At 43.8% G+C, this 59,819-nt stretch overlaps 1 protein-coding gene across 1 annotated transcript; it reads right to left on the bottom strand.

Annotated features, from left to right (window-relative positions):
• Positions 1-2,947: 2,947 nt before the first annotated feature.
• LOC141982939 (interleukin-5 receptor subunit alpha-like) lies at positions 2,948-31,965 on the bottom strand. Its single transcript, XM_074945529.1, has 13 exons — positions 31,939-31,965; positions 31,701-31,854; positions 30,363-30,491; positions 23,450-23,598; positions 23,144-23,291; positions 22,016-22,124; positions 21,747-21,934; positions 20,271-20,407; positions 14,359-14,503; positions 8,401-8,500; positions 7,533-7,623; positions 4,519-4,588; positions 2,948-3,964 (listed from the first exon to the last, which is right to left on the bottom strand). The coding sequence occupies exons 3-13, from the start codon at positions 30,433-30,435 to the stop codon at positions 3,876-3,878; spliced, it is 1,299 nt and encodes a 432-aa protein (XP_074801630.1). The 5' UTR covers positions 30,436-30,491; positions 31,701-31,854; positions 31,939-31,965; the 3' UTR covers positions 2,948-3,875.
• Positions 31,966-59,819: the final 27,854 nt, after the last annotated feature.

Consider the following 59,819-nt stretch of genomic DNA (forward strand, 5'->3'; position numbering starts at 1 on the left):
CACTGTACTTTTCCTGTGGGTGGGTGTGTTCACTCTGGGGGGTTTGGAACAGGTGCCCCTGGGGTGAAAGGAATTTTTTCTGCTGCATTCCTGCGCGCGCCGTCTCTTGGACAGAGCTACCTGCAGAGCAGACGCCATCTTGGCCACGAGGGCGCTAAAGTTACACAATTAAGAAACAAAAGGAGTTGCAATGACAGTTTGAAACAGGATTTGATGTGTAGTAACTAATGAGCATTTTCCCCCTTGATAGTGTGATACGGTGCAGGATCATAGCTGCAGGTGGGGGTGCACTGGCATGCTTACCTGACATAAAAATTCCATGCCACAAAGACAAGTAACAATAGCCAGGGTGCTGTAGATCAGTGGTTCTCAAACTAGGGCCGCTGCTTGTTCAGGGAAAGCCCCTGGCGGGCCGGGCCGGTTTGTTTACCTGCTGCATCCACAGGTTCGGCCGATCGCGGCTTCCACCGGCCACAGTTCGCCACTCCAGGCCAATCGAGGCTGCAGGAAGCGGGCCGAGAGATGTGCTGACCGCCCTTGCTGCAGCCCCCATTGGCCTGGAGCGGTGAACCGCGGCCAGTGGGAACCGCGATCGGCCAAACCTGCGGACGCCGCAGGTAAACAAACCAGCCCAGCCTGCCAGGGGCTTTCCCTGAACAAGCGGCAGCCCTAGTTTGAGAACCACTGCTGTAGGTCATTTGGCTCTCCCTTTGGTCACTACTGGCCTGTTCCAGTGCTTACTGAGGTCAATGGAAGCCTTTTATTGACTTCATTGGGCACTGGATCGGGCTTTATGGTTGTCAGCACCCATTTTTAGTATTCTCTATGGGGAAAGACTGCAGCCTTCTTGATGACTGTTCACACAAGCTATTACCTGACTTTGCAAGTCCAGGGTACTTTGTTCCCTTTCCAGGATCAGCCAGTGACTGCCTCAGTTAGCAGTTCAGAGAGCCAATTCACTATATCTTCCTCAGAATAAACTCTTACTGCTGGCAATTGTATGGAAATGGAGAGAAAAATCTCTTAAAAAGATAGGAAAAAATAAACAGCCCTAGCTGGACAGCACAGAACTGCCACTCAGTTATAAAAATATTGAAAAATAACCTACACGATAGCAGAAAATATCCTCCTTTCTCCTCTTACTCCCTAAAGCTGACTCCCTTTGCTAGCACTTTGTCTGGCAATGCCCTCAGAAAATTCTATAACTAGAAACTCTTTGCTCCAAAATCTGCTCAGCTTTGATGTGTAAGCTTCTGCCAGGTGGAGCCGGCAGCAACTAGGGCCGGGTTCAATATCTAGGGGTTCCTTTTCAACAATACAACACAGAACCGGCTCGAGCCTCCACCCAGTGACCTCGGACAATTACACACCACCCCTGGGCGCCTTTGAGAGGCAATACTTCCCCACACGCAAGCACAGAGTCTGAGTGTAGAAAACAAACTTTTAATGAAAGGACAGAAGTCACCCAATATTAATTAGGGAAAATGCCACAAGCAGGATTCATAAACATAAATCTGTGAGCAAAACATCCACCCCAGAGTGCGTGGGGCAGTATCTTCTGTCTCAGGTTCTTAAGTTCTACAACCAAAAGTTCCCTTTCCATGCCCCTCTCTGCTCCCTCACCACACCTCACTCACGGTGGTTGTCCTTGGTCAGTGTGGACCCAGAGTACAGAGGTGCATCTGTGTGAGGTCACCTCCCACCGGGGGTGGAGGCTGAAGGGCATTTTGCTTGCTCCACCATCTGAACAGTTGCTCTGGTTTTCCCGCCCTGCTGGCAACCACTGCTCTGCTGGCTGCCCCACCAGCCGCTCTCTGTTATGCTGGCTACTCCACCAGACGCCACTTCGCGGGCCGGCTGTCACTCCACCGGCCACCCCACCAGCTGCTATTCCGCTCCACCATCGCTGCTCTGCCGGCCACCTTCTTGCAAGCTGCAGTTCTTGGATGTTTTGCTCACAGTTCTACTCCATTGGCCGCCTTGCCAGCTGCTGCGCTAGACACAGTCACCTTCTGCTGCCACCTACTTCTCTGTTGTGATTTCTGCAGGTCAGTCTCTTGAGGTTCGCCTCAGTGATTGTCATCTCTTAATGGGGCTGCTGAAGCAAGCTGGGCAGAAATGCTGTCCCACAGGGAGTGATTTAAACTCTAGTGATCACTTAACAAAACAAAAGACTCCTAATGGAGCCTTACTTAGCTCTATCCTTGAACATAGGGGAGGGGCAGATCACACTTGCCTGCGGCTTTGAAATACAGTCTGCACCTTCTGGCAAGGACACCTATCCCCACCCCTCCTACTTTCACACTGGTCCGGCATTTGAGCCTCTGACTTAGTGAGTTCATTTCAGTTGAGGGTGACCCCTGAGTCAGGACAGGCTTAGCACAGGTCTGCTGCCCTTTACTTATACAGTAAAGAGAACAACATTGATAACAACACTTCACTACCCCTGAATTAAGTACTAAAGTGATTTGTAACCCAACACCAGCCAAAGTTGATCACTTGAAGCTACATAACTCCTGTCCACTGGATACCTAGGCAGAGTGGATGTGTTCATTTAAATACAGTCTGGTGCTGAAATCTTTTCCCGTCCCCAGCTAGCTGTCAGTGGAGAGGTCATTCAGACCCTGCTTACATAAGTCTCTGCTGCAGCCTGTCTAAGTTTTCTCTTTTGATGAGGTAACACTGAGGTCACTTTAACAGCCCCATCAAAAAGAAGCCGAACTCTCTAATTATGTCAGCATATCTCCATTTAATAAAGCAATCTGAAAGGAACAGTTGGAACAAGTTAAAGGCTCTACCCTGTGAGCCCTGACAAAACGTAAGAGCCCCCACACAAAAGTTTCCGGATTCCAGCAACAAATTCTGCTGTAAGGCCTTGGGCTTCTCCCCTGCCTGGAGAGCCCTGCACTCCTTCTCCTGCTTGCTCAGGGTCTCTCTCTCCCTCCCTGGAGAGCTTTGAAGTCAAATCTTTCTGTTTGTTCAGAGTCTCTCTGACCTCATGGCTTCCTGCTGCTCTTTTATAGATAGGCTTGGTAGAACTCCATTTTCTCTCTCTCTCATGTGTGGCCAATAAACTAACTAGCTGGGACTGGCCAGCTCCAGGTCTTTGGCTCCTAAAGGGGCAGGCCACCCAGTTACAATGTCCAAAAGCATCTCTACATTAGCATTAAAGGATCTTACATCTTTATACAAGGCTGTTATTTCTCTGCTGATGTCTGCTTATCAACAGTATGATACAATGTTTTCAGATTATAAATGTCTCAAAGTTCTATACAGCCTTTAGGAGCTGTTACCTCCAGGAATGTTATAAAAAACAGTCATCACCCACAATTTAGCTTGCCCATAAATCAATCAGGTATTTAACAACTATTCATTGGTCTTGTAAGAACAGCTGATCTTGCTCTTCTGGCCACAATCTCATATGATAACAGTGCTATGAAATGAAAACCCAAACACTAACCCTGATTTGACCTTCGACTCTAATCCCAAATCCTAGCATAATTTGCATCCAAAAACCACCTCATGTTATTTCACCTGAACTGGCTTTAACCCTCTATTATGTAGCTATAATAGTGTTGTGGTTAAGAGTAGTTGTAAAAGACAAACTACAAACTGTCTCTGGTGTCTGTTCTTGTGACCCAAATACACATTTCAAGAATCTCATGATGTCACTAGTAGAACCTTTTTGAGATCTGTCAAATTGCTGGGCTCAGACTGGTTCTTGGCTCAGACCTATTTGGATTCAGCTAGAGTATCTCCACAAGATAATTCAGCACAGAAAAGATAACCCACTGACACAGCAATGAGGATTATCATCCTTCAGGATACATATGCTAATACATGTAAGCTGTTTTCCAGATGCTTAAGAATCTTCCTTAGTTAATCCCCTTGTGTTGGTTCTTTTCCAGAGGGACCAATATGATCTTGGAGTGCATGTTCACTTCACTTGTGTTGAAACATAGCTCTGTTGAGTAAAACTGTATTACACACACATGCATTCACTCAGTGGTGTAGCAAACGTGATCAGATTCTGCGTTCTGTTACATTTGTGCAAACCACGTCATGTGCAGGTTGGGATAGATTACTGGAGCAAAGTGGGAAACAGAGACTACATTGTTAGACTCTCAGTCCACTCCTTGCCCCAGCCAACTCACTCTCTGAATCCCAGTATGGTCTGTGGTCTGCTCCTGGGGCAGTGTAACTAGGCAACATGGGCTTGTGGCACAGTCACACTCTAGCCCCAAGATAATAAATATTATCTTATTTCAGGGGTTGGGCTCATTTGTGGATGAGACAGGTTGGGTCTGGGCAAGTCTCTCTAGGCATCTTGACACTAATAGTCATTTTTCTGTGTCCCACTCTCAACTCTATACAGAACCATTATTTCATATACAGGATCTGCCAAGTACTCTTTATTCCATATATCAATCTCCCTCTTCTGTCAGCACTATCAACATTCACCCCTGCCATTTGTTGTCACCAGCAGGTCAGTAGACACATGTGTTTCCTTGGACCTACCTGTGATAGGTGTGCTCAGATCGCTGATAAACAGCTTGTCGGGAGTTTGGGGAACCAGGCCATACTCCTGCTGTGTTAATAATATACAACATTAGTAACTGCTTGTTTGGATCTTCCATTCACATAATGAATAAACAAGGTTGCTGAAGTAAAAAGAGGCTCTGTGCCTCTGAAAAAACCTCTTACAGATGCCAGGGGACACGCTTAACATAGACACGACCACCATGGCTTGGTCCTTACAGTTTGGCAAGCAATAGCGAACTGCTGTACAGAAATATCAGTTTAATTTGAACTGTTTTATTGAGGAAAGCAATAAGGCAATGCCCTTTTTGGCTGAGAAAAGGTGGCAAACGAGTTTGGCCAATCACAGAAGGAAGTGGAGAGAGATATTGTTTCTTGAGGAGAGAAGGCTCATCTTCCCCTGAGTTCTGGCTGGGTTTTTCATCTACTGAAAGAGATGGTGGTGTGACCTTTTTCCCAGTTACTCTTCAGGAGCACGAAATGGACAAAGCTTTCTGAGAGGCTGCCCAAGACTATGTATCAAAATCCCACAGAAACCAAGGACTGTTGTTGGATCATATTAAAGAAGTTCTGTATTAAAATCACAAATGAGTTTGATTCCCCATAGTTTAAATTCCAGGGTATTACTACTTAAGAGGTCTTTTGGGTTTTGGGACTGTTTCTCTCCCTCTCTGTGTGAAACTTGCAAGCTGCTAATTGTGTTAGCACATTCTAAGACAGAGTCTGTTCTCAAAGCAATTCTTTGTAACAACAACTACTCACACAGAGAGAGACTCAAAGCAATACTCTGTAACAACAGAAATAGAACCCAGAGACTCCCCGCCCTTTTGTTGTAGTCATCTCGCTTTGTTAAAAATTGTGATTAAAATAGAGATAGAGGATGTATGCGGATGGGTGCTTGGTGTGGATAATAACTGAATGATCAGGTTTCAGAGTAGCAGCCATGTTAGTCTGTATTCGCAAAAAGAAAAGGACTTGTGGCACCTTAGAGACTAACAAATTTATTTGAGCATAAGCTTTCGTGATCTACAGCTCACTTCATCGGATGCATTCAGTGGAAAATACAGTGGGGAGATTTATATACATAGAGAACATGAAACAATGGGTGTTACCATACACACTGTAACCAGAGTGATCACTTAAGATAAGCTATTACCAGCAGGAGAGGGGTGGAGAAAAGAACCTTTTGTAGTGATAATCAAGGTGGGCCATTACCAGCAGTTGACAAGAACGTCTGAGGAACGGTGCGGGTGGGGGATAAACATGGGGAAATAGTTTTATTTGTGTAATGACCCATCCACTCCCAGTCTCTATTCAAGCCTAAGTTAATTGTATCCAGTTTGCAATCAGTGGATACAATTAACTTAGTTAGAAACTGGGAGTGGATGGGTCATTACACAAAGTAAAACTATTTCCCCATATTTATCTCCTTCTCCCTCTACCACCACTGTTCCTCAGACGTTCTTGTCAACTGCTGGAAATGGCCCACCTTGATTATCACTACAAAAAGTTCCCCCCTCCCCTGCTCTCCTGCTGGTAATAGCTCACCTTAAGTGATCACTCTGGTTACAGTGTGTATGGTAACACCCATTGTTTCATGTTCTCTATGTATATAAATCTCCCCACTGTATTTTCCACTGAATGCATCTGATGAAGTGAGCTGTAGCTCACGAAAGCTTATGCTCAGATAAATGTGAATGATCAGGGAGGTGCCAGCCTAAGAATCCAGTGTCCATCAGCTGAAGAAGGTGTCAAGTGGAAATAACATGAGGACCCCCGGAGGGCAGACTCGAATCCACCCAACAGCCTCAAGGATGGGAGAACCAAAGAACAAGATAACATCTGGCAGCACGGAGCCGTCAGGAATGTGCCATCTGCTGATTGATTCAGCAACAGCATGATGAAGCAATTCCCATAGACTGGCAAAAGAATAAATTCCTATAAAAATGGACTCTAGAAAGTGAGAACTTTGGGGTCTGATTCTGCAAACCAACTTCCAGAAGCATCAGATGAGCATCTGACAAGGCCCTGCTCCCTCCTCATGTCCAGGCCACCTGGCCAGTGGCTTGGCATGAGCAACTCTAAGGCTGGTAACTATGACAACAACCTTGCAGAACCTGTGTGTGTGTCTGTGTGAATGAATGTGTGAATAAATATGAAATTGAATGGAATGTTATAGCTATAACTAATTGCTTACTATGATTCTTTCTGTATTGACAATAAATGTGGCATTTTGCCTTTTCCCCTTTAATAAGATCCTGCTGGTTTTTATTTTATCGGTATAAAACTGTCACAAATCTCACCACCTTATGCTGTAAGCGCAAGGTGCATTTCTTTGACCTTATAACAAAATCCCAAATGAAGCGCTCCACTCCACACACTGCTCCTTCTGGGGAGAGGATTAGAAAACAAACATGTGACAGATGTTAGTCATCTTGCTCAATGCACTACTGGAAGGTGTTCAGATACTACAGTGCTGGGCGTAGTATAAGAACCTATCTGGAATGGAATGGAATCCAATAGAAGAACGAGGATCCTGTGGAGTTGTCAAGGACAGGTGTTATTAGTGGATAGGGAGGAGGAGATCCACATATTAACATCTTCTTTCAACAGCGTCTCAAAAGGAGAACGGTAGGGGTACACACACTCCCATATACCACATACACCCAGCCACCCAGCTAGGAGATGGTCATGATTGTCCTGGAGTCACAATCACTCTCCGAGTTCCTCTGGAGCACTGGGGTTCTGCACTGGCACCAATGCAAATGACTGCCCCAATTTTTTCTCCAGCTCAAACATACACAAACACCGAATCAAAGGTGTGGAAAATTCCATCCCAGCGACTCCATGGGCTAGAGACACAAGAATGCTCCGGAATATTTCTTTGCTATTATTTGCCCAGCTGACTAAATTTCTTCAGCCATACCATCCTGACCCTGTATGTGCAACATACATAGCACTGTACTGGAGGAAAAGGTCAGCATGTACTGTACCTGACACAGAGCAGCATCAGAAGCTAACCAGATTCTGATTCTGTCTGAAGGGTGTGGGATAGGTGTGCGTATAGGATCAATGCATTTATACCTATAAGAGAGAGAGAGATGAGAATACAGGGTTGTTATTGCTGTTAAATGTCTGCAGGAGCAGATTGTTCATACCAGGGTATTTTTATCTTGTTTGTGAGCATGTGTAAAATAACATGTTAAGTAAACCAGCAGTATACACAGAGAGGAAGCATCAGTCTAAAGGCAACAAAGTCTATTGCTCTGAGGATAGGACAAGGTATCAGGAATGTATAAGTTCTAACCCTGGCTCTGTCCATGGCTTGCCCTGCTGTGTGGCCTTGGGCAAGTCACTGGAAGCTTGATCTTACCAGCTGTGCCTGCTGAAAGATGCTGAATGCTGTCTGTTATATGACAAGGATATAAAGGTCACAGAAAAAGGTCAACTTCTTCTAGCACTGATCAAGTGACTGTTAGCAAAGGAAAAACAACATTGTCCCAAAAGCTTGTCTACCTGCCTCTCTCTACTTCACTAGAGAACTTCTACCTAGCACTTTCCCAGGTTCCCCTCCAGCCAGGCTTCTTGCTACAGCTTTTAAGTGTACTGTTCACATATGTTCCCAGTATCCCCAGAGAAGTCAGCAGCTGTTATGGGCTCTCAGCCTCTCATCAGATTAGTCTTCAGAATTATAGCCCCCTAATTCACAATGACCTGACTATTCTAAGTATAATGACCCCCCCTATGAAAAGGAAGATCTGTTTTTGGTAGAACACTGATTCATCAAAGTCTTTGTGTATCCTCAGAAAGACAACTCCCCCTTTCCCTCCCCATCTGCCCCTCCCAAAAAAGGTATATTACCTTCTACAAAGAAATATCAGCAATCCTCCAGTGAAGATCATGGAGGGAAACAAAATTAGTATCAGCAGCTTCCAGGTGTTCATTTTATTATCTTTATATTCTTAAAAAAGAAGAGGGAAAGTTAGTTTTAGTAAAGTGAAGAGAATATAGAATCCTGAAAAGGTACAACCATAAATGGTTGCATTATACACTTTAGGGCAGGGGTGGGCAAACCTTTTGGCCCAAGGGCCACATCTGGGTATGGAAATTGTATGACAGGCCATGTATGCTCACTAAATTGGGGTTGAGGTGTGGGAGGGGGTGAGGGCTCTGGCTGGGGGTGCGGGCTCTGGAGTGGGGCCAGAAATGAGGAGTTCAGCATGCGGGAGGGGTCTCCGGGCTGGGGCAGCGGGGGTTGGGATGCGGGGGAGGTGAGGGCTCTAGCTGGGGGTGCGGGCTCTGGGGTGAAGCTGGGAATGAGTGGTTTGGGGTATAGGAGGGTGCTCTGGGCTGGGACCAAGGGGGCGGAGGGCAGAAGGGGCCTCAGGGCTGGGGCAGGGGTTTGGGACATGCAGGGGTGAGGGTTCTGGCTGGGGGTGTGGGCTCTGGGGTGGGGCTAGGGATGAGGGGTTTGGGGTGCAGGAGGGTGCTCTGGGCTGGGACTGAGGGGTTCGTAGGACGGGAGGAGGATCGGGCTGGGGCAGAGGGTTGGGGCACACGGCGGTTGCTCAGGAATGCAGGCTCCAGGTGGCGCTTACCTCAAGCGGCTCCCAGAAGCAGCGGCATGTCCCCCCTCTGGCTCCTATGCAGAGGTGCGGCCAGGTGGCTGTGCTGCACATTGCCTTATCCACAGGCACTGCCCCTGCAGCTTCCATTCGCCACAGTTCCCGGCCAATGGGAGCTGTGAGGGTGGCGCTTGGGGTGGGGCAGCGTGCAGAGTGGCGTCTTCTGGCTGCCCCTATGCGTTAGAGCCGGAGTGGGGACATGCCGCTGCTTCTAAGAGCCACGTAGAGCAGCCCCCAACCCTGCTCCTCGACGGAGCAACAGAGCTGGGCAAGCCCCAGACCCTTCTCCCCAGTGGGAGCTCAAGGGCCGGATTAAAATGGCTGGCACACAGTTTGCCCATCCCTGCTCTATGGCCTCGTTTCTATGAATTATTGAATCAAATGATATTATGGTCCTTTCTGCAATGCTGTAAGTCCAAAGATAACACTTCTTTGAGATTTTATGAGAGGTAGCGGATAGAGCATTGGAGTGGAATGAGGGAAACCTTGGGTGTATTCCTAGTTCTGCCACTGACTGGCTGGGTGACCTTGGGCAAGTCACTTTGCCGCACTGTGCCTCAGTTTTTCCATCTGCAAAATGGGGATATTGATACTGAACTCTTTTGTAAAGCACTTTGAGATCTTTGAGATGAAATGTGCTATATATGAGGTAGCTGTTAATTTATTATTTATTATTATTATTAATTATTATAGTTTCCAGAAGTATTACTGTTATGCTGCTATTCTATGCACAATAGAATTATGGTAGGGGCATCTGCTTTTGAGGTAAATATTCTATAGGTTCAGGTTTTATAGCACAGTACTTGCTCATACATTGTGTAGTTCATTCAGTGTGGTTTATATTGGGTACATTTTAACCTTGTGACTATAAAGTTGTTCCAATTCTTTGCACTCAAAGCTGAAACCATGCAAAACGTGCCTGAATCAAGGTTCCTTGTGCATTCAAAACTGAGTCCCAGACTCAGCAAAAAGTGTCATTACATTTCTGATTAGATTGTAAAATCTTTAGGGCAGAAATTGTTTTCATGTGTGTTTATACAAGACCTATTGCGCTAAGCACTACCACAATACAAATAACAATAACCATCTTTGAGTGGAGCCTAGCTGATTTCATGGATGTGGGCTGAGGAGGCCATATTTGAATGTGGATTTGTTTTAAATTAGGGTTGAGGCTCAAAACTGAACCAAAGCTTAGGTTCCGATTCCTTTGAACAACACACTTCACAGAATGTAACTCAAAATGGCAGAAACCAGGTAAGGTTAGCACTCAAGTTTTTCATCATTTTGTGCTACCATCAGGCGAGATGTGTAACTGGTTTTAGATCCAACCCAGATCAATTTCAGAGCATGAAGGGCTTGAATATGGGCTTCCAGTTTGAACTTATCTATATCTATTTCATAGGGTTTTACTGTGAAATCAGGAGAAACTAAGGGTATGTCTACACTACGAAATTAGGTCGAATTTATAGAAGTCGGTTTTTTAGAAATCGGTTTTATATATTCGAGTGTGTGTGTCCCCACAGAAAATGCTCTAAGTGCATTAAGTGCATTAACTCGGCGGAGTGCTTCCACAGTACCGAGGCGAGAGTCGACTTCCGGAGTGTTGCACTGTGGGTAGCTATCCCACAGTTCCCGCAGTCTCCGCTGCCCATTGGAATTCTGGGTTGAGATCCCAATGCCTGATGGGGCTAAAACATTGTCGCTGATGGGGTACATATCATCAGGCCCCCGTTCCCTCCCTCCCTCCGTGAAAGCAAGGGCAGACAATCGTTTCGCGCCTTTTTTCCTGAGTTACCTGTGCAGATGCCATACCACGGCAAGCATGGAGCCCGCTCAGGTAACTGTCACCGTATGTCTCCTGGGTGCTGGCAGACGCGGTACTGCATTGCTACACAGCAGCAGCAACCCATTGCCTTGTGGCAGCAGACGGTGCAGTAGGACTGGTAGCCGTCATCGTCATGTCCGAGGTGCTCCTGGTCGCCTGTCTGAGGTCGATCAGGAGCGCCTGGGCAGACATGGGCGCAGGGACTAAATTTGGAGTGACTTGATCAAGTCATTCTCTCTAGTCCTGCAGTCAGTCCTATTGAACCATCTTATGGTGAGCAGGCAGGTGATACGGATTGCTAGCAGTCCTATTGCATCATCTTCTGCCGGGCAGGCAAGAGATGAGGATGGCTAGCAGTCCTATTGTACCATCTTCTGCCGAGCAGCCATGAGATGTGGATGGCATGCAGTCCTTCTGCACCATCTGCTGCCAGCCAAAGATGTAAAAGATAGATGGAGTGTATCAAAACAAGAAATAGACCAGATTTGTACTCATTTGCAAAGCCGCCCCCCGTCTAGGGGACTCATTCCTCTAGGTCACACTGCAGTCACTCACAGAGAAGGTGCAGCGAGATAAATCTAACCATGTATCAATCAGAGGCCAGACTAACCTCCTCGTTCCAATAAGAACAATAACTTAGGTGCACCATTTCTTATTGGAACCCTCCGTGAAGTCCTGCCTGAAATACTCCTTGATGTAAAGCCACCCCCTTTGTTGATTTTAGCTCCCTGTAAGCCAACCCTGTAAGCTGTGTCGTCAGTCGCCCCTCCCTGCGTCAGAGCAACGGCAAACAATCGTGCATCTGAGTTGAGAGTGCTGTCCAGAGCAGTCACAATGGAGCACTCTGGGATAGCTCCCGGAGGCCAGTACCGTCGAATTGTGTCCACAGTACCCCAAATTCGACCCGGCAAGGACGATTTAAGCGCTAATCCACTTGTCAGGGGTGGAGTAAGGAAATCGATTTTAAGAGCCCCCTAAGTCGAAATAAAGGGCTTCATCGTGTGGACAGGTGCAGGTTTACATCGATTTAACGCTGCTAAATTCGACCTGAAGTCCTAGTGTAGACCAGGGCTAAGCAATTTACAGACTGGTAGGCAGATTGGAATGTAAGAATGGCCTTTAACAAATCTTTATACACCTTAAGATGAACTAGGTATTTTTCTCAAATGTGTATGCCGGAGATAAATTCAGAGCAGGGTCTGTTGCTTTCCATTTTAGCAGCAAGTTTTATGCTGAGTGAATGACTCAGCTAACTCTAGCTCTCCTTAGATAGACCAGAGAGAAAGAGGAGCTCGGAGCACTCCTTACCCCAGCCAAAACACCAGGTCTGCTCTCCTTCTGACCACACTCTTTGGGGACTGAGGAAAAAAAAACAGCAGACATTTCCCTGCCCTCCGGGGCCCTGGTTCAGGTAGGTCTCAGACAGGCTGAAGTCAGGGACTGCTTCAGGTGAGGCACGTCTTTAAGTACTTTGCTCAATAGAGATCTAGGGATGGGTAAAGGAAGGCTGTGGTCCTGGCATCTCCCCACCCTAGCACACAAACCTTGCAAACTCCTGAGGGAAGGAAGGGAAAAAGAGGACCAGAAGTACTTGCAGGGCGGAGTGCAGGAAGGGGGATCTGGCAAACTGGCTTTTGAGGGGGAGGAAGCAGTGGAACATATTCCCCAAATATCCAAGGATACTGTTATTGGATATGGTTAATTCTAAGATCCTGTGCTCATCCCAGGGGTGTAGCATGACTTTACAGTAAACCATGTCTGCTTTAACATAGTCACCTTTGCAATTTCTTTTAGATTTGTTCATATCTGAAGAGCAGGAAACCAACGACTACTCATATTAGGGAACTCTGCTATTCAATTTTTGTTTCTTTTTTCTTAGTGGCTATGGGTGGAGGGTGAATAAACCCATTTTCTCTTCTCAAAGGATCAAGTCTTGTTTACATATTTTACATCCCCTGAGCCATCCCTGATTCATATCCAAGCTGAAGACGATGCCTGGGTTACAGGGCTGAGTGACTGGCAGGATGGTGGTGTTGTCCATAGTGATCAAGGAAGGAGGCAGCAGGAAGGGTTTGGGAGGAAAGATTAGCCATGGTAAGCTTTAGCTGATGGCTAGATGTTCACGAGAAGATGTCAGAAAGACAGGCAAAGATTTTCATTTGGACAGGAGTCAGGTCTGGGGCACACAGGTAGATCTGTGAGTCACCAGCACAGGGATGGTAGTTGAATTTGTGTTTGTGGATGAGATTGGGCAGAGCTAAGGTGGGAAGATGGAGAAGAAAAGGGGACCAAGGACAGAGCCCTGTAGAAGCCCCACAGAAAGCTGGAGGGCAGATGAGGAGGATCCTCTGAAGGACACACTGAAGAAATGATTAGATATGTGTAAGATTTTGTGCGCAGGCACACACATACACACAAATATATATATTTCCATATATATGCATATAGGGCTAAGTGCTCCGTTGCTCTGTGGCCCCTTTACACCAGTCTAACACCATCAAGATGCCAGAAAGGCAGCAGATTCTCTCATCAGGAATACCCCAGCATAGGGGTTTCCCTGGGTGGCAAGGAGGTGGCATAACCCTGGCATAGTGGGTGTAGGCAAGTGTCCGTGTGCTCCAGTTCTGCTTGGCTGTTGCAGTGTCCCCTGGGGGCCATGGGCAAGGAAGTATAAATTGGACAGCTCCAGAATGTGGAGAGATGAAAAGGTGGCACAAACCTAACTTCCTACTTCTTCCAATTTCTAGCTCTGCCAGAATGAAAAATTGTCCCCATGATCTATTAACAGGGCTGAATATATTAGGCCAACTCCTTTGAGGGCAACATAGCTGCTTTGCATTTGTGCCATTGATGGATTTTGTTCATAGGGCTAGTGCTTCTGTTCTCAGAAGGATCACTCCAGTTCAGGAGGAAGTTCTCCAGTAATGCAGAACCAATGAAGAGGCCACTAAGATAGCTTCATGCTTTAGGGTAAGGGATTTGACTGGAGGAAAGGAGTCAGGTCTGGGATGGTCCTATACTGTGCTAACCCCCAGTCGAAGTTTTCCCTCTTGGAACAATTAGGAGCCAGCCAAGAGAACAGCCCCGCACACAGTGGCCCCAGGATCAGGGGAGTGTGATCTTTGGGGGCAAGGACTGTCTTTCTGTCCTGTGTTTGTACAGTGCCTAGCACAAAGTGGTCCTGGTCCATGACTAGGGCTCTTAGGCACTTCACTCCATCTTTGCACCCCTTCTCTCAACCTGCACTGCATGTAGTCTGGCAGACCCCCAAGACGTGGTCCCGTATTCCTATTTGTTCTGGCATTGCCTTTTGGCAGCTAAAGTTCTTCCCTTTTATATATTATGAGTCATAGAAGTCTGGTAACTTACCATCATTAATAAAAACTGGTTCACTCCATTCACTCCAAATCTTGTTACTTATACATCTTGTTTTCTTTGCTCTGACTTGAACAACATATTGTTTTGCTGGATCATGAACTGGATGCACATATTCCTCTTCAGACACATCTATGGGCTAGCACAGGTTTTGTTTTAGTGATTTAGCAATACAACTCAGAAACATATAATACTAGAGATCTCAAATGTCATTGTCTCTCTTTCAAACCTAATATAGATATATTTTTAGTGACAGTGATTATGGTAAATCACAGTCTGATTGCTAGCTGGGGTATATGAAAAGTCAGATTCCAAAACAAAAGGGCAAATCCTGGGAGCTGATAAGACGAGAAGCTACAGAACAGGAGAATTTTAATACACAAAGAGCAATGACTCCTTGTTGATTTTCTATTAGAGTGAGCCTGAAAACCATATTAAGGCCAAGCTCTTTTGTTTTTGTTAGTGTTTGTTTTGGCTTGATTTTGTCACAGAATTGTATTTGTTTCCCTAAAGAAATAGCCTACATTTTCAAAAATAACTAGCAATTCTGGGTGCCACAATTTTGGGGTAACTAACCTTAAAATGGACTTCAGAGTGGGTGTTCAGCATTTGTGAAAGTCAGGGCCCATTAAGGTCTCTCAAGTTGGACACTGAAAAATTGAGGCACCTAAAATAATTAGTCATTTATGAAAATTCAGGCCGACTTATCATACATGTGCAATAATACATGGTTTACAAGAGGCAGAAAAAAAGGAGGGGAGGGGACTGTTACTGACAAGGAGAATCAATAGTGGAAGAAAGATGCAAAGGAATAAACTAAGAGGCAGAGAGCTGTGCAGGGAAGTTGTGATAACCTAAGCAATGAGGTCTGGAATCATTATAATTTTGCAAGGCAAAATGACTCCAGTGGTGTTAACTCCAAACGTTAATATGCTACTTTTTATAAAAGCAACTAAAACATCTCTGGGGGGGGGGGAGAAGGGGAGGGTTCAAAGGCACGCACGGCAGTTAGGTGACCAAGAATATCTTATTGCCCTTATATAAATCCATGGTACACCCACATCTTGAATACTGCGTACAGATGTGGCCTCCTCATCTCAAAAAAGATATACTGGCGTTAGAAAAGTTTCAGAAAAGGGAGACTAAAATGATTAGGGGTTTGGAACAGGTCCCATATGAGGAGAGATTAAAGAGGCTAGGACTCTTCAGCTTGGAAAAAAGGAGACTAAGGGGGATATGATAGAGGTCTATAAAATCATGAGTGGTGTGGAGAAAGTGAATAAGGAAAAGTTATTTACTTGTTCCCATAATATAAGAACTAGGGGCCACCAAATGAAATCAATGGGCAGCAGGTTTAAAACAGATAAAAGGAAGTTCTTCTTCACACAGCACACAGTCAACCTGTGGAACTCCTTGCCTGAGGAGGTTGTGAAGGCTAGGACTATAACAGGGTTTAAAAGAGACCTGGATAAATTCATGGAGGTTAAGTCCATTAATGGCTATTAGCCAGGATGGGTAAGGAATGGTGTCCCTAGCCTGTTTGTCAGAGGGTGGAGATGGATGGCAGGAGAGAGATCACTTGATCATTACCTGTTAGGTTCACTACCTCTGGGGCACCTGGCATTGGCCACTGTTGGTAGACAGGATACTGGGCTGGATGGACCTTTGGTCTGACCCAGTATGGCCATTCTTATGCTCTTATGTTGGGGAAGCAAGTGAGGTGCCGGCTACACTACACCTTTAAAAAGATTTAGCGTGCTGTCTTCTCGGCATGGGCTGGTGCACAGCATAGGTGTGACCTGTGTACCATGTGACTTTACTCTCCTCCTGTAAATCCTTCCTGACCTCCATCTCAACCTTCGGTCCAGGAATGCCAAAAATGTTAATATGCTACTTTTTATAAAAGCAACTAAAACATCTCAGGTGGGGTGGGGGACGAGGCGTGTTCAAAGGCACGCACGGCACTTAGGTGACCAACTCCCACTGACTTTGAATGGAAGTTAAGCACCTAACTGTCCTCTGGGCTTTGACAAATGTTCCTCTAAAATACCAAACTTAGCCTGTGTAACAACCTTTCACTGATATGCCCTTCATCCTTCTCTGCCCCCATCTCCAGGCTTTATTCATTGTTGTCCTTTGTTGTATGATACTTAGATTAGATCCTGACAGTGTGCTTCGTGTGAACCCTCCTTATGCACAGAGCTAGTCACATGCTGACTTCAGCAAAGGGTACAGGTGCTCAACACCTCACACACTCAGCGTCCTTGTGTTTAAGTGTCTAAATACAGACTTTGCTCAAACCTAACTTTTTGCATTGAATTTGAAAATGCTGAACAATGCACGTGTCTATTTTGAAGAGGAAAAGTACAGTTCTAATAGGGCATGTGGGTTACAAAGGCAACAATATGCAACTAGCACACTTCCACTTTATCTTGTGATTTTCAAAGAATGGGTAGTATCAATTTAGTAGGGCTGTCAAGCGATTAAAAAATTAATCACGATTAATCGTGCTGTTAACAATAGAGTACTATTTATTTAAATATTTTTGGAAGTTTTCGACATTTTCAAATATATTGATTTCAATTACAACACAGAATACAAAGTGTACACTGCTCACTTTACATTTATTTTTATTACCAATATTTGCACTGTAAAAAACAAACAAAAATATTTTTCAGTTCACCTCATACAAGTACTGTAGTGCAATCTCTTTATCATGAAATCTGAACTTACAAATGTAGAATTAGGTACAAAAAAAACTGCATTCAAAAATAAAACAATGTAAAACTTTAGAGTCTACAAGTCCACTCAGCCCTATTTCTTGGTCAGCCAATCGCTCAGACAAACAAGATTGGTTACAATTTGCAGGAGATAATGCTGCCTGCTTCTTGTCACCTGAAAGTGAGACAGGTGTTTGCATGGCACTGTTGTAGCCGGCATTGCAAGATATATACATGCCAGATGTGCTAAAAATTCATATGTCCCTTCAAGCTTCAACCACCATTCCAGAGGACATGCTTCCATGCTGATGATGGATTCTGCCTGATAACGATCCAAAGTGGTGCAGACTGACACATGTTCATTTTCATCATCTCAGTCAGATGCCACCAGCAGAAGGTTGATTTTCTTTTTTGGTGGTTTGGGTTCTGTAGTTTCTGCATCAGAGTGTTGCTCTTTTAAGACTTCTAAAGCATGCTCCCCACCTCGACCCTCTCAGATTTTGGAAGGCACTTGAGATTCTTAAACCTTGGGTCAGGTGTTGTAGCTATTTTTAGAAATCTCACATCGGTACCTTCTTTGCGTTTTGTCAAATCTACTGTGAACGTGTCCTTAAAACAAACATGTGCTGGGTCCTCATCCGAGACTGCTGTAACATGAAATATATGGCAGAATGTGGGTAAAACAGAGCAGGAGACATACAATTCTACCCCCAAGGAGTACAGTCACAAATTTAATTGATGCATTATTTTTTTAACAAGCATCATCAGCATGGAAGCATGTCCTCGGGAATGGCGGCTGAAGCATGAAGGGGCACACGAATCTTTAGCGTATCTGGCATGTAAATATCTTGCAACACCACCTACAAAAGTGCCATGTGAACACCTGTTCTCACTTTCAGGTGACATTGTAAATAAGAAGCAGGCAGCAGTATCTCCTGTCAATGTAACTAAACTTGTTTGTCTTAGCAACTGGCAGAATAAGAAGTAGGACTGAGTGGACTTGTAGGCTTTAAAGTTTTACCCTGTTTTGGTTTTGAGTGCAGTTATGTAACCAAAAAAATCTTCATTTGTAAGTTACACTTTCACAATAAAGAGATTGCACTTCAGTACTTGTATGAGGTGAATTGAAAAATACTATTTCTTTATCATTTTTACAGTGCAAATATTTGTAATAAAAAAACAATATAAAGTGAGCACTGTGCACTTTGTATTCTGTGTTGTAATAGAAATCAATATTGAAATGTAGAAAAACATCCAAAAATATGTAATGAATTTCAATTCATATTCTATTGTTATAACTGCGATTAATAATCGCAATTAATTTTTTTGAGTTAACTTTGAGTAATTGACAGCCCTACAATTTAGCTGTCCAGATAAATTGACCATAACTTTTCAGCTCAGCTGCTTACATTTTATAGTGTCAGGTGCTTTAAAAAAAAACTAAGGCAGATGAGGTCCATCTCTAAAGTAAAGATTACAAAATATTAATATTACACTGTATTCATTAGTACAACTAATTTAGATGCTTGAGCTATATAGGGAAGCTTTTTCAAATCTTCATAGCACTCATGAAAAACCAACACTGGATGTTTTATTGTAGGAATTTTGCCATCACGTACAAATTATGGCATTTGAAATACATAGGTTACAATCTCAGTCCTGCGAAGACCTACATATGTATTTTATGCAGGTGAATACTGCCATTGAGTTCAATGTGTGTAACATTAAGTGCATGAGTAAATCCTTGCCGGACTGGGGACTAAATACATATTTTGAGAGTGAACTACATATCTAGTTTTATTTTTCCAATACATTTTTATTTTGAAGGGAGAAAAATGTCTGATGGAAAGTTGGCAAGTCTTAATTAAATTCATGCTGAAATTTTTATATTCAACTAATTTCCTATTAAAATGCAACATTGTGCTTTAAGGCCCCAATTCAAGAAAGCACCTAAACACATCTTGAAGTGCTTTTCTGAGTAGGGATGTTTCCTTCTTGGTGTCCAAAAATACTCCAGTCCATTGTCCAGAGTTTTCCAATGTTATTGTAATCCTAGGTTATAGCTTAGATTGGACCCAGCTCACCAGTAGCTCAGTGCAGGGTGCTCTCTCTATTCTGAGCACAGACAAAATTCAGAATTCCCACAACTTGCTTCTTGTGCACGTGGAGTTCTGTCTACACTCAGCTTTGGAAGCATGAATTGTGGAGGCTGTTCTCTGTTTTTAACTTCCAGTGTCTTTTGTTTCAAAACATATCTATATCTATATGAATTTAAAACTATAGCAAGAACTACAGAAAACACATTTAGCAGACATTCTTAAGGGCATAAGACATGCATAAGGCCTAGAGTTTAGGATATGTACTCTTTCACAATTTCAACTAAATACTGCAATTATGACAACACTTGCATGCATATAACACCCCTCATACACACAAGTACTCAAAATGCCTATGCCAATGCCTATGGAGATCTGTTACTTCTATTCACCAGTTTCAGAGATACTGAAACTCTAAATGAAATTTAGGAAAGGAGTACAATAAAATAGCAAATCTTTAATTTGACCAGGACATACCCATCCTCTTGCAAAACATATCACAAGCTCTTAAATAACAAGTGAGCCTTCATCTCAAAAACAGCCTCTCTAACACCCTAGTATTTGCTAAGGAAGTTTTGATCAGCAATGACTCAGAAGTAGAACTGCTCAAAATTTTTCAACACAAAGATTCAGAGTCAAACTGGTCTTTTCAGTCGACATTTCTCATGGAAATTTGTCAGTATTGTTGATTATTTTTTTCATTTTTCACAAAATAATGAATGCCAATATTTTTAAAATTGAAAATGTTGAGATGGTTATCGACATTTTTCTTTTATCAAAAAATCTGCTGTTTAGTAAACGAAAAACGTCAGTAATCGTTTTATAGTGTTTTCAGTAAAAAAGAAAACAAAACAAATGAAAACCTGATTCCTTTCAAAATGAAGAAAACTTTCTACATCTTCATGAAAATAGGTTTTCACTTTTTGACCAGCTGTACTGAGAAGAAAGGATGGTAAATGCTTGGTCATTTGCTGCAGGGCTTGGAATTTCTCAGAAGTTCAACCAAGACTTGATTCTGTTTAACCTGAGCGGGGAATTAGTTGGTATAGAGCTGAGGTTATATTGGTTAAGAAGTATTACCATATATTACCTCTAGATCTGTAATTTTCACTTGGTATGTAAAGCACATTTTTTTTGCTGAACCAATAGTAGGTGGTGGTTTCCAGTTAATTTTAACGCTTCTGTTTTCAAGTGATACAGACACATTGATTGGAGGGTTCAGTTTCTCTGACAATAAACAAAAACAGACTATTTCACATTCTTTCAGCAAGCAGGCATGTGAATGGAATACAGTATACTGGCAGACTGCAGCTTCTGTTTGGCAGTTTCAGTCAAAGTATGCTGTCCGCATTTTGGTTAGGTAATCGCAATAGTCTAGTGTAGCTTAAAGCTAAACCAAAATGTAGTGCTGCATAAGTTTTCCTAGGGTCTGAACAAAGAATTCACACCAGAAATACGTTTGAAGGTCCACATAATGATCTCAGTTACCGTGTAAATCTGAGGTGATGCCAGTAAATCCCAGTGATGTAAATCAGTGTAAATGAATTCAGAATCTGAGTCAGAGTGTAGATGAGAGTAAACATGGTGGGCCATCTTCTGAAATAAGTTATAGTGGTGTAAATCTGGACTGCCTGCGACAATATTTCTGTTGCTCGGATATCAATGGAGTCCATAAATTCATAGAGTTTGAGGCCTCTAGAGGGACCATCAGATCATCTAGAGTTATTCCAGATTTATGGCAGTGTAACTGAGGTTTGACTACAACCCTTTAGGTTCATAATGTAAAAGGGTGGCTACGTATTTATTGTAACTGAGATGTGAACTAGAACCAACCAGGAAAATACCCAGACTTTTTATGAGAAGCTTTCCCCCCTCCTCCCCGAGTTTAATCCATAGAAGTAAATGAATAAGAAATTTATCGGATCAGCCATAATTGTCAACAGAGTTACAAATAGCACTCACTGAAACTCTTCAACTAAAACATTTTGCATCAAAAGGTTTCAATGAAAATTGATTTTAAAAAATGAATATTGCCCATAAGTATAGTTTAAAATCTTCCTTTTTTAACTAAACACCAACATGAAAATTTTGAGGATTTGGTTTTTAGTTTTTGTTTTTATTTCCCCTTTTGTGGTGGCAAAAAAGGGGGGAAAGAAATAAAAAGGATTAAAATGGGGGGAAAGCGGGAAGAGGGGAAGAAATTAGGAGAAATGAAAGCTTCAAAAACACAAATGTTCTATAAAAATCTTCATGAAATGTTCTAAATAAACTAAAAATCATTACTTTTCAAATTGTGCAGGACGGAAATGATTCTGAAACATTTGATTTTTTTTTTTCACAAAACAATCATTACCATTTTTCGAACAGCCCAAATTACAAAGTGATTTGTATAAGAGATTCTTTGGTTTGTGAGCTTTATGTCAAACTCCTACAAATGTCAATGCATTATAGAAACAGAATATACCCCTTTGAATGCAGTGAGTCGTGCTTTTTTCCCCCTCTCCTCTGCAGGAAATCACAAGCAATTGAACATTTCACAATGCTAGGCAATAATGAAAACACCTACCTAGTCTTTGAGGTGTAAATTTTTTGTAATAGGAATGGTTTTCTGAACTGTTGCTGAGTTCCTTTACCGTGATATTAAATCTGATTTTATTAGCGTGATTAAAATACACTTCTTTCATGTGACATCCAATGTTTTTGTTCTTTGCGTTTGTTAAATAGAGTTGGCATTGAAACTCTTCTCTGCTGTGCCTGTAGGAAGCAAACACAAGTAATGTAAAGCTCGGGTGATTTTTTAATATTATTTTGTGCTTGTTTTAACAGGATCCTTACCTGTAGGAAAGGAAATACTGAGCATCCTCAGGAGCTTCTGTTTTAATGTCCCAGGTACAATTTAAATGGGAAATGTTATATATGATGCATGAGAGATTTTGGATATATACTGCAACCAAAAAAGAAAGCAAGAAAGAAAAGAGAAAGATATTAGCATGTTGCTTGCTTTACATTGATCCTTGAAGTGACTGGTGCCAGTACAAATCCAGGAGAGAGACAGAGAGGGATCCACGTTTTTAGAACTGAGTTAAAGGATGTGTCTGCCTTTGCCTTATAGGGCATTGGGAACATTTCTATTCCTATTGCCAGAGGTCCCTTTGGAGACATTTGCAGAAACACTCAATAATTCCTATTGCAGACGCTTAAGGAGCCCACCTGGGATTCCCCAGCAACCATGTGCTATGGTACTTCCATAATCCATTCAGTTGCTAGGGAAGTCCAAGAGCATCGAGGGGTGCTTCTGTGTCTGAGTCAATAGAGTAGAGGTGGTCATTTTGTAACTGTAGTTTGCTTCCACCCATCTCTCCCATAATGCCTATAGCATGGGGTTGTATCCCTGACTATCTTGGCTATGAGCTATTGATGGAGGGGAGGGATATCTCAGCAGTTTGAGCATTGGCCTGCGAAACCCAGGGTTATGAGTTCAATCCTTGAGGGGGCCATTTAGGGATCTGAGGCAAAAATTAGGGATTGGTCCTGCTTTGAGCAGAGGATTGGACTAGATGATCTCCTGAGGTTCCTTCCAACCCTGATATTCTATGAACTTATCTAACTTTTTTATTAACCCAGTTATATTTTTGGCCTTCACGACATCCCCTGGCAACGAATTCCACAGGTTGACTGTGCATCGTGTGAAGAAGTGCTTCTTTTGTTTGCTTTAAACCTGCTGCCTATTCATTTTATTGGGTGACTGCTGATTCTTATGTTATGTGAAGGGGTGAATAACACTTCCCTATTTACACCAGTCATGATTTTATAGACCTCTGTCATTATCCTTCCTTAGAAATGCATACCAAAAAATAGCCAGCACAAGAAAGAGCTATTAGCCAGGACTTCAGAACTGGTGCATCTCTAACTTTTTTATCAGACATTTTTAATATCCTAACACTATGCAGAAAACTAGCTGACCTGGAGGTGCCTTGTAAGTAAATTCAGTCCAGTTACTCTCCTTTATAATGTCTTCTGTTTCTTTTGAAAGAAGCTGTGTTTTAACTTTAGCATGGAAACCAGAGTGTAACCCAAGTCTGATCATCTTTTCCTTTTCTCGAAGTCTTTCCTGGAAGAAGAAAACATGGAACTGCATTATAATGAAGAGTTCTATGCAATAGCCAATTAGCAGTAGTATTATTAGAGGAAAGGTCTGCAAATGACAGCCAATAAATAAGGCATTATCTTATTTTACCAAAACCGTGTGTAAAGTGTGTTGTGACTTACTGTAATTTCCTTAGCTGTATCGAACTTATAAATCAAAAAATATTTCACATAATATGTCTCCATTTCTTCTGTAATGTTACTGTTCCAGGAGAGAATAACTCCAAAGTCATGTTTAACAATGTGCAGATCACTGGGTGCCATAATAGAAGCTGTAAATACAGTAAGATGAATGATAATTATTACTGTATAATAGGTGGGGCTGATGGTACAGCCCATTCTTGAGGTTGCCCAACACTTCTTATTCTAAGACCCTGTTTTCAGTTGCTTCTAACTTTACCAGAATTGAACTGTGTATGTTGAAATTTTTCATGTCCAGTGTTTGCCTAAAGCTGAAGTGTTCTGCCATTTCTGAGAACAAGGCTAGCAAAGAATTCATTGTATGATCTGCATTAAACAGTCTTGAGACCTTTTATTCGAAATACTATTGAGTGCTGATGCTTTGGAACAGGGACCTGACATTTGGCAGGCGGGGTGGCCTTTGTGTCAGATTTGCCTTTTGCTGTCCTCATGAAAACCCACCCAAATCTAGACAATTTATAAGCCTTTTGAAAAACTGAGGTTTGCAAAGGTTCAGTTGAGCGTTCTTAGATTTTAGCTGCTAAACTACCCAAAGATTCTTTCCACACTGAGCAAGCTCCAGCCCTGTGCAATTTCAGCTCTAGACTGCTGCAGGCTGTGCAAGGTCTGGGCACTAGAACTGAGAGCAGAGAGCTTGTCTCTCCGGTGCTCTCAGTGCCCCATCTGCTGGGCCCAAGCAGCCTGGAGGAGAAAGCTGTCTGATTCAAATTCAGATGGGATGAGAGCAGTGGTATAGCTAGGATAGGAAAACTGGGTGGGCCCCAGCTTTCAGGTGGGCAAGCAATGATGGGGGGTGAGGGGAGAGGGACAGGAAGGATGGGGGCCCTGGTGGGGGGGGGGTCAGGAAGGATCAGGGGCACAGGTGCCCTGGGGAATGGGGCAAGGAAGGAAGGAGGGATGGGAGGCCCACTTCCCCCCACCCCCGCTTACTGCTCAGCAGGCACCCAGGGCAGACAGGCTGCAGAGCATGCCCATAGGGTAGAGGAGGGTCCCACTGGGGCTTGAGTCTGCCAAACCCTCCCAACCCCGGCTCAGTGTCTGTCAGCCCAGCCTTGTGCCCCTCCTGCCTGTGCCGTGCACAGCTGCCCTGGTCTCCGGCCCCAGTGCTCAATGCTAGCCCCGCCCAGACCCGCCCCCATGAGGCACAACGCCCGCGGGGCTAGTGCTGGGGCCAGAAACCAGGGCAGCAGTGTGCAGTGCCGGCAGGATGGGGAAGTGGCCAGGCTCACAGACACTGAGCCAGGGTCGGGAGTCCCAGCCTGTAGCTTTGGGGGGCTCTGTTCCCAATTTGGGAAGGCCTGGATGCTAAGTGTGTGATCTGCAGCCACTCAGGCCCACCCAGGGCTATGCCCCTGGATGAGAGCCAAACCTCTGGGTGGGAGGTAGCACGGCAGAATAGATTTGGACAAGGATCTTGTAAGGGGGCAGCAGACTTGGACTAAAGGCTCGTGGCGGGGAAGAGGAAAACTGGGACTGGAAGTTAGAGTTGAGGGGTGATTGGGATTCCTGAGCAAGAAGACTAACTCTTCGAGCTGTTGGGAGAGGAAATTGGAAGTGGATATGCAGGCGGCAGACTTAATCATAGGCAATGCTATAAACCCCACCAATATTAATAACAGACAAAAACCTACATTAAAAGAACATTATTAAGGATGCAAGGAAAAGCACTCCAAAATTCATCATCATCATCACTCCCATAACCACATTGGTTGTTGGGCCACCATCATTGATGAGCAATCAACCAATTGTTTCCACCCCTAACGATAGTGTGTCGGTGCTTGAGTCTCCACGAAGTCCATGCCTGTCAACTCTTTTATGCTGTCAATCCATCTCTTCTTCTGTCTACCTCTTCTTCTCTTCCCCTGTACTGTCCCTTGGAGGATGATCTTGGATAAGCCAGATGATCTTGTTACATGGCCGTACCACTTCAGCTTGTGCTTTTTCACAGTCGTCAGGAGGTCTTCATATGACCCAGCGCATTGGGTGATGATGTTGCAGACCTCTTCATTAGTGACATGGTCGAAGTAGGAGATGCCCAGGATTTTACAGACGTGTCTTACCTCTACTTCCTGTATTTTCTGTTCAAGTTCTGACCTAAGGGTCCATGTCTCCCATGCATACAGAAAAATGGAGATGACCAATGTGTGCAGCAGTTTCAGTTTGGATTCCAGGGAGATGTTCTTATTCCTCCAAATTGGCTTTAGCTCTGCCACTGCTGCTGTTGTTTGCACAGTTCTTGCCAGAATTTCTGCCTTGGATCCTTCATCAATGATGATTGCCCCCAAATACTTGAACTGTTTCACTGTCTCCCTCTCTTGTCCACTGACAGTGATATGTGAGCTGATCCTGTCACGTTTGTTTGTCAGCAGCTTGGTTTCATCTGCACTGATTTCCATGCCATATTTTGCAGAGGTTTCATCCAATCGTTTCACAAGGTTGGTAAGTTCATCCTTACTGCCTGCCAGGCCGTCAGTGTCATCAGCAAACTGAAGATTTGAGATTGACCACCACCCAATTCTGAATGTGCATATGTGATCTTCTAGGGCATCAGTCATTATGCACTCCAAGAAGATGTTGAATAGTGTGGGTGAAAAAAGGCAGCCTTCCTAGACTCCAACCGTGGTGCAAAATCACTCTCCTGTTATGCTATTGACGAGAATTGCACTGCTGGCCTTGGCCTACAGTTGTTTAATGGTAAGAATCTGGGCTGTCTAAGACAATAGGATTTCCATTTGTCTGGCAGTTGCATAGATCAGAGTGGTACTTTGTCCACCTATTGATGATGTCTCTTTCTTCTGTAAGACTGTTCCATTCTTTGTCTTGAATTGCGTTAGCTTTGGTCCCTCTTTCCTTCATCAGATCTTTTACAATCTGGAAGGCTCGTTTGCTATTTTTATTATTGATACACTCTTCAATTTTAGAGCATTCTTTTTCAATCCATATCTCCTTGGCCACCTTCATTCCTTTCTTGATCTTTCCGCCAATTGCTCTGTATTTATCAGCTCCCTTAGTGCTGTTCTTGTTTCTCTTAAGTTCTCTTCTAACGTCACACATTTGTAGTATTTCATTTGTGACCCATGGTTTTGTCGTCTTACAATGTTTCCCAAGGATGTCCATTGCTGCTTCATTCATTACAGCAATGGTTCCCAAACTTGGGACGCCGCTTACTCAGGGAAAGCCCCTGGCGGACCAGGCCGGTGTGTTTACCTGCTGCGTCCGCAGGTTCGGCTGATGGCGGCTCCCACTGGCCGCGGTTTGTCACTGCAGGCCAATGGGGGCTGCGGGCTGAGGGACGTACCAGCCGCTGCTTCCCGCAGCCCCCATTGGCCTGGAGCAGCGAACCGTGGCCAGTGGGAGCCACAAACGGCCGAACCTGCGAACGCGGCAGGTAAACAAACTGGCCCGGCCCGCCAGGGGCTTTCCCTGCACAAGCGGCGGAACAAGTTTGGGAACCACTGCATTACAGCACTGAAATTGTTGGCGATTGTTTCTATGTCTTCCTCTAAAGCAAGCAGTGGGGCAAATTTTCCACCGATCATTGCTTGGAATGACTCTGCAATGTTTTGGTCTCTGAGTCTTGCTAAGTCAAACTTGGTTCTGGTGAACTTTGACCTGACGATTTTCCTTAGCCGCAGCCAAAAATTTAGCATCACAAGGTCATGATCACTTCCAATATCAGTACCGGGGAAGCTCCTTGTTTTAGCTCTGTTAATCCCAGAACTAAATCGGTTTTGCACCATGATGTAGTCGAACTGACTGTGATGTAGACCATTAGGTGTGTACCACGTTGATCGTCTGGCTGCTTTATGTGCTCCTAATGTGTTTGCAAGAACCAGATTGTTATAGCTGGTAAACTGCAAAAGTCTCAATCCTCTCTCATTGGTTACTGCATTACAGAAAGGGCCACAATAATCTCGCTAATTTACCTGTGCGTCAGAACCCACCATAGGCACCAACTTCCCCTCTGCCATGGGGGTGCTCGACACTCCCCCACCCCTGGCCCCGCCCCTTCCCCCCCTCACCCTGCCCAAATTCCACCCCCTTTCCCCAAGTTCCTGCCCCTGCCCCTCCCCTTTACCACCTCCTCCCTGGAGAGTGCCACATCCCCACTCCTCCCCCTCCCTCCTGGAAAGTCCTAAGCACCACCAAATAGCTGTTAGGCAGCGGGCGGGAAGTGCTGGGAGGGGGAGGAGCAGGCACACAGCGGGCTTGGGGGAGGAGGAGGTGGGGGCGGGGGGAGCTTGGCTCCCTGTGGGTGCGGAGCAGCTGCTAATTTTTCCCCCTTGGGTGCTCCAGCCCGGCAGCAGCCAGGGAGTCGGCGCCTATGATACCCACTTTAGCATTCCAATCTCCCTATACAATCAGGATATCTTTCTTGTCTACCTTATCAGTGATGCTTGGAGCTGATTGTAAAAATCTTCAATTTGCTCATCACCGTAGTCTGTTGTCAGGCTGTAGACTCGTCCCACTGTGATATTAAATGGTACTGCCTTTAGGCGGATGGAAATAAACCTGCTGGACATTGGACGGAATCCTAATCCTGAATTCTTGATATCTTTATGCACAAGAAATCCTATGCCGTTTACATGTTTGTCCTCTCCACCCTAATAGAGTACATGGCCTTCTTCCATTAGTACCTCTCCAAAGTTCTTCCATCTGACCTCAGAGATTCCTAGGAGGTGCCAGGTGTATTATTCCATTTCATACATAAGTTCTTCCAACTTCACTATTTGTCTCAATGTCCTTACATTCCATGTGGCTATGGTGATGTTACCTCTTCCAGGGATTCTCTTTGTTGGGGTTACACCAGTAGTATACTTGTTGCGTCCGCTCTGGTGGATGGCGCGGTCATTATTAACCCGGTCTGTGATCAATCTGGTATAGACATGGTTGACTTGCTCATCATATGGTGTGTCTTGGGCAAATTTCTAACCTGGCGGAGTCCATCCCTCTCCAGGCAGCCCCCTTTTAGTTTCAGGACATGCAGGAGGACATGCAGAAGACCTATTCTGTCCCCGGACCCACAGGGGAAATTAGGAAATGGCACAATTGAGGCTGCCTATTGTCAAGGCTGATTCCCCACTGTGGCATTTCGAGTGCAGAAGGTGGGGGCCTTCAAGTACTCTAAAAACTAATACTTGCCACTCCAGGCTTGTATTAAACTCCCAAGGTTACAGTTTTTCTCTGACCTTGGCTGCGTAGATGCTGCCACCACCTAAATGCAAAACCCATTGGAATCCAGGAAGGCGCACTTGGGAATTCCTTTGTGTGGGTTACCCTCAAGCTCTTTCACACACACCCCCAACCCAGGGAAGAGCTGAGAAAGAAACCAGCTGTTGCCACCAGCTAATTAAAAAAACATGGGCACAAACCTTTCAAGACACCAAAAATCCAATCCTGTTTTTTAAAAATGTAAATTGTATTAAAAACAAAAAGAAAGAAAATACATCTGGGTGTTAGGCTTTTACTATATTTAAAAATCCCACTTACAAAAATTAAACATCAAGAATAACCTTCTTGAGGACCAGCTTAAAGGTTACAAGCAAAACAGAAGCATTTGGGGCTAGCACAGAGGAACCCACAAGCTTTACAAAATAAAAGAAATTAACCTAATCGCGTCTTTCTAGACATTTCTGATCTACTTACATATCTGGGTTTCCAAATATGCAATTTCTAGGTATGATTCTGATGATTTTCATACCTGGCCTTCAGCTTCTCACAGCATAACTGCTGCCCTGTTCCCCTTTTCCCCAGAGAACAACAACAGACACAAAGGGAAAGTTTTTTCCCAACTTTAAAAAGTTCTAGCCTTCCCATTGGCTCTTTTGGTCAGGTGCTCACTTCCTTCCTTTACCTGTGGACTTTTTTTTAATCCTTTACAGGTGAAGCAAGTAGAGAACAAATACTAACAGGGATTTTATAGCTAACTGGCTGGCTGGCTGTCCATAAAAGGGAGATCCCTCCGCCCCCTTCATTTATCACACCTATATTAAGACCCATTGTGTGTATGCATTGTGATACAACCTTTAATTATATGATCACATATTATTTTTCCCATAGGACCCCTGCCACTTTCAGTGCACCTTTCCTATCCAACCACATCCTATCCAACCACAGCATTTTAAAATGTTTTCTATGAAAAAGTGAGTGTTTCACTACAGAAATAACCTGGACATGCCAAGTGCCAAATTTGGAAACTAAATTCAATCCTTAAAAGGTGAAACATGGAGATTTTATTACTTCTTTAAAGGCAAATCTCAAAGCAATCTAAAATGCGGCGTCACTACCAACATCTGCAGAATTAGAACCTGACTAGCACTTGCACTGTATTTAAGGTTGAGGACAAAGTTTTTTCTAACACTACTTGCAGTGATATTATATTATGCTATGTAATGTTCTGAAATATTTAGGAACAATTAAATAACCAACATAGATAACGTTATAGTTTTAAGATGTGAGCTCATACGATTTAAAATAGCAACTCTTAGTCACGTGTATTTTCAAAGTTATACTTGACATTGTGGCAGGACATTTTCCAGCCTGGGAGCCCGCTTATCACTTGGGATTTGGCCCAAGCACCTCCATAAGATACCCCAATCCTAGCGAGGTCATGTTTTGAGGCTATGTTTTGACAGCCTGAGGAATTAATGTAAGAAACTCCTCTCTTCTCAAGACAAAACTGCAGATGTCAGTGATTGCAACCTGTCACTACTTGCATGGGATCAAATTGAAAACCAATCCCTAAAGACTTGGGAGTGTGGATACATACCAGAACTTTATCAGACTGCTTTCAATTTCATCTTCTTTGTATCATTTTAAATGTCACAAAACTTACCAGTTATTGCTAGTTCTCCATTTGCCAGGCTAACAGAAATCATCTCATACCAGGTAAGGCTAAGCAGAAGCATGATTGAAGGAGTAATTGTAGCATGTGCCCTTAGAAATGCTTCAGTTCTGTTTGAGGCTGAAAAGACAGTTAGGACATGACCGTTATTTTCAAGCTGTGGAAAAAAAACTTTTAACACTTTAAGTGGCTTCTTAAATAGACATAAACCACGAATACAAAATGTCATTCTGAACTTTCTTGTAAAAGAAATAACACTCCCAATTCTCAGGTCTGTTTGAGCTCTATTTAGTGCAAGTGGTGGTGGTAGTGGGGAGAGGCAAGCCATTGTATGCCACCCATGTTCAACAGCTGCTGATCCTCAGGGCTACCAAGGGCTGAACCAGTGCCCAGCGCAAGTTAGAGCAGCTCTGAGGTTTTCAGGGTTCGTGCAGAGCACATCTGGTGAAACAAGGAAGCAGGCAGCCTGTGTCGGAATATGAAAGTAATGGATCTCAGGGTTCTGACAGCTATATGGTTTTAAGCAGTTATTCAAGAGACCTATATTAAGATATTCTCTTAAACTATGTGTGTGTGAGGGTGAAATAGAGAGACAGTTTACTGTGTGTGGGAACTCTGATTATTTTGCTGGAGGACACACAGAAATTAGGAAAAGAGGATAGCATTTTAAACAGCAGCATTTTTAAATGTTTTCTCTGAAGAAGTGAGCATTTCACTACAGAAATAACCTGGACATTTCAAGTGCCAAATTTGGGAACTAAATTCAATCCTTAAAAGGTGAAACATGGAGATTTTATTACTTCTTTAAAGGCAAATCTCAAAGCAATCTAAATTGTGGCGTCACTACCAACATCTGCAGAATTAGAAGGTAACTAGCACTTGCACTGTATTTAAGGTTGAGGACAAAGTTTTTTCTAACACTACTTGCAGTGATATTATGTTATGCTATGTAATGTTCTGAAATATTTAGGAACAATTAAATAACCAACATAGATAACGTTACAGTTTTAAGATGTGGGCTCATACGATTTAAAATAGCAACTCTTAGTCACGTGTATTTTCAAAGTTATACTTGACATTGTGGCAGGACATTTTCCAGCCTGGGAACCTGCTTTTCACTTGGGATTTGGCCCAAGCGCCTCCATAAGGTATCCCAATCCTAGAGAGGTCATGTTTTGAGGCTATGTATTGACAGCCTGAGGAATTAATGTAAGAGACTCCCCTCTTCTCAAGACAAAACTGCAGATGTCAATGATTACAACCTGTCACTACTTGCATGGGATCAAATTCAAAACCAATCCCTAAAGACTTGGGAGTGTGGATACATACCAGAACTTTATCAGACTGCTTTGAGTTTCATCTTCTTTGAGACCCCAATAGTCACAGTCGTTACCATCTCTTCCCTTGACTTCATTGGAAGAGAAAGTTTTCAAACCACTCTGTATCTTGCTATCAGCTCTTGTCTTTAAAGAAACTTCCAGGCCTTAAATGAAATTAAATTAATCAACACCAAATGTAGTTTCAAAAATAAAAACTCTGATCCTAGGAAAGATTGTACAGAACTTACTACAGCCTCATGCGTCTTGCTGTATGCAACAAATAAAAAGGAAACAGATCAGCAAAAGAGCTCCAGCCCTACCGGATGGGGAAAGAATGACCCGCCTCATCTTGACAAAAGGAACTTGACTTTTCCTACCAATTTCACTTTTGATATCAGATCTACCTAACTTAGTTCCTGGAATTATCCAGCTTTCATCTTGTTTATTCTGTTAATTATATTTTTAAAAATATTTTTAAAATTGTAATTAAATTGTGTGAGAATACTGACCTTTGATTAGTGATTGTTCAGGACTTCCTCTCCAGAGGCCTGGTTATAGGCTGCGTGGGTAGTGGTTTATAATATTGTCAAACTTTAACTGTTCAAGCTGATATTTTCCATCCCGAGTGTCTGGTATATTGGGGAAAAGGTTCAGCTAAAATGGTTTGCATGTGTCTGAATATCAGATTAAGGGAAAATAGATTGTTTTTCCCATATTTAAAAAGTGCTTACATCTGTTTCATGACAGGTTTCAGAGTAACAGCCGTGTTCGTCTGTATTCGCAAAAAGAAAAGGAGTACTTGTGGCACCTTAGAGACTAACCAATTTATTTGAGCATAAGCTTTCGTGAACTACAGCTCACTTCATCGGATGCATACTGTGGAAAGTGTAGAAGATCTTTTTATACACACAAAGCATGAAAAAATACCTCCCCCCACCCCACTCTCCTGCTGGTAATAGCTTATCTAAAGTGATCACTCTCCTTACAATGTGTATGATAATCAAGTTGGGCCATTTCCAGGACAAATCCAGGGTTTAACAAGAACGTCTGGGGGGGGGGGGGGGTTGGAAAAAACAAGGGGAAATAGGTTACCTTGCATAATGACTTAGCCACTCCCAGTCTCTATTCAAGTCTAAGTTAATTGTATCCAATTTCCAAATGAATTCCAATTCAACAATCTCTCGCTGGAGTCTGGATTTGAAGTTTTTTTTGTTGTAATATCGCAACTTTCATGTCTGTAATCGCGTGATCAGAGAGATTGAAGTGTTCTCCGACTGGTTTATGAGTGTTATAATTCTTGACATCTGATTTGTGTCCATTTACCAGCAGGAGAGTGGGTTTGTGTGTGTGGGCGGGGGGAGGGGGGGAAACCTGGATTTGTGCTGGAAATGGCCCAACTTGATTATCATACACATTGTAAGGAGAGTGATCACTTTAGATAAGCTATTACCAGCAGGAGAGTGGGGTGGGGAGAGGTATTTTTTCATGCTTTGTGTGTATAAAAAGATCTTCTATACTTTCCACAGTATGCATCCGATGAAGTGAGCTGTAGCTCACGAAAGCTTATGCTCAAATAAATTGGTTAGTCTCTAAGGTGCCACAAGTATTCCTTATCTGTTTCATGAGAATCTCTAACACCTCCATGTTTTGGAGTAGGATTTAAAATTTGATTGGGGGAGAGGGGGGTTGACCTGATATCAGGAATGTGCCTTTTGCCACTTCTGTGAAAAATTTCCCAATTTTGGTAAATTATAAGCCTCTGCAAAATCTCATTGTACACATGCTCAGTGGAGACTTGTCAGAGTTTGGCAGCTAAATTCTCCAAAGATTCACAGTGCTGCAAGGGCCAAGCCAGACTTTCTCTGCAATTGCAGCTCCTGGCTGCTAGGGAGCAACTGTGGTGCCAAGTGCCAGAAGTGAGAGCAGGGAGCCTGCCTGCCCTGTGTTTTCAGTGCTCCCCCTGCTGGAGCCCAGGGTGCAGGGAAAGGAGGAAGGTGTCCGACTCAAAGGTAGAGGGGTAAGTAATGGGGGTGGGGGGATTGCATGAAGAGACGCAGGGTGGGGAAGAGGAAATAGAAGCATGTGGGGGAGCGAGGTTAGGAGCAGGAGCTGGGAGTGGGCATAGGAGCAGGGGTAGGTGGGTGCCAAAAATACAGGCGTGGGGATAGGAACAAAGGGCAGTTTAAGATGACAGGAGCCAGGGACTGGGGGAAGATAGAAGCAAGGAGGGGAAGGGCATTTTCACCTGGTCTCAACATTCCTGTGTTGTCTAGTAAATAGCTGTGAAAACTACTGGCAAAGTATGTGTCTCCATTCCCCTCTAGTGGCAGGGCCACATACACAAATACAGCCTTCTCTTGCGGCTAGTTACTTCATTAGCTGAAGTGGTAGAGGACTGTGCTATGGAGCTAAAGATCTCAACCCTGCTGAGGAACCATGTCAGAGGTCTGTACAGTTCCACATGAGAAAATTTTTGAGTTTTTTTTCTTTTTAGCTTTTTGAAAATGTAGGAAACTATATTTAAAATCTACATTACAGAATGTTAGGTTGCGAAGTCAAGTACTGAAAAGTTAGGAAATGCCAGAATTAAGGTTGCCTGTGTATTCTTGATTCACCACCTTGTGCACATTCCTTATGACATAGTCTTTAATTACATGATCACATTGTATTTTCCCACAAGACGCCGCCTCATTCAGTACATATGCTGCAGCTCCTCTGAGGATGAATCTGGATTGTGCAGAGAAGGAGGCTGTTGTCTGTAGTACCCCCTGCTTCATTTGCTGAAGACATTGGAAGGTGTGTAGTGAACGCGGCAGAGACATGAAGAAAGAGAAAAGATGCCTGGTTGAGGCAGTTGAATGCTGCCCAGGAGAGCATCCCTGTGTGATGCAGTTGAATGCTGCCCAGGAGAGTCCCTGTGTGATGCTGAGCAAGTCACTTAAACCAATTTTTCAATGGTGGACACGAACTGTGTCTTCCTCATTTTTCTGGGTGCCCAGCTTAATAATGTGGGGGGTCTAATATGCAGAAGTGCTGAGCACTCGCAGCTGTAACTGAAGTCAATGGGAGCCATGCTTGAACATATAAAGTGCTCCAGAATGCGAAGTACTCTGAAAAATCACGTGCTCTGTGTCGCAAATTGGGCACCCAAAATGAGTGTATACTTTTGATCTTAATCTCTCTGTGCCTCAGTTCCCCACCTGTAAAATGGGGATAATGTCTCTTCCCCTGACAGGGGTGTTGTGTAATAAATTCATTTATGTATGTAAAAAAATAAGTGATGACGATAAGAGACCCATGGAAAATCTTGTGAGGAATTTAGTAATTTTGTATTCAGTGCATGGTGTGGATGATGTCAAATAGATAGTACATGAGGCTACAGACTGATGATGAGGATAGAACATATCCTACCTGCTCAGTGAACGCTGTCCACATGGTGCACTGAATGAAGCAGAGAGGCTTGTTAAAAACACATTATGTGATCACATAATAAATTATAGTGACACAATGTATATGCACAAAAGGTCAAAATTAAGCTTAATACTGGCATTTCCTATCTTTCGAGTGCTTGACTTTGCAACCTTAACAAGAATGTAGGATCAGAAGCAATTTTGTTCTATGCACCTACGGCTACTTTGTCTGTATTTCAGATTTACTTTTAAAAGAACAATACCGTATTTCGATTTTTCTGCTAATGGGTGCTACAATGGCTGAGTAACACCCACTATTGTAATGTATATGATTCAATCCTTTACCATAGTCTCCAAAAAAGAAAGTACCCTGAGCTAAATGTATTTATGGTCACATGCACAAAGTACAATTAAATGTGTGGGGCTGAGGTTGACATTGAGGTCTTTTTCTCATGGCACCGTGATTCTAATTGCTTCACTAAAGAATTTTGTTTCCAGTGCAGGCCATGGACTTAGGCAGGATGCATGGATCCAGACACTCAAAAGTAATTTCTTTCTAGTGTGCATCATTTAACAGTTATATTCAGTGGAACAGACTCATCAGGGTAAATTCGATTACAGCTGTGCAGCCCCATTTAAGTCAATGGAGCTGCATGTGTTTAACTGAGAATATGGCCCATAATCGTAGATCAAGTACTAATAATGTAAATTTAAGCATAGGTTCAGTGTTTTCTCTATTAGACACACGGCAAAATTTCTTATAAGTCTCTTTCATTTATTAGAAAAATGAACCGTTTTGTAGGATTTAAACATGTTATGTTCACAGCACAAAGATGGAGAAGTTGAGAAAAACATGAAATACTCTTGCAGGAAGGTTGCAACTTAACACTATTTCTTAGAATGATAACACACAAGAATACAAAATTAGAGAGAGAGAAAACAGACTTCTCCTTAAAAACAGCAAGGCACAACTAACTTTACTCTAGGCTATCTGGGTGCAGACTGACTGCTTCTAGGTCCACATCACATGCATCACCACAGACCGTGCCTAGCCTGGAAGCTGGACCAAGAAAAATGTGTGAAATTTAAAATGACATCCTATGATTGTTTTTTCAATACATTTTTCAATATATTTTTCAATATATTTTTCAATACGTCACAAAACATTAATTGTACATTGAATTAAAAGCTGTGTATGAATGTTTGTATTACTTTCCTTTCTGTCTTCTCTGCAACCGCTCAGTATTATCATTGCTGATCACCCAGACAGCCATTTCAAACAATTTTTCTCTCAGGGGCTTTCTTTTTCTTCAAATATTTTCAAAAAAAGGAAATGAAACTTATGTTTACTGGAGATACTTATGTATTTGACCAGGAGTTCACAAACTGACAACTTTTCCAGCAACACAAGAGCCATAGTAATTTGAAATTGTTCTGTCTTCCATCCTTAATATACCATCATTTTGAACAGAAATATGTATCCAGTTCAGCAAGGTACTTCAGTGGAACTACTCGTGCGCTTCAGGTTGAGACATAAGTACCTTGCTGATTCAGGACTTGTATAACTAATGATACCCAGTGAGCTCATGAGGCACTTACTGGTACTGTGCAGTTCATATGTTGTAATTCAGTGAACAGCAGTAGGAAACTAAGGCCTGCTCTAAACCTAAAATTTAGGTTGACTGAGCTATGTTGCTCAGGGGGGTGAAAAATTCACACCTTAAGAGACGTAGTTAAGGCAACCGAAGGTCAAGTATAGACACCTCCTCTCAAGGGGGTGGATTTATTACAGCGATGGAAAACCCCTTTCTGTCACTGTAGCAAGTCGTCTACACTACAGTAACGTAGCTGCAGTGCAGACAAACCCTAAGCACTGCAAAGTTCCAGTTCACATCACTTCCAGTAGGAGAAAGAGAAACCGGGTGTGACGTTTCTGACATTCCATTTTCTCCTGGATCTGTTTCTTGTCCTAATGTAAATTTGTGGGAGAAGAGGTGTCTTTCTTTGTTTCGCTTCTATTTACATCAGCAGAGTAAGGTGGGAAAATCACATCCTTAAAGTTTTATTGGAGTGAAAATGAAATTACAACGGTCCAAACGGTTGAAAATGAAATGTTTCACTGCTGCGGGACAGCTAGTCGAGCTCTAAAGATAGCAGTGCAGGAAAGGCAGGAGAGGAAGTGGATACTGATTGCTCGCTGTACTGCTGTATGCATGGAATCTAAATTACAGCCTAACTTAACCTTTCCACTACACCCCAGATTTGAAGTGTTTTACAGAAACTGACACAGCATCTGCTTTTAGGAGAAATGCTCTCTGTGTCTATCTCAACAACGTGTTGAATTTGGATCCTCAACTTAATTTTCAAAACTTATTTGGGAAATATTAATTCTGACTTTTTAAAAAATAAACACATTTACTACTAAGCTGCACTGACCGCTTTCCGTAGACAGGGAGTTCCTGGCAGCCATTAGATTGATAGCATTTAGTAAATCCCTAGTGTGAATTCAGCTAGGTAGATACTATACTAGCACTTCCAGGTTGGACTGCTGCAACATCTTCAGGTTGGGGCTACCCTTAAAGACAACTCAGAAGCTGCCGCTAGTGAGGAATGCAGCAATCCACCTTCCCGGTGAATTGGGTGGGTGAGCTCCTATTACAGTGTGGCCTAGTCCAGGGGTGGGCAAACTTTTTGGCCCGAGGGCACATCTGGGTGGGGAAATTGCATGCAGGGCTGGGGCAGGGGGTTGGAGTGCAGGGTGTGGGAGGGGGTGCGGTGTGCAGGAAGGGGCTCAGGGCATGGGATTGGGGCAGAGGAGGGGTACGGGGTGCAGGAGGGGGCTCAGGGCAGGGGGCTGGGGTGCACGAGGGGTGCGGGGTGTGGCAGGGAGCTCAGAGTAGGGGGTTAGTGGCTCAGGGAAGGGGGTTGGGGTGCGGCATGGGGCTCAAGGCAGGGGTTTGGGGTGCGGGCTCCGGCCCGGCACCACTTACCTCGAGCGGCACTGGGGTGGCAGCAGTGCGCAACAGGGCTAAGGCAGGCTCCCTGCCTTCCCTGGCCCCGCGCCACTCCCAAAAGTGGCAAGCATGTGCAGCAGTGACTCATGGGGGTGGGGTGGGGCAGGGAGCTCTGCCGCACGCTGCCCTCGCCTGTGGGTACCACCCCAGAAGCTCCCATTGGCTGCGGTTCCCCCTTCCCGGGAAATGGGAGCTGCGGGGGGCGGTGCCTGCAGGCGAGGGCAGCTCACGGAGCCCTCTGCTCCTCCCAGCCCCCTCCACAGGGGCCACAGGGATGTGGTGCTGGCTACTTCAGGGAGTGGTGTGGGGCCCACGGCGCCACAGGGGTGGCAATCCCGTGGGCCGGATCCAAAGTCCTGAAGGGCCGGATCCAGCCTGTGGGCTGTAGTTTGTCCACCCCAGCCTAATCAATAGGGCACTGGGGTGAGACTCAGAAGAGCTGGGTTCCATTCTCAGCTCTGCTACTGGCCTGCTGGGTGACCTCAGGCAACTCATTTAAACTCTCCGTGCGTCAGTTTCCCTATCTGTAAAAAGGAAATAATGATTCTGACCTCTTTTGCAAAGTGCTTAAAGGTCTATGGATGAAAAATTAAGAGCTAGGTATTATTCACTGGTGCTCTGCGCACTTCATGGCTTCTCCGTTCCCAGTAGCTATCAACTTGGACTTCATCTACCTTGTCTCAGACCTGACTACCGAAGGGTAAGTCTATATTGCAGCTCATGCAGACATAGCTGGCTTGAGTACCGAAGGAATGACGCCATGACAGCGGGCAGTTCAGTGCAGGCTGCCCACCTCAGTTATTACCCAGTAATTGTAAGACCCATGCTGAAGCGCTTGCTGCTTCAGCTTCACTGTTTTGGTACCCGAGTGAGCTAGACCAGGGGTTCTCAAACTGGGGGTCAGGACCCCTCAGGGGGTCACGAGGTTATTACATGGGGGTCACGAACTGTCAGCCTCCACTCCAAACCCCGCTTTGCCTCCAGTATTCATAATAGTGTTAAATATATAAAAAAGTGTTTTTCATTGATGTGTGTTTTTAATTTATATTAATTTATTTAATTTAAAAAGTGTTTTTAATTTATACACTCAGAGGCTTGCTGTGTGAAAGGGGTCACCAGTACGAATCTTTGGGAACCACTGAGCTAGACTAATCTCTCTCGGGCATGTCTGCATGAGATGCAATCACACTCCATGGCTGCAGGACAGACATCCGGTAAGAGAGAGTTTTTTCCTGCATGCATCACTGTGATGGCTGAGGCAGCCTCTTACTCCTAGACGTGAACTCTTGGAGACTGAGGGAAGAACCCTTTTGATGGAGGGTCCATGAGTGGGGAATTAGCTTCCCCAGGTGGCGTCAAAGGTTGCGGGGCAGACAGATCTTTTTGGCCAATCACCTGACTATGGATCATCACTGGGGACATTTTTCTCCTGACTCAGGCAATACAAGGAGTGGTGCTGTTTATGTTGTCTTCTCTGTGCCATGTAACTGAATCCACACAATGCAATCAGATGCTGTAATCATGGACAGAAAAATAATAAATTAAAGTAATAAATGATCACATATGAATACATTTCCCGCTCCAAAAATAACAACTTGATTTTTCACAAGGTAGCAGTTTAGAAACCTAAATCAGGAACCTTTTTTTCTCCTCTGCCTCGCTGGTTGTGCAGCAACTCAGATGTGGGCTCTCCCTTGCTCCATCTACTCCTCACTAACCCCAGAGGCCTACAAGAATGAATTTCTTTAAACAGCCACAGAGTGAGTGTGGGGGAGAGGAGCGAGCAAGAAAAAGTGAGGTTTTACAGCCCAACCCAATTCCCGTTAAAGCCAATGGAAAGACTCCCAATGGCTTAAAGCAGAGTTTGATCAGGTCCATAGAGTCCAATTCTTCTCCAAATTTAATCAGTGAGAGTTTTGCCTTGATTTAATGGGAATTGGGTTGGACTGGAAAACTCAGGTTGAGTCCAGTCCGATAGAGCTGAGACAAAAACAGAGGGCACTGACAGGCACCCATTTATTCCATTTCTTCAGTCCACTCAGCAGGGCTTTGGGGAACCTGGGCAAGTTTCCCAAGTTACATACTGGGTCTCTAGAAAGAATCCAATGTGACTTCAAAACATATTTGTTTACCCTTTCTGTGGTTTACTATTGAACTACTTCCCGAAGAGTGTATGTGCTAGAGAAGGGCAAGATACTACACAAAGTTGTTTCTTGGAAATTATGCATCACTCTCCTTCCCCAAATTTTCAACCACAGTATCTAGCCTTTTTCTCCAGGCAGGTCAGCTATGGTAGTGCAGGTTACATAGTCCAGGTTACAGTATAGCAACAATGTCACTGATCCTTGTGGAGTAGAACACAATTCCTGAGAGAGAAGATGACACCTTGGAGTGGCTCTATGCCATTTTGGAGAGAAACCCAACTCTATTAAAGTCCTAAGACTAGAATACCCAGGGTAAAGTGGGCTGGAACTCCTCTCTTGCCTCAGTGATGAGAGATTGCTGAAAAATATTGTTTCCTAGCAGCCTATGGGAGTCCTAGGTTAAGGTAAGGTACGCTTGACAAGGGGCTATATAAATTCTGCCTTCTTCCACCAGAAAGAGAGGCTTGGAGCAACCTAGACAGGCTGAGGAGAATCTTCCAGAAGAAGGGGCAAGTTTCCCATTGTTTCTTTGATTTCTTTGTTTTCATGGACTGGGTTTTTCCATTTGAAAAAGGACTTCGAAGTAAAACCTTGTGGGAGGACGCTATGCTAGCTTCAGCACTAGGAATGGAAAGCCCCGGATAGGGGAAGTTTGGGGATGTGTTTGTTTTATATAAAGGAACTCCACGGGTGTGGCTATTTGATTTGTTCTCCTACAGGATGTTACTGCGCAGCGAAGGGAAACCAGACTTCCTTATCCATTATAGAATCATACATTATAGAATAGTTATAGAATCAGAAATGTAGAGCTAGAAGGGACCTCACGAGATCATCTAGTCCATCCCCCTGCAGGACCAAGCATACCTAGGGAACATCTCTGGTGTTTGTCTAACTTGTTCCACATCCTCCCCACCTAACTGTTCTAGTGCTTAACTATTCTAAAGCCAGTCTACGCTACAAACGTACATTGGTATTACTAATGTAATAAAACATCCACACATCCTGAGCGACATAGTTATACGGCCCTAACTCCTGGTGTAGACAGTGCTCTGTTGGCGGGAGAGTTTCTCCCATCAACATAGCTACCGCCTCTCCCAGAGGAGTGTTAACCACACTGAGGGGAGAGGAGAAGCTCTGTCCTCAACGTAGTAGCCTCTTCATTCAAAACGTGCAGCTTTTTACATGTAGACTTCCTGTTATAGTTAGAACATTTTCCTAATATCCAACCTAAATCTCCCTTGCTGTGAGCTAAGCCTGTTAATTCTTGTCCTACCCTTAGTGGATGTGGAGAACAATTTATCATCATCTTGTTTATAACCTTGAACTGATTTGAAGATTGTTACCATGTCCCACATCTACCTTCTCTTCTCTAGACTGAACTTGCACAGTTCTTTCAACCTTAGTCATAGGTCATGTTTTTTAAACATTCCTTATATTTTTGTTTGCTCTCTTTTGACCTTTTTGCAATTTGTTCACATCTTCCTTAAAGTGTGGTGCCCAAAACAGAATACAGTACTCTAGCTGAGGCCTCACCAGTGCCAACTGGTGGCACAATTACCTCCCATGCCTGTCATCTCATAACTTTAGGTTAGTTGAGAATGTCTATTGGCTTTTCTGAGCACTTGAAGTAAATTCTGCCACCACCTCTTTGACCAAAAAGGCTCAGCTTCCCCAAAAAGGAGAGTGGGGACAGAATTCTGGGAGTGCAGATACTCTGCAGGGTTAGATGGGGAATGAGGAATGGAGACAGAGGAGACATCACAACGTATAGCTGCCTGAGCTCCTCTGCAGATTGTGGGATAATTTGGTGGACCCAGTGAAAGGCTGGTAAGCAATGCCAGCTCAGTATTATTGCTATTATTAATATTGCAAATGCACCAACTGGTCCCAGCTAAAATTGGGGCCCCAATGGACTAGGCATTGTATACATGCATATTAAAAGCATCCCTGCCCTAAACAGTTTATAATTTAACTAGACAAGAAAGAAAAAAAAGCGGGAGAAATAGCATGCTATTATCCCCATTTTAGTGGTGAGGAACTGAAGCAGGGAGATTAAGTGAGTTGCCCAAGATCATGCAGGGTCTGTCTACACTGCAGTTGTAGGTGTGATTACAGTACAGGTAGGCATTCTCCTGCTAGCTTTGTCCAAACTTGTGCAGCTAAAAATAGCAGCAGGATGCAGCAGCATGGCTGTACAAGCCTGCCTGGAGCCTCGGGTCTTATTCCTGTTCCTAGCCCACACTGTCCATGCTGCTGCATCTTCACTGCTCTTTTTGAGCCATGCTAGCTAGATTAACGCTAGCAAGGGAATGCCAACCTGTGCTGTAATCACAACTCCAGCTGCAGTGTAGACAGACTCCTAGAACATCTATGGCATAGCCAGGAATTAAATCCAGATCTCCTAAGCCATTATCTAGCCACAGGACCCTCCTTCCTCTCTTCAGGGTAACAAGTAGCTTATGGTTAGACGTTTCTTCTACCGCTGTGGTACTTAATCTGGTTAGAATAAATATGACCAAGGAATGAAGGAGTAGAATTGGGCAGTGTAGGAGAACAAGGAAAGTTTTTATGATATGTTCAGTTTTTTCTCTGTATTATACACGTCCCTTACCTGAAGTCCTAATGCAGTCAAAACTCCCTGTTACTTGACAGAGTAAGATATTTAGGAATGGGCCCATTGTAAACAATTGGATTCTGAAGAAAGATCATTTATTCATTTAGCAAATCTCTTCTTTTGACAGGACACCATTCTCTTTTACTTTACACTTCATTCCTACTATTGCTTCAGCGGGTATTCTTTCAAAATAGCTTCGTTATATGTTAGCTTTCATTTGGTATACAGCAATGTATCCTTTTAACTGGCTCGTAAATCCTTTCACCTTATGAAATCATTAAAACCTCAGGCCTTAATTCTCACAGTGGTTCTATAAAACCCCAGGCCAGACTCCGTTAATGCTGCTATTGATTCACGGGAAGTTAGTTTTAAAAGGCTGTTTCCTACTCTCAGTTCCAGGGATTTATTTACAGGGCTGCCTTTCCGGATCCCCAAGCTAAATTGTTCGTCTCATAAATCATGTAAGGGCCTTGACAGGAAGTGTGCAATAAAAATGGTGATATATTGTGTTCCGAAGGCACTCGCACTGGTCTTTTGCTAATCTGACACACTGTCATCTCAGCAGAACCTGGAGAAAAATTCAACCCCCCTGATAAATCCATCTCTTTTGGCTGCATTTCCCAGCCCTCTGACATTCACCCACAAACTCCAGTTGCTCAGGATGATCAAAACCAACCCTCCACACTCAGTCAAAAATAAATAACTAAATAAAGCAATTGTAGGTGGTGGGCCTTTTTCCATCCGTTGTCACTGCAGAATCAGGAAAAAGACACGCTGTGTCTCAAACATTTTCTCTGTCTGCAACAAGAAGTCCTAAGATTTGTACAGGAAGGGTATGTCTACCCTGCAGATGGAGAGAGCCTCCTGACCCAGGTAGATAAACTTGTGTTAGTGGCACTCACGCTAGCGTGCTAGAGCTAGCTGCATGGACATTGCAGCTTCCCAGGAGATACGGTGGGTCTGAACTTGGGTGGCTGGCCTGAACCTCTACTGGTGCCGCATGGTCCACACAGCAATTTTTAGTGAGCTAGTGCAAGCCTCACTAACACAAATCTGTCTCCTGGGTCAGGGGGCTCGCTCCCATCTGTAGTATAGACATACTATTCGGAAGTGGCTTGTGCTAATCCCAGCCCCCAAACATCCCAGCTTCTTCCAGAGTGGGAAATGAGAAAAATATAATAGAATCATAGAAGATTAGGGTAGGAAGGGACCTCAGGAGGTCATCTAGTCCAATCCCCTGCTCAAAGCACGACCAACACCAACGTAATCATCCCAGCCAGAGCTTTGTCAAGCCGAGCCTTAAAAACCTCTAAAGATGGAGATTCCACCACCTCCCTAAGTAACCCATGCCAGTGCTTCACCACCCTCCTAGTGAAATAGTGTTTCCTAATATCAAACCTGAACCTCCCACACGGCAACTTGAGACCATTGCTCCTTGTTCTGTCATCTGCCACCACTGAGAACAGCCGAGCTCCATCCTCTTTGGAACCCCCCTTCAGGTAGTTGAAGGCTGCTATCAAATCCCCCCTCACTCTTCTCTTCTGCAGACTCAATAACCCCAGTTCCCTCAGCCTCTCCTCGTAAGTCATGTGCTCCAGCCCCCTAATCACTTTCTTTGCCCTCCACTGGACTCTCTCCAATTTGTCCACATCCCTTCTGTAGTGAGGGGACCAAAACTGGACACAATACTCCAGGTGTGGCCTCACCAGTGCCAAACAGAAGGGAATAATCACTTCCCTCGATCTGCTGGCAATGCTCCTACTAATACAGCCCAGTATGCCATTGGCCTTCTTGGCAACAAGGGAACACTGCTGAGTCATATCCAGCTTCTCGTCCACTGTAATCCCCGGGTGCTTTTCTGCAGAACTGCTGCTTAGCCAGGCAGTCCCCAGCCTGTAGCGGTGCATGGGATTCTTCCTTCCTAAGTGCACGACTCTGCACTTGTCCTTGTTGAATCTCATTTCCTCCAGCTGTTTTTGGATTTCCTACTGGACTGGGCTTATTTTCCTTCTATGATTTTCTTTTCCTGAACTCTGCTGAAGTTATTTGGCAGCTTCTCCTCCATAATTAATTGTTTTAATTTTGCTTGCTGCTGTTTTTGTTTTTACTGAGTTTCAATGACTGATGACAATTGAAAGTTTATATGCTCAACACCTCTGAAAATCAGGTCCTAAATGGCTAAAATGACTTGACAAAGGTCATTCTGTAGCTGAGTGGAGAGCATAACCTAGATCTCCTGACTCTCAGTCTATTCCTCGAACTACTTCAGTGGTGGGCAACCTGTGGCCCATCAGGGTAATCTGATTGCGGGCCACGAGACATTTTGTTTACGTTGACTGTCTGCAGGCATGGCCCCCCACAGCTCCCAGTGGCTGCAGTTCGCCGTTCCTGGCCAATGGAAGCTGCGGGAAGCAGCAGCCAGCATGTCCCCACAGGCTGCAGATTACCTACCACTGTACTAGACCATGCTGCTTGTCTCAGATAACTCTTGGAGTGGTTCCTCCAAGCAAACCTATTAAAGTGCTCCAAAAGGGTTAGAGCTGAAGGCTATATCCATCCCACTGTCAGCACATTTTACTTTGTCCGTCTCATACTGCACTGAAATAGAACTGCATTTAATTACCCTCATTCTTCTGACCTCTTTGGCTAGGGAAAAGGATGGTTCTAAAAATCCTAACAAGTTATACATGAAATAGATTAACAGAGTCAAGTTTCCTAGCCTCCAGGTAAAGGGGCAGTAAGTGCCTTTATATTGCTCTTAAGCAAGTTTCTCTGTTTGACTCAGCACCATGGTAAACATCTTTCACAGGGAGATATGACTAGATCTCCTTAACCTGGGGGATGAGAACAAGAAAGACTCCCCCCACCACACACACACACACAGCCAGACAAAAGAGAACGAATAAGTGAAAAATTCACTTTATATATAATCATTTGACTTCACTATCCACATGAGCACAATAGCTAGAAAGTCCCTGGGTTTCCCGGCCTTTCTGAAGTATATGTGAAACTAACAATTCTGAAGAAACAGATTCCTGTCTACTCCAAGTGTCATCTGCATACTGTTGATTAATAGCTAAAATCCTCCTTTCTAATTCAGTGGAGAAATGATAATAATGAAAGCAGTTTGAATATTCTAAATATGCCAAATTAGCCTAAGAAGAACATTTAGCACAGCAATGGGACATGACAAGACAGGGAGAAAGTCAAATTCAAATGCCTTCAAGAGCAAACAAAAATAAATAAAATAATAAAAGAGGACATTGAAAGAGGATATTCTCAGAGTATTAAAAACACTGGTTAGACTTAAATGTACCATTCTAAAGGAGAGAGATTAAACTGCTTCCATGCTGATGATGGGTTCTGCTCAATAATGATCTCAAGCAATGTGAACTGACACACGTTCATTTTCATCATCTAAGTCAGATGCCACCAGCAGAAGGTTGATTTTCTTTTTTGGTGGTTCTGGTTCTGTACTTTTGGAAAGTTGTTCTTTTAAGACTTCTGACAGCATGTTCCACACCTCGTCCCTCTCGGATTTTGGAAGGCTTTTCAGATTATTAAACTTGGGTTGAGTCCTGTAGCTAGCTTTAGAAATCTCACATTGGTACGTTCTTTGCGTTTTGTCAAATCTGCAGTGAAAGTGTTCTTAAATCGAACAACATATGCTGGGTCGTCATCCGAGACTGCCATAACATGAAATATATGGCACAATGCAGGTAAAACAATAGAGCAGGAGACATACAATTCTTCTCCAAGGAGTTCTGTCACAAATTTAATTAACATATTTTTTTAAATGAGCATCATCAGCACGGAAGAATGTCCTCTGGAACGGTGGTCAAAGCATGAAGGGGCATACGAATGTTTAGCATATCTGGCACATAAATACCTTGCAACACTGGCTACCACAGTGCCATGTGAATACCTGTTCTCACTTACAGGTGCCATTGTAAATAAGAGGCGGGCAGCATTATCTCCCATAAATGTAAACAAAGTTGTTTGTCTTAGCAAATGGCTAAACAAGAAGTAGGACTGAGTGGACTTGTAGGCTTTAAAGTTTTACATTGTTTTGCTTTTGAGTGCAGTAATGTAACCAAATGAAAATCTACATTTTGAACATTGCGCTTTCACAATAAAGAGATTGCACTAAAGAGGTGAATTGAAAAATATTATTTATTTTGTTTATCTTTTTTACAGTGCAGATATTTGTAATAAAAATAATAATATAAAGTGAGCACTGTACCCTTTGCATTCTGTTGTAATTGAAATCAATATATTTGAAAGTGTAGAAAACATCCAAAAATATTTAAATGAATGGTATTCTATTATTAACAGTGCTATTAAAACTCCAATTAATTGCAATTATATTTTTTATCTCGCAATTAATCATAATTAATTTTTTAATCATTTGGCAACCCTAATTCTTATACCTCTAATATGTATTTTAACAATAGTAACACACAGGTGAGCCAGACTGAATCCAGCTATGTATTTGTCAGCATTCTATTGAGGCTTGGGGACCTTGCCATGAGCTGGCACCTGGTCTGCCAGTGTCACATTTGCCTCCCCCAGTTCTGGGACTGGCCAGGGACTGAACTGCTCCCCAGGGCTGCTGTAACTTGCATTGGCTGGAACTATCTCCCTAGTGGCCATGTCGCCTGCCCAGAATTGCCAGAGTATAGCATGTTCTAGCTCTGACCCCTCCCATGCTGGCATGCCCTGCCCCTTGACCCTCAACATCGAGGAGGGTAGAACAAGAGTAATAAAACCAGCATAGCGGGATCAGGGAGGGAACCTTTAGCCCTGAGAAATTTGACAAATAAAATAAGAATTATTGGGTGGCTGGCTAATTCATCTCTCCTTTTTCTCTCCAAATGTAAATGTCATTCCCTTGTTGTAATAATAACAACAACAAATTAATACGGCACTCTCGGATAGCATTTTTCATTGTACTTCTCAAAGGAGATAATATCATTCCCCCCATTTTATAGGTGGGGAAACTGAGGCAAAGAGATGGGAACTGACTTGCCCAAGTTAACCCACCAGATTAGGGGCAGAGCCAGGCAGACAACCCAGGTCTCCTGAGTCCCACTCCAGTGCTCTTTCCACTAGATCACACTGCCTCCCACTGTCAATTTTCATGACAGCAGGAACTATGCATGACTAGAGGCACAGGTATTGTATTTCCATGTACATTCTATTGCTGGAAGCAGTCCTTTCATTTCCATATCTTCTTATATGCCAAATACAGGGACACATTATATGAGGCAGATCCTTAATTGGATTAAAGCAGCAGAGCGCGATTCAAGTCAATTGAGCTATGCTGATTTACTGAAGGATTTACTGATTACAGGGGAGGTGCTGGCCTGATATCTTTCCTATATGGCTTATTTAGACCTTTCTTCTTTTGTGACTGCCCACTTATGATGTTCTTCTTACATCCTGGATGCTTTTCTAAAAAAGATATGCTCTACGAAATAGTTTGGGGAAATTCTATGGCCAGGCTTATACAGGAGGTTAGACTAGATGATCACAATGGTCCCTGCCGGCCTTGGAATCTATTAATCTGTGATCAAATTTGCCAAGCCTGCCACAGCTCCCGCTCATTAACATTCTCACCTGCACTTTGTCTGCATACGAGCTATAAAGCGTTTGGGGTTGGAAGTTTAGGCCATTTGGTTTTGGCCTAATAGACAACTTGGAGTGGACCTATGAACGGAGCATACAGAAGAGTGGAAAGGATTTACACTTACCTGTGAAGCTTATGCTTCAGGAAAAATAATGGGCCAAATGAGAAAAAAATCTGTATTTCCCCATTACACTGTGTTGTGTGTATTACATGGTCATGATTTTCTCAGTTGCAGGAGAAAGTCCTCCACCTGGTGGGAAGCCTTGCTCACACCTTGTTTCAATGTATGCCTGTCTGAAAGCACAACCTCTAAAGAGCTAGGTGTTGTTATTATTGTTTTGATTGTTATAGAACTATAAAGTGAGACAAAAACTGGGCTTTTCTTGCATTTAAAGTAAATTCATTTTTTTCCCTTTAACAAAAAAACAGACACTACTTCTTCAGTGTATAATATACGTTCTCTTTTCTTTTGCAGTCATTCCTTCTAAACAATTGGGAGATATTACATTGTATATGTGTTGAATTAAGCGTAATTTCTTTTGTTTAAAGTATGTAATGCTAGTTGTCCATTGCTTATAATGGCTTGGAGTGCATTATTTCTCCCCCCACCACCACACACACACACACACACACACACACTTGAAAATGACATTGAGAAACTTTCTTTGAAATGTCCACTAAGAACCCTCACAGCACTGAATTATTTTATTTTTTTTAAGTCTGTCCTTAGGAACACTACTCACCTGCTGTACTCCCCTTTGATCCATCTCTGGTGATTTCTAAAAGCAGATAGCAATGTAGTCCGGATAAGGCCCCTAAGAAATCTTCTCTAGGTTGTGGATAGCTAGCTCGCCTCTCTGGCCAAACTGAGCTAAGACTCCCATGGAATCACATTGTCAGTCAACCTAGCTAATGGTAAGAGACGCCAGAGGCTCTGGCTGGCTCCTCTCCTGCAAAGTGAGCAGTCCTCTAGGGTAGGGGACTGAAGAGGTTTCTCCTACAAACTAATGAGGGTTTCCTTTGCAGGGCCACAGTCCTGGAACACTGAGCAATGCTGTTGCTATTTTGGCTGAGACTAGCACATAACATCATGTTAGACAGGGAAGTTCACTAATAGACACAGGGTTAGAGCCACAAAGATACAGAGGCATCTAACTGCCTCAGCTCAACATTTAGGCACACTGACATCTTCAAAACCATCCCTCAGCTACTGCCTAAGCTTACTGGCTCATAAGGTATCCTAGGTGGCTAAGTTGCTGCCAGTGGACATGCACAAAGCTGCCAAAGTCCTGATGCTGCCCCACAGCTAAGGAGCTGCTTGGAGCTCTTGCTCGTGCTTAAGCCATGACAGGATTTTCAGACTAGGCATTCCCTAGTAAAGTAGCGGGGCCTGGTCTGTTAGGTGTTTTCAGAGCACACCTACAGGATCAGGCCTCACACACAAAACACAGCATAGGGTGAGCAAGATGGGAATTTGTCTGGCTGTGTGCATCTACCCAGAATGCTCTGTGGTTAGGGCACTCAGCTGAGATATGGGAGACCCAGCTTCAAATCCCTGCTCCAGTTAATAGTTAATTATTTATACATAGCGGAACAGCTCCAACAGGAGAAAATGGAGGGAGCCACACCCAGAATAGCCAATAACCCAGTGGGAGGTAAGAGAACAGGGTGTAAGTTTCTCCTCCAAATCAGGCAGGGCAGGAATTTGAATTTGGGTCTCCCGCATTCCAGCTGAGTGCCATAACCATGGGGCTATTGGTTACAATAGGAGGATTGGGGGGAATCTCTCTCTTTTTGTGACAAGGAAGGGCTGGCCTGCCTTTGGCATATAACTCCAGGAGAGCGTGTATAACACTGACAGACCCCGGTCATCGGTGGGTGGGATCGAACCTGGGACCTCTGGAGCTAAGTCCATGAGCTCTACCGCATGAGCTAAAAGCCAACTAGCTATTAGCTAAGGCTGTAGAGCAGACTCATTTTTTTATATATATCTCCCTCGCCCTCTTCTCGGTGCCACTAGATGGGACAGAACACCACACCTCCACACATGCACAGCCTCCCTCCAGCCCATCAGCCAGGTGCCCAATGCCCTTTGTGAACCTGGGCCGTCAGCCCCACCCCTTTCCTCTGCTTTTCACTCCTCGCTAGCTTAGACAGCTGCCCACTCAACACGTGGACTTCTGAGGATCCCTTTCTTAGGTGACTAACCCTCCCCAAGTACTGTACTGGGAGCCTGGGCTGAGGCTTCTACTAGATGGCAAAGTGCCAAGAAGTTGGGTGTTGCCACACATAAGTCTCTTTGTGGCCCTAGCCCAAGACGATTGCAGACTGTAAAACAAGAAGAGCTTTTAAGTAGCTCTATTAAGGCAGTTCCTAAGCTCAGAGTTGGAACAAACATCTCCTGGAGGCAAAGTCCTGAAATGGTGAGTTGATCAACACCCAGAGAATTATAATTAAATGTAATCAAAGAAAACGTGATTTTTTTCAAGTAAAAAACATGTTGGCACTGTGCTTACAACATTAGTCCACCAAGGAGCATGCAAGTAAAGACTTCCCAGTCACAACAGGCATGATACAAATTATCACTCCACTACTACTATATTGGGTCAGCCCTGAGGGTGGAAACCTGGACAAGGAAAATGGAAGTTGATTCTCCAGCAGCATCTGGAAGGGTGCTGGACTGTACATAGAGCTTAACAAAGTCTCATACAACAGTGACAGATAAGCTCCTGACCAAATCTTCTCTCTCATGAGTGTATGGTCACAGCAGTCAGGCAACTGAGGGGCATAAGGGAAACACGTTATCCTAAATTTTAGAGAATTCCACATTTAAAATCCTAGGAAATTGCCCTTTTGGGGATTTAATTTGACATTTCAAACACAAGTGGCTTTTCTGTGGTTTGGGACATTTTTGGAGGGAGTACTCTACACTTTCTGAAAAATCAGATCCTTAAAAGGTACCTCGGGTTGGGTGCCCAAAATCATTTTTGGTCATTTAGGCCACCGTGGACTGTCCAATACTAGAACGTTTACTGTTATTTGAACATACCCAACACACTAATCCTGTTTTACAATAAAACTCAGTCTTTAAAGAGAGATGTGAATGCAGCTTTCACTTAGCTGAGTTTGCATTGTTCAGAGAAAAACAACTTGCATTGTTTCAAAAGATCTCTTCAACAATATATGTACTATCAAAAGTGCAATGTAAGTTTCTAAGAACTCTGGATGTTGCACAAATGCTGTTTATTCCGTTACAAGATGATTCCGTGTAGTAAGAACTCCAGCAACTCTTTGAATGATATCAGCATAAACTGCTTTACCTATTTCGTGTTTTCAGCTTTAGTTTAAAAAAACAAAAACAAAAATACTTCATATGTTGCTAAGATTTTCTGAAGATTTTACTTACAGGTAGTATTCTTCTTAGGTCTGCTCATAATCCAGGCTGCTCTCAGTCTTGATGCTAAAATGACATACCATTCACAGGTTTCAGAGTAACAGCCGTGTTAGTCTGTATTCGTAAAAAGAAAAAAGAAAAGGAGTACTTGTGGCACCTTAGAGACTAACCAGTTTATTTGAGCATGAGCTTTCGTGAGCTACAGCTCACTTCATCGGATGCATAGCATATCGTGGAAACTGCAGAAGACATTATATACACACAGAGACCATGAAACAAAACTTCCTCCCACCCCACTGTCCTGCTGCTAACAGCTTATCTAAAGTGATCATCAAGTGATCATCAAGGAAGGCCATTTCCAGCACAAATCAAGGTTTTCTCACTCTTCCCCCCCCACACACACACACACATACAAACTCACTCTCCTGCTGGTAATAGCCCATCCCTCTTTGAAACCTCTCTTTATAATGCGCATGATAATCAAGGTGGGTCATTTCCAGCACTAATCCAGGTTTTCTCACACACACCCCCCCACACACACACCCCCTCCAAAAACCACACACACAAACTCACTCTCCTGCTGGCAATAGCTCATCTTACAATGTGCACAGCAATAATCCAAGTTTAACCAGAACGTCTTGGGGGGGGGGGGGGTTTGTAGGAAAAAAACAAGGGGAGATAGGCTACCTTGCATAATGACTTAGCCACTCCCAGTCTCTATTCAAGCCCAAATTAATAGTATCCAATTTGCAAATGAATTCCAATTCAGCAGTTTCTCGCTGGAGTCTGGATTTGAAGTTTTTTTGCTGTAAGATAGCGACCCTCATGTCTCTGATTGCGTGACCAGAGAGATTGAAGTGTTCTCCGACTGGTTTATGAATGTTATAATTCTTAACATCTGATTTGTGTCCATTTATTCTTTTACGTAGAGACTGTCCAGTTTGACCAATGTACATGGCAGAGGGGCATTGCTGGCACATGATGGCATATATCACATTGGTGGATGTGCAGGTGAACGAGCCTCTGATAGTGTGGCTGATGTTGTTAGGCCCTGTGATGGTGTTCTCTGAATAGATATGTGGGCACAGTTGGCAACGGGCTTTGTTGCAAGGATAGGTTCCTGGGTTAGTGGTTCTGTTGTGTGGTATGTGGTTGTTGGTGAGTATTCGCTTCAGGTTGGGGGGCTGTCTGTAGGCAAGGACTGGCCTTTCTCCCAAGATTTGTGAAATCTTGGGAGAAAGGCCAGTCCTTGCCTACAGACAGCCCCCCAACCTGAAGCGAATACTCACCAACAACCACATACCACACAACAGAACCACTAACCCAGGAACCTATCCTTGCAACAAAGCCCGTTGCCAACTGTGCCCACATATCTATTCAGAGAACACCATCACAGGGCCTAACAACATCAGCCACACTATCAGAGGCTCGTTCACCTGCACATCCACCAATGTGATATATGCCATCATGTGCCAGCAATGCCCCTCTGCCATGTACATTGGTCAAACTGGACAGTCTCTACGTAAAAGAATAAATGGACACAAATCAGATGTTAAGAATTATAACATTCATAAACCAGTCGGAGAACACTTCAATCTCTCTGGTCACGCAATCACAGACATGAGGGTCGCTATCTTACAGCAAAAAAACTTCAAATCCAGACTCCAGCGAGAAACTGCTGAATTGGAATTCATTTGCAAATTGGATACTATTAATTTGGGCTTGAATAGAGACTGGGAGTGGCTAAGTCATTATGCAAGGTAGCCTATCTCCCCTTGTTTTTTTCCTACAAACCCCCCCCCCCCCCCAAGACGTTCTGGTTAAACTTGGATTATTGCTGTGCACATTGTAAGATGAGCTATTGCCAGCAGGAGAGTGAGTTTGTGTGTGTGGTTTTTGGAGGGGGGGTGTGTGGGGGGGGGGGGTGAGAAAACCTGGATTAGTGCTGGAAATGACCCACCTTGATTATCATGCGCATTATAAAGAGAGGTTTCAAAGAGGGATGGGCTATTACCAGCAGGAGAGTGAGTTTGTATGTGTGTGTGTGGGGGGGGGGGGAAGAGTGAGAAAACCTTGATTTGTGCTGGAAATGGCCTTCCTTGATGATCACTTGATGATCACTTTAGATAAGCTGTTAGCAGCAGGACAGTGGGGTGGGAGGAAGTTTTGTTTCATGGTCTCTGTGTGTATATAATGTCTTCTGCAGTTTCCACGATATGCTATGCATCCGATGAAGTGAGCTGTAGCTCACGAAAGCTCATGCTCAAATAAACTGGTTAGTCTCTAAGGTGCCACAAGTACTCCTTTTCTTTTTTCTTTATACCATTCACAGTAGATTAGAAGATCTGCATAATCATCCCTCTTTTGCTGCATAGTTTGATCAGCTGTGACATAGTTAACATTTCCATTTCAGTCAACATCGTTGGGCTTTAGAATTAGGCTCCTCTGAAACAACTAAAAGTCCTTCATCAGGAAGACATTGCTTCACCTGTTTCTGGTTCACATTTTGAAGGTCATCTTCGTAAATATAAGAACTAGAGACTTTTTAAAAATGAAAATAAGGGGTGCAATTCTGTGCTGCGCCACTAAGAGTATGTCTACACAGCAACTGGGAGGTGTAATTCCCAGCTCGGGCAGATGTACATGCACTAGCTCTTCTCAAGCTAGAGCCTAAAAATAGCAGTGTGACCCCCTAGCAGCACAGGCAAGCTGCCTAAGTATATATCTAGGGGGTCAGCAGGCTCGTACTTGGGTGGCTAGCCCATGCAGCTAAGGCTGTACTGCTAATTTTAGCATGCTAGCTTGAGCAGAGTTAGCACATGTGTACATCTGCCCAAGTTCGGTGCTAGGAACCAGGACATAGGCATTCTGGCCTACCAGTCAGAGCAGGAGTCAGGGCTAGTGGGTAGAGCAGGAGTCCAGGTCAGGGAAGTGAAGCGGGGATCAGAGCCAGAGAGTAGAGGCACAGCCAGGACCAGGAACTTAAGCTGAGGGTCAGAGACAGGGTCAGATACCAAATGCCAGAGCCCAGGGTTGAGCCAGAGTTGGAGTCAGAGGTCAGAGCCAGGATTGGTAGCCCATGGTCAGGAGCGAGGTGAAAGGGCAGGAACTGGAGAGACACAAGGATCAGACACAGAGCAGGAGCAAGGTAGGAGTGAGGCGCAGGAATAGGACTGGATACAGACTGCAGGAAGCAGGCATGAACAGAGTCCAAGGTAGCAGCAGGTGTGGAAGTCTGAACAGTTGCTTAGACAGCTCACCAACCTCACTTCCTGGCTTAAGCAGCAAGTGTGAACCAGTCAGGAGGCCACAGGCCTTGAGTGTGCCAGTAGCACAGCTTGGGGGGCCTGACCTTCCAGGTTTAGAGACCTAATGCTTTGCCTATCTCCTTGAGTGGCAATGTCAGAGGTCCAGGGTTCTCACAGTCCTGGGTTCTAGACCTACACTCTGAGACACATAAGTGCTAGATTTATGCCTCCCAGTAGCTGTACCGCCCTGGGCACAGCCTAGAACTCACATTCCAGCAGACAGCTTTAAACCATCGAACAATAGTGCACTCCTGGCTTGTTCTGGGACCCCAGGCATAATTTCTTCAACAGCCCCCAAAGCACGTGTGAGTTACAGCAGCCTCCCTAGCCTAGAATCTCCACCGTGCTGCACGTTGCAGCCCCACCCTGGTCACATACTGCTCCTGAAACAAGCACAACCGTGCTCTAGGACTTTCAGAAGAGAGCCTCATAGCTGCCATCTGCAGTGCCTGTCCCAAGGGCATCTTCCCACAGCCAGACCTGTGGCATTTAGGGTACTTTTACAGCACACTAGCCCTTTCACCCACTGTAAAGAGACTACAGAGGGGGTGAGGAGCTCACCCATAGTTTCTGGGTGGAGCACAAAATACAGCCAATGGATAGGTGTGATGTCATGGAAGAAGGCAGGAAGATGTTTGTGAGAGATGGAAATGAAAAAGGGTATTGAAAATGGTGTCTTTGAATTTGGCAGAGTGGACAGAGCTGAGGGGAACATGAAATAAGATCGGGTCAGAGATGATAATGATAATATTGTTGCCCCTTGATCCAAACAGCTAGCCTATAGGTGGAGCCTTGCTAGGCTGTTTCTGTTAGGAATTGAAATCAGATATACTACTTAGGTGTTTCTTTGATGCAAGCCTGCTTATTTACAAAGAATGTACACAAAGTCCTGTTTCCCTGAACACGGTAGGAACAAACAGGAGGCAGTTTCCTTATTTAGACATCCAAGCCTACTTTCCAGCCAGTCCTGTGCCCAAAAGAATCTCTCTCTCCTGGCTTTCTCTCAAGGCCACCCTCACAGTCACCAGTGCTCCTTTGACAGTCTGTTTACTTTCTGGTTTCTTTCACACACAGACAGATACCTGCAACCAAATCAATGCCCCAGCCCCTGCATTTGCAATCAGTTCCCCTAGGGACACATGGTGCAGCTTTGATTCAGGATTTACCTTGCTGCTCCATTTTGTGAGAGAGAGCTTCTATTGTTTCAGCTCTTTTATTCCATAAAGGACCTTAAGTGCTCCTTCCATTTACCCTGAATGAAAGGTGGATAGCACACCTATCAGCTTCAGCGAGGTCTGTAATTGCCCATGGATCAAACACACCCTGGCAGACACCAAGACCAGGATAAAAATATTTAGCTTTCATACAGCACTTTCATCAATAACCTCAGAGTTGTACAAAGGAAAGCGTGTGTCGTCACCCACATTTTAACAGGAAAAACAGATGAAGAGCAATAGTAGGTGGGGACTGAGCTGTACGGGGCCTTAAAAGGAAAAATGTTTGGGCTTTGATGCACAGCATGATGAGGAACAGTAAAGGAACTCCAAGAGGAGTGACATGGTCAAAGCAACAAACAAGAAAAATGATTCTGGCCACAGCATTTTGGTGTGGATGAGGGCTATGGATGGATTGATCTCTAATATGGATAGCTTCCCTTTTAAATAACTTACCTTCACCCCTAGAAGGTCCCAGAAACGCTCCTATATGTAGGTTTCAGAGTAGCAGCCGTATTAGTCTGTATTCGCAAAAAGAAAAGGAGTACTTGTGGCACCTTAGAGACTAACAAATTTATTTGAGCATAAGCTTTCGTGAGCTACAAATGCATCCGATGAAGTGAGCTGTAGCTCACGAAAGCTTGTGCTCAAATAAATTTGTTAGTCTCTAAGGTGCCACAAGTCCTCCTGTTCTTTTTTCCTATATGTAGGGATATCATTTACTCAGACTCCTCCCACCCCAAAGTTTTGAGGGGATGGTGGCCAGGTCACCTCCATCTTAAGGGGAAACAAAACCATAGGACACCCCTGAGCAACATAAGTTACGCCACCCCCAGCGCCCGTGTAGACAGGAGAGCGTCTTCCGCCAACATAGCTTCCACCACTCGTGAAGGTGGAGTAATTAAGTCAATGTAAGAGCTCTCACCTGCCAGCTTAGAGTGTCTTCACCAGACACACGACAGCGGCACAGCCGCATCAGTAGCGCTTCTAGTGTAGAAATTCATGAACCAAGAGCTGATGTAAACTTGTAATATTAGCTCTGGAAACAAGCTATCAAAATCATAATGGCAGCATTTTACACCCACTCTGCCTTCACTTTGCAAAGGTATAAATGATTACACCAGCTGCAAGGCTGTGGAGAATGAGGCTGATTGTCACTTTTTTTTAGGGAAGGCCATTTGTGTGTGTGTGTGTGTGTTACAGTGTTAGAGATACAACCCTACGTTTTGCAACGAGGGAGGGTTGAGCTCTTTTGCTTTAGCAGTCATTGCTATGCAATAGCTTTTTTAATAAAGAAGCAAGACATGAAAAATAGGAAGTGAAATGGTAAAATCACCAGAATTGAGGTTTTCATGGTTCACTATGAATTTTTGGAATTGGTCCAGTTGCATGAATAATTCTGTGAAATGTCACAGCACCAGCTTGGAAAAGGGTTGAGTGTTCAGCCTTAACTTCTGGAGCTGCCTGACTTTAGAATTCTTGATTTCTCAACCTGGCTACTGAATTAATGCTACCGGTTTTTTGCTTGAGTTATACCATAACCAGAACAAACTAAAGGCACAGCCTTGAGCTGGAGATGTGTCTGAACCAAAGGCCTGGACCTGAAATGCCCTCCCAGGCCTAACACTTGGAGGAGTTTCAGAATCAGAATCAAGTGGCCAGGTCCTATCTCTATAATGGGCCAAACCAAAATCTTGCCTGTGAATATCCCTGGAATTGCAGGGTAGGATGTTGACAATTTGGATCTGAATTTTGCAGCTCTGGCCCATCTCTGTCTATGTATCACCCACAAGAGGATGATCATCTGAAAAGTTGCATTAGTAGAGTAGCTAGAGTTGTAAAAAGCATGGTGCTTTGGTTGTTGTTACTATTTTTTTTAATTTCATGTGACCATTTTAGCCATTTCATCTGGGGCAATTTTGTATTCCTAGAATGTCAGTTTTCCACACCATTTTATGAAATTCTGAGCAAATTCAGGGAATGCATTCTTCCTTCCTTTTTTAAAATAAAACCCACCTAATTCAACACATTTCATAATATTTGAGCCACATTTGTAGGTATATTTCTCAGTCAGGTATTTTGATTCCTGCTCTTCTGTAAGGTGATGATCACTAAGGCCCAAATCCTCACAGATATTTAAGCCACTAACTCCTGAGCTGGGCATAAGGCCATATCCACACTACAAAATTATGCCAGCCTAATTTACGTTGGCATACAGCCACAGCAGTTATTAAATCACTTGTGATTGTGCACACTTCTCTCCTTGTGTCGGCAGTGCACGTCCTCACCAGGAGCACTTGTATCTATTGTGTTGTCAGTGTGGGGCATTGTGGGATGGCTCTTGAAAGCCAGTAACGGTCGACATAAGCAACGCAGTGTCTACACTGACACTGCGTCAATCTGATTACATTGACCGTGACTCTATGCTGCTGAGGGAGGTGGTGTTACTAAATCGCCATAGAGAGGCAGTTATGTCAGTGGGGCCCAAATTTAAGTGAAGACACCTCCACAGCTAGGTAAATGCAAGGCAGTTTGCGCCAACCTAAATCCGTAGCGTAGAGCAGACCTAAGTTACTTCTTCCTTTTTCATAAAGCAGTTTAGGCCCTTATTTGTACACAAGCAGTTGCTCTGACATATAGTAGGGGTGGATCCACAGTTCCCTTTTTCTGGGTCTTTTTTCTGGGTTTAAATGAGTCAGACTACATTTTAGCCACTTCCTATTTTGTTTTACATGAAAAGTATGGTGAAACAGATATGTGGGTTCACAAAGAAGAAAAGATACTGATTGTTCCTCAATTAATATACATTTTTACTTCTGAAGAACAGCATACCTGTGTTAGTACATAGCAATACCTTACCACAGAGAGAGATGAACTAGGCACTGCACCAACACATAGGAAGACCTGGTCCCTGCTCTAAAGAGCTTACAATTCTGTAAAAAGAAAAGGAGTACTTGTGGCACCTTAAAGACTAACCTAGTCTCTAAGGTGTCACAAGTACTCCTTTTCTTTTTGCGAATACAGACTAACACGGCTGCTACCCTGTAACCTGACAATTCTGTGTCAACAGACACATACAAAAAGGATACTTCTTGCTAACAAAGATAGTAGTTCAACAAATCACAAAGAGGTTCTCCAAGTGTCAAGTGAATATGTAGTAAAACATATCAGTAGTTGTCAGGTCTTCAGATTTATTAGTCTGAACAAACAAACATTAATTTATGGGAGAAAAGAAGTCATCCAGCCACGGCTTTTTGTGGTGTTAGGCAAGTATCTATTTTTTATCCAGGTCACAATCTTTACAATGGTGGTTAAGCAATAACTTTCTATTCTATATAGGTTTTTACACTGTGCTCACCACCCTGGTATCTGAGCATCTTCCAGTAGTGCATTGACCAACAT

Source organism: Natator depressus, chromosome 1 (genome assembly GCF_965152275.1).
Source record: "Natator depressus isolate rNatDep1 chromosome 1, rNatDep2.hap1, whole genome shotgun sequence".
NCBI lineage: Eukaryota > Metazoa > Chordata > Testudines > Cheloniidae > Natator > Natator depressus.

Coding starts and splice junctions, on each gene's coding strand:
- LOC141982939 (XM_074945529.1), bottom strand. CDS start 30,435: ATGCTTCTGCTTAGCCTTACCTGGTATGAGATGATTTCTGTTAGCCTG. Junction 20,408..21,746: donor ATTTACACCTCAAAGACTAG/GTAGGTGTTTTC, acceptor GTTTATTGTCAG/AGAAACTGAACCCTCCAATC. Junction 14,504..20,270: donor TGAAAATTACAGATCTAGAG/GTAATATATGGT, acceptor AACCTGTGCTAG/CCCATAGATGTGTCTGAAGA.